We start from the raw sequence: 72,089 nt of genomic DNA on the forward strand, positions 1-72,089 counted from the left end.
TAAATATTTGTTAATTAGCCTATATTGATGTTTGTGCATCCAAATATCTATCAAATATTTATTATTCAAAAGTAAATGACAGAAATTTGGTATTATCATTCAATAGTATTATATTGTTGCTTTGGAGATTTTTTTCTCTTTCATATCTATGAAAGGTTATAAAATACATAAATGGTTAATAAAAAGTATTTAGTTATATTTAGATCTTAATTAAGTGATATAAAGGGACAATCATGGCCAATGGATGTACGTAAAAGACTTTTCATTAAAAAAAAAACTACATTTATGAAGTATTTCATGCTTCTCTAGTGCTAAACAAATTGATATAAAAATGATGTGTTTCATATTTGAAAAAGGAGAAAAAATGAATAAAATTCTTAAATTTCTTTGCGGAGTAATCTCCTTAATTTCCTTATTTTTTGTTGTAAATATCAAGGGCTATGGTAAGCACTTTCTTACATCAATTTCAAATTTTGTTCTTTACTTTTTACATATTTTGCACCCCTTTAATTAACACCCGTGTCTTCTTGTTTTACATCATAGGATCACGTTATCATTGTTTCGGAGAAATTGATTGTTCTTCTTCATTGTGTCCCTTGCCTAATATGAAAGTAGTTTGTAGTAGCTATAGTTGTATCTGCATTAAGCTACCTCAATTATGTTAAAAGTTAAATTTAGGTTAATTATATATACTCCTACAATTTTATTTACACATCAAAATATTGTCTTTCCTTGACTTGCACAATTTAACTATTATTAGGTGAATATTGTAATTATATTGTCATGTTTTAAGGATATATTTATAAGTTAATTTTTGAAGGATTTTAGAAGAAAGGACTTCGAAAAACTACATTTATATTTTGTTATTTCAATTTTATATAAATTAAAAAAATACTATGATATATTTGGATATATTATATATATTTTTTTTTTTACTTTTTTAAAATATCAAACACAAAAAAAAAACATCTTCCTCAAAATCTTTAAAAACCAATTCATAAATACCATAAAAGAATTAAATATATAATTCAAAATTTAAAAAAAAATTGAAGCCTAAAACTCTATCATTTGGCCCTTAGGCAAAAAGAAAAAAACTAAGATATAATGGGTCGCATAAAACAATTATCGGTTAATGTATGTTGAGAATGAGAATCGATTATTAGTGTGTTTATAACATTAATGTGGGAGCTCAAAGTTCCATCTAAAGTGGGCATTTTCATTTGGAGATACATATTGGGGAGGTTGCCTACTAGAGAGCAGCTGAAAAATAAAGGGATTTTAATTGAGGAATGTGATTGTTGTTATGTCTTTTGCTTTCAGGTTTTGGAGGATGCTCATCATCTTTTTGATAGATGCCCAATTACTAGAAGGATTTGGTCCAAAGTTGGAGAGTGGATAGGATCTTCGGTTGATTTGTCGAACAAAGAGTTGAGGAACTATTTAGATTATTATGCAAACATTAAGGCGGTAGACGAACGATTAACTGTAGAAATTATTTGGACTGCGGTATTGTGGAATTTATGGGAATGAGAAATGCAATCTTGTTTAAAGGTAATATTTTTATCTTTGACGAGTGTTTTAGCGCTATAGTGCTCACTTCTTGGAAATGGTTTAGGTCAGTTAATGATTCTTCTACGGCTTGTAATTTCCATTATTAGAACACCTTACATCTTTCTTGTATAAAGAGGTAATTTTTCGATCGTTGTATCTTTTGTGTTTATATATACCATTATTTATTAAAAAAACATTATATATATCTACCAGACAAAAGTTTAGAAATTTTAAATAAGGGATCAATACAATATAGTTTTTTAAACACCAAACCCTACAGAAATCAAATTTAACATAACTTTTGACATATAAATTGAATTTTATGTGCATGGTTTTTAGAGAGTTATATCACAATATATAAAATGCATTTGTAATCTTCCTAGTACTGCACTAATAATTCAAAATCGCAAAATACAATGATGGTTATGTTGTAATATGTCTTTAACACCTTAGTGAAAAATTCAAAATCGCAAAATAAAATGATGGTTATGTTGTAATATGTCTTTAACACCTTAGTGAAAAAGTGAGAAAAACATGTTTTTAGTACAGTCATCTTTTTGACGAGCAACATGGCGGAGCTGAGAGGCGGTGATCGTGGATGTTCTCCGACGAAACACCAACACATAGGTATCAGGACGAGTTAATTTGATTTTTAGATCCATTTAAATGACGAGTCTTGTTTTAGGTCAGATTTGGATCTTTAGGCTTTAACAATTATAAATATGATTCTCTCTCATTTGAAGTGGAGTACAAGTTTCATAAGGTGGAGAAATCCTAGATAGAAGGAATGGTAGAAATTCATAGGATTTTATTCTTGGAGTTTGGAAGTCTTTAGGACTACCAAAGGAGTTTGGAAAGCACTTCATACACATTGGATTTGTGTGATTATTATATTGTTAGTTAGAGAGATTGAGAAACAATTGAGGTAAAAAAATAGAGTTTGTTATTTAGAACTTTGAAGGCTATCTAATCATAACACATAATGTAATCTCTTGTAACAACTATGAAGTATATTTAATTCAAGAGCTCTTATCTCCTGGAAAGTAGACCAATTTGATTAAACTAGGGAAAAGTTTATGTGTTCTCATGTTTTATATTGTTATTGAACTGTATTCATTTTGTTGGTTGTAATTATTCTTTGTACAATGTATCAAATGTCTTGGTGTGATTTAATATATCAATTTCATAACAAGTGGCGCTCACCGTGGGACATATAGAAGTTTTCCGAAGACAACGACTTTAGAGTACTGTGTTAGGAGAAGCTGTAAGCAATCTTAATTCAAAAAAAGTGTGTGGTGACATTCAATGGTAATGCATTGATACCTACAAGTGTAACATAAGTAGAGAATACTGAGATGGTGTATAAAGTCATAAATGTCATTATCTTGTGACTCTGAGAGAGATGATCGCGATTGAGATGTGGGTTAAGGTTGAATATTTGTATATGAGAAAGTAGTTGAGTCACATATTGTGAATGAAACAACAACTTTATTATTTCTGTATGGTGCATAATAAATCTATTATGGAGCAGTTGGCAGAAATTTCTAAGATTATTATTGATTTTCAAAATATTTTGGAGAAAGTTGATGATGAGGACAAAATTTTACTCTTGTTAAGCTCATTACTCATATCCTTTAAGAATTTTAAGGATGTCCTTATTCATGGTAAGAAAGATACTATTACTTTGGATGAAGTACATACAACCATACGATCAAAGGAGTTATCATAGATGAAAGATTTGAAAATTGGCCGAAATGGTGAAGGCCTAAGTGTCTCAAGAGGAAAGAGTGAGAGGAGGAAACTAGAAGAGGGAAGACATTCAGGTCAAAGTCCAAATCCAAGTCCAAGGTTTTTGATAAGTCAAATTTAAAAGATCCACTTGTTACAAAATTGATTAATTCAAGAAGGATTCTCTCGAAAGAGGGAGCAATGGTGAAAATTTGAATAAACTGTAATTTTGTGATAATTGCATACTACAAAAAAAAACATAGGGTGAAGTTTGAGAATGGTGTATATAATTCTAGTAGATATTTTGAATATGTTCACTCATATCTATGAGGTCCGGCAAGGGGTGACAACTCATGGGGTGGGTTATATTTTCTCTATATTATTGATAATTTCTTTATAAGAGTATAGGTTTGTGGTTCTATGTATTGTGTGAGACTTCTTGGTTTTGTTGTTGACAAAAGGAAGTAAAGAAAAATCATAAGCATCATCAAGAAAAGAAAAAATGTGATTCAAATAAAAAAGCAAGAAGGTTTCTTATAATATGTGCAAAAATAATATAAAGTTGAAGATCTTTACTAAGAAATGAATTCAGTTGAAAAATCTTGCAAATGATCATTGCTTTATTTGTTTATCTGTTTTATAGGATCTCAAAGTCCTAAGACAATGGGCACACACACATAGACGGTTTTATAAACTTCATGAATTTTTGAAATATTCTTAAAAATGAGTATGGTCAAAGACTAATCAATTAGAAAGCTTAGTTAATCAATCAGGAGGAAAAAATCAACTCTCTAATTGATTACGGCACTTGTCTAGTCTATTATGGATCAAACTCTTCCAATAATCAATTAAGAATATTTCTTATCGATTAAGATCTAGATATTGAATTTTTTTCCTAATTAGCTAGCTCATCATCGATTATAGTTGTAGTATAATTGTTTATGATGCAGATTCGACCCAAAAATGTTTCCTTTCTTAGAAAATTTGTTAATATATAAGGAATACTTGTGTTCATTTGAAAACACACAAGAAATCCAAAATATTACTCTTCCTCTTAGTAAGAGTTATGCTTGTGTAATTAAGAATTGCCTAAGGAATGTAGAACAACAAGAGACCATTCAATCCATATTGAGCCAAAGGTCATTGATGAACAATGATCTCTTTTTATGCAAGAAGAGTTAAATCAATATGAGATAAACAAAGTTTTAGCTGTTAAGAAGTATCCTAAGAGAGGAGTTCATAAATGTACTCGCTATAATGCAGATAATCATGTTGTGGAGACATGTTTTAAATTCCATTAACTATCTAGATTGGCATCCAAAAGGATAAAACTACTTCCAATAACAAGGCAGAAAACATGTAGGATCATGTTTCTACTACTGTCGAATTTGTAATCAGGCCAGGTATATCTAACTTTTCTCTTAGTCTTTCATTTATTACTAGGAATAACGATTCGATAATCAATACTGATGCTACTGACCATGTGACTTATGATCCATGTAACACCTCATTTCTACCCGACGAATATTATAAAAATCAGAGTATAAAATTTCCAACATAACATAGGATGCTACACTTTCAACTTAAAATCAACGACTATCATTCACATAAAAATCAAATACATAACACATAATTTTCAAATGAACTGATAACAACCCGTTTAGTCTATAAGAATAAAACAACTTTCATTAGTACGCAGCAGATTCAAAAAATTCAACTAAAAATAACATGTCCTCATGTCCAACTCAAAACGATTTTAAAACAAAAAGACTTTGAGGAAAACAACTTAAAAATTCAGCAGCATAATAAAATCAACAAATAAAGAGAACACGTGTTCACCCCCCCCAAGTGTTACATATCAGAGAGACCAACACCTGACTCGAACTAATCAAGGTAAGTAGCCTTCACTCTGGATTACCTACACATTACCAACATAGGGGTAACATTCAAACAGAAGGGGTGAGATATCGAACCATATAATTGAGTGTATGATAAATAATATATTAGTTAAGATTATATAAAACCACCGCTTCACAACTTTCAGACAACATAATTCATCACAATTCAACAACACAACAACAACTTAATCATGCGACACCAGATGTGACTCATACAATGTACATGCATGTGGTACCAATGGAGCAAAACTCTCAACTTAGAAACTGCCAGTTAATGAATGCGATAACAATGAATACGACAACAACAACATAAATACAATTGTTAAACAACAACATAGCAACAACATCAACATTGGCCATAAGCCTACAAATTTAATTTGCCAATTAATATAGCGTTCAACACAATTTAATACCACCTGAAATTTCGCATTTTTCGGCAAAGTATGCAACACACCGAATCAACCAACTATGCTACAACATTATGTAAATATTCTGACAATTCAAGTATACCGGCTAAATACGTTTTTGCTACAACTATTAATATTTTCTGCTATGTACTGTTACACATGTTAGTTTTAATCCCATAATTTCCTATAGTCCACAGACTGACTCTCCTGCTAATTTCCTGATGTTGTTTTACTGTTACTAGCCTTCTTTGTGGTTATTCCAACAATTATACTACTAGTCTCTAATATTTTTACATGCATTCCTACTACGGTTAATTATACATCGACTCTGCTATATCCAAAACTCTGCTAATTTGTCTTTTAGTACTGTATCAATTTTTTGTTAATTGCAATTTGCTAGTGCTTTAAATTATTCTATTATATTACTCTTTTTTCCCTTAATCACAGATGCCATCATAAAGTAGTATATATGAATTATATTGATCATATCACTAAATGGTTGGTATAGGTACCTAAGATTCACTTAAAACAAAATATAAAAGTGATTGTGGCTCCCATTCCATATGAGCCTGCGCCCCCTAACCTTGACTAAGCATGGGAGCAGGCGCTCCCTCCTTGCTCACTATCATGGGGGGATGCCCCCTCCTAGACACAAGGTGGCAGTCGCCACCTTCCTGCACACACACACACACAGGAGCGGTCGCCCCTTCATTCTATTAGTTTTTATTTTTTTTCTTCTACTCATAGACTTCGCCTAAATTCAATTCCTCTCTCGATCAGCATATCAAATTAACAGTATTACAGCAACCTACAATTTATGTCCAATCAACAAAGAATAATTTTTCAACGGCAAAAAATTAACAATAACTAAATTTCAGTATCAACCACAATCAACCTAACATAAACAGAAGCAGTTTTACAAATCCAATCCCACATACGATTTATCATATACCCTATTATAGAGTCAGAACCCCACCCTTACCTTGGATTGAAGGTCGCTCTATAATTTTTCTCCAATCGAATTCTAGATTTTTGCCCCTTTTTGGTTCTCCTCTACTCTGCTATTCTCACGCTCTAGCTTTTGTTCTCTTTTCTACAAAAAACCTAATTCACCTACTTACTTCTACTTCTAGTTTTTATATTTCTTTTTATTCAACTAATAATAATAATACTACTATTATTCTATTATTCTGTTGGGCCTCATTTCTACACCCCACTATTACTACTTCTAGCCATTAAATAAGCCCATATAAATAACATAGTATTATTTTAATACTACTTCTACAACTTAATCAACTAATTAATTGACTAATTAATTTAACCGATAAATTCAACTAACAACCACACAACTTAAATTGACATTTCACAATCTCAACGATTCACGACAAATAATCGAAAATAATTTAATTAAATAATTAATTAAATTACGAGCGTTAAACTCTCCTCCACTTAGAATATTTTCGTCCTGGAAAATTTACCTAATTCAAACAACTTGGGATAGGATTCCCGCATCTTGCTTTCCAACTCCCACCTCATGCTCTCTCCGGCAGCTCCCGACCAGACTACTTTTACCAACGCAATCTCCTTGCATCTTAAAGTCTTTATTTCATGATCCTCGATTCGTATCGGCATCGTCTCCACCGTAAGATTATCCCGTACTTGCACATCATCCATATGAATCACATGAGACAGATCTGAAATGTACTTCCGGAGTTGCGACACATGAAACACATCATGAAAATTCGAAAGATTGGGCGGTAAAGCCACCCTATAAAATGAGGAGTGAGTTTCTTTGATACTGTCCAGAAAATCATTATTAATCTTCAGTATTCCTAACATAACACTTTGCGGGTCACTTCACAAACCAAACTCATATCTTTGAACTGATCAATTAATTCCAACTCCTTAACCATCATTGCCGACATATGCAAAGTCTTTCGGCTTAACGCATTAGCCACAACATTAGCTTTACCTGGATGATAATTCAAACTGAAATCATAATCTTTTAGCAACTCCAACCACCTTCGTTGTCTCATATTCAATTCCTTCTGATCAAATAGATAGTTTTAACTCTTATGATCACTAAATACTTCAAACCGTAAAGATGATGTCTGCAAATCTTTAGTAAAAAAACAAATGCAGTGAGCTCTAAATCATGCGTCGGATAGTTTTTTTCATGAGTTCTCAATTTCCTTGACGCATAAGCAACTACCTTATCATTATGCATAAGCACACCAACTAAATCCATTTTAGAAGCATCACAATACACTACAAAAGATTCTCCCGGATTAGGTAATGTCAAAATCGGAGCCGACATCAACCTCTTCTTCAATTCGGTAAAACTTTCTTCACGTTGAATTTCCCACACAAAAGCCTCACCCTTACAAGTTAACTTAGTCAATGGAAGTGCCAACTTAGAAAATCCTTCGATAAACCTTCTATAATAACCAGTAATCCCAATAAGCTTCTAATCTCGGTAGCCAACTTTGGAGTTTCCCATTTCAACACAGCATCTACTTTAGGTGGATCTACAACAATGCCGCTACCTGAAATAACATGACCCATAAAACTCACCTCCTTTAGCCAAAATTCACATTTGGACAGCTTCGCATATAATTTCTTCTCTTTAAAAACCTGCAATACTAATCTTAAATGTTCAGCATGCTCCTCTTCTAATTTAGAGTAAATCAAGATGTCATCAATAAACACCACTACAAACCGATCTATATAATCATGAAAGATACGGTTCATGTATTCCATAAACACTCCCGGTGTATTAGTTACACCGAAAGGCATCACCGAATACTTATAATGTCCATATCATGTTCTGAAAGCCGTCTTCTGCATATCTTCATCTTTCACTTTAATCTGATGATAACCCGACCTCAAATAAATCTTGCTAAACACACGAGCACCCACCAATTGATCCATCAAGTCATATATTCGTGGAAGTAGATACTTATTCTTAATTGTCACTTTATTCAATTTCCTATAATCAATACAAAGTCTCATGCTTCCATCCTTCTTCTTTACTAGCAAAACTGGAGCTCCCCACGACGATACATTTGGCCTTACAAACTTCTTTTCAAGTAATTCCTCCAGTTGCTTCTTTAACTCTGACAATTAAGATGAGGACATCATGTATGGTGCCATAGAGACAAGTATGGTACTAGGTACAAGATCAATAGTAAATTCAACTTCTCTTTTTGGCGGTACATTAAGAATTTCATCAGGGAAAACTTCAGGAAATTCTCGTACCACTTGCAACTCATCAATTATATCTTGATTCTCCATAGACAACAACGCTATCAACGAGAACACCTGAACTTCTTCTTTCATTAACAGTCGCAACTGTTTAGCAGACAACAAATCAACTCCATCCTCTTCGGGAGTAGAAAACCTCACCGACTTATCATAACTATTAATATGAACATGGTTATGCTCTAACCAGTTCATACCTAAGATCACATATAATCCTCTTAATGGAAAACAAATTAAATCAACAATAAAGTGTCTATCAAAGACCGACAAAGGACACTTTAAGCACACAAGAGAATTAGTCACCGATCCCTTAGCTGGAGTATCGACGACCATTTCTCCATTCATAGAAGTCAACGTAAGATTCAATCTTTCAACACAATCAGCATCAATAAAGAAATGTGTAGCACCAGTATCAATAATAGTGATTAAATGAGTACTATTAATGAAACATGTACCTCTGACGAGTTTGTCCTCATCGCCTGTCTGATTCCCAGTCAAAGCGAACACCTTTACACCAGCTTGTGCCTACTTCAGTTTCTGACTACCAATGTGTCCCTCTTCCCCACAGTTGAAACAAACCATCTCATTATGCTTGCACTCAAACATTGCATGCCCAGTCTTACCACAACGAAAACACCTTTTCACCTCAACAGTGCACACAATACTCTTATGAGCAGATTTCCCACATTTGAAACAAATCACGCCAGCAGGAGCATCTCCCCCACTAGTTCTCTTACCATCAGCAACTTTATGTTTACATTTCCCAACTGGAGCATCATAAGGCTTGCCACGGTTCTGTTGGTGCTTACTCCCCCTCTCATTGACAATCTTGTAATGAGCATTATTATCCTCCTTATAGATCCGACAACTATCAACCAAATTAGCAAAGACACAGATCTTCTGGTATCCAACTGCTTTCTTGATCTCAGATCGCAACCCATTCTCAAACTTCATGCACTGTGAAAATTCAGCAGTCGCCTCGCTATAGTGCGGATAAAACTTGGCCAGTTCAACAAACTTCGTCGCATACTCAGTAACTGACTTATTTCCCTACTCCAGTTCGAGAAACTCAATTTCCTTCTTTCCCCGAACATCTTCAGGATAATACTTCCTCATGAACTCCCTACGGAACACGACCCAAGTGATCTCCTCACCTGCAGTCTCCAATCTCTAACGAGTATCTAGTCACCAGTCATCAGCCTCGAGTGCTAGCATATGAGTACCATATCGAACCTTCTGCGCTGGAGTGTAATCCATCACACGAAAGATTCTCTCAATCTCCTTCAACCAAGTCAAAGCTCCATCAGGATCATACGTGCCCTTGAAGGTAGGCGGATTCTCCCTTTGGAAAGTCGCCAAACTAAGAGATCCAGCATTCTCGTCAGCGTTCGACTGATTCTCCAAAGCATGAGCCATAGCCTCCAAAGCAGCAGCGATTGCAGCATGATTCCTTCCTGCCATCTCAACTTATCACTACAACATAAACAACAGTTAGAACTAAGTAACAATACTCAATTGTTAGAAAACACTACGACTCGACAACTTGGTCGGACGGACCAACCTGCTCTGATACCACTAATGTAACACCCCATTTCTACGCGCGAATATTATAAAAATCAGAGTATAAAATTTCCAACATAACATAGGATGCTACACTTTCAACTTAAAACTAACGACTATCAATCACATATAATTCAGATACATAACACATAATTTTCAAATGAACCGATAACAACCTGTTTAGTCTTTAAAAATAAAACAACTTTCATTACTACGCAGCAGATTCACAAAATTCAACTTAAAATAACATGTTCTTATGTCCAACTCAAAACGACTTTAAAACAACAAGTCTTTAAGGAAAACAACTTAAAAATTCAACAACATAATAAAACCAACAAATAAAGAGAACATGTGTTCATCCCCCTGAGTGTTACGTGTCAGAGAGACCAACACCTGACTCCAACTAATGAAGGTAAGCAGCCTTCACTCTGGATTACCTGCACGTTATCAACACAGGGGTAACATTTAAACAGAAGGGGTGAGATATCGAACAATATAATTGAGTGTATGTTAAACAATATATTAGATCAAATTATATAAAATCATCGCTTCATAACTTTCAACTTACCGAGCATCAGTTCCAACTTGAATATGCTATCTATGCGACAACAATGAATGCGGCAACAACAACACAACAACAATTGTTAAACAACAACATAGAAACAACATCAACATTGGCTATAAGCCTACAACTTTAATTTGCCAATCAATAGATGCGTTAAACACAATTCAATACCACATGAAGTTTCTCATTTTTTGGCAAATTATACAACTCACCGAATCAACCAACTATGCTACACAGTTCCATAAATATTCGGACAATTCAACTATACCGGCTAATTAATTTTCTGTTACAACTATTAATATTTTCTGCTATGTATTGTTACACCTGTTAGTATTAGTCCCTTAATTTCATGTAGTCCACTGACTGATTCTCCTGCTAATTTTCTTCTGTTGTTTTACCATTACTAGCCTTCTTTGTCGTGGTTCCAACAATTATACTTCTAGTCTATAATATTTTTATATGCATTCCTACTACGGTTAATTATACATCGACTCTGCTATTTCCAAAACTCTTCTAATCTAGCTTCTGTTACTGTATCAATTTTCTGTTAATTGCAATCTGCTAGTTGTTAAGTGTCAAGAGTAGTTTGATTATCATGTAAAAATGTGACAATTTTAAGCCCTTTTCTATGTTTTTGAGTAAAATAGCTTATCTAAATAAGTGATTTTGGAAAATATGAATATTTGTATTTTTAATGTGTTTTCTAGTGCTTCAGTGTTTGGTGATCGCAAAAGTGCAGAAAATTTGGGGAAAAAGCCAAAGAATCGAAGATTTGGACGACGCTGAAGTTGTCAGTGTTTGGTGATGTTCTCCCGGCGCGTAACTTGGAGGCGAGCGTCCGCCTGGCGAGCCAAAGGCGAAGGGGGCAAAAATGTGGTCTTCATTCTGTCATGGAGCGCTCGGCGGAGCATTTGGCTTGTCGGGCGAATGAAGATATCTTGGCTTCCTTCTTTTGTTTTGAATTGGGTCACGTGGGCTTTTGAGTGGGCTTCTCCCGGTGAAGCAAAACAGCCGCCCGGCGAATCTGGTCAGATTGACCATGCTTTTAGAGTACTTTGTAGATATTTTGTGATTCATTCCATCTTTTGTTTCTCTCTCTTGACCAAAAATACACCATTTTGTGTGCAAAAACCCTAGATCCTCCATTGCTAACCAAAATCATAGCTTTCAACCGTCAATCTTTGAGACTTAAAGTTTGATGTTCATAAATCTTGATTGTTTACTTGTTGCTCAAATCACCATGGAAATGTGTGGCTAAATCCTTCTTGGTGTCAAGATTAGAGGTAGATAATCTTTCTTGTACTATGTATTTCTTTTGATACTTTATATGTGAACAAGTGAGGATTAATATATGGTGAAAAACCTTGTGTTTATATTTATATGTGATTTGAGTTCTTATTGAGAAATAGTTTTCAAGTCTTGAACTAGGTTTTTCATCTATCAACAAATAAAGTTTAGAGATAGCTTTGTGAGTTAATATTCACTAATATCAAGATTTGAATGTTGTCATTTTGATAGTTAGATTGAGAGATCATCTAAGGATCAAAATGGTAAAACTCACAATATAGTTTAGAGATGAAACATATTGAGAGGATATGTGATTATATTTGTCATTTATGAGTTCACATGCTTTATCAAGAAAATACATATGAAGTGGATTATTGAACCCTAATCTTGACATTCTTTTACCTATCATTTTAAACCAAAATTCTCTTTTATCGATAGTTTTATGAGATCAAACAATTCCGTTACTAAAACCAAAACCAAAACCTTTTATGAAACTTAAGCTTAAAACAATTGTAAGCTGTAGAACGACGGTAATATCACACCAATCCCTGTGGAAACGATAATTAAAAAAGTACTCCATTATACTTTCAACATTAGTGCTGTTAAATTATTCCATTATATTACTCTTGTTCCCCTTAGTCACAGATGCCATCATAAAGTAGTATATATGAATTAGATTGATCATATCACTAAATGGTTGGTATAAGTACCTAAGATTCACTTAAAAAAAATATAAAAGTGATGGTGGCCCCATTCCATAGGAGCCTGCGCCCCCTAACCTTGACTAAGCATGGGAGCAGGCGCTCCTTCCTTGCTCACCACCATGGGTCAGACGCCCCCTCCTAGACACAAGGTGGCAGTCGCCACCTTCCTGCACACAGGGGCGGTCGCCCCTTCATTCTTTTATTTTTTTTTTGTTTTCTTCTACTCACAAACTTTGCCTAAATTCAATTCCTCTCTCAATCAACATACCAAATTAACAGTATTACAACAACATACAATTTATGTCCAATCAACACCGAATAATTTTTCAATGACAACTAATCAACAATAACTAAATTTCAGTATCAACCACAATCAACCAAACACAAACAGAAGCAATTTTACAAACCCAATCCCACATGCGTTTTATCATATACCCTATTATAGAGTCAGAACCCCACCCTTACCTTGGATTGAAGGTTGCTCTATAATTTGTCTCCGATCGAATTCTAGATTTTTGCCCCTTTTTGGTTCTCCTCTGCTCTGCTATTCTCACGCTCTAGCTTTTGTTCTTTCTTCTGCTAAAAACCTAATTCTCCTACTTACTGCTACTTCTAGTTTTTATATTTCTTTTTATTCAACCAACAATAATAATAATAATAATACTATTATTCTATTATTCTATTGGGCCTCATTTCTACACCTCACTATTACTACTTCTAGCCATTAAATAGGCCCATATAAATAACATAGTATTATTTTAATACTACTTATACAACTTAATCAACTAATTAATCGACTAATTAATTTAACCGATTAATTCAACTAACAACCACACAACTTAAATAGACATTTCACAATCTCCATATTTCACGACAAATAATCGAAAATAGTTTAATTAAATAATTAATTAAATTACGGGTGTTACAATCCACTTATGTTTACTTATTTCTCTAATGATTTTTCTAAAACTACTATTATTATTGCCAGTGAAATTAAATCTCCTATTTAAGATGTTGGTAAAGTAACCCTCTCACCCTCCTTATCCATACATGATGTCCTATTTGCTTCCACTTTGAATTGAAATCTTATCTCTATCAGTAAATTAACTAAACCACATTAATTTATTATTGTGTTTTTCATAATACGCATACTAGGGAGAAGATTGGCAGTGGTAGATATTGTGGAGGGCTATATTATCTTGAAAAAGTTTCAGTAACCCGTAAAGGAGTTTTGGTTCATCTTGCGAGTGATCACATACAAGATAAAAATAAAATAAAATAAAGGGTTTAATATACTTCACCCCCTGCCAATATAGCGAGTTTCGGTTTGGCCCCCTTGAATTTTTTTTTTAGCAAACGCCCCTTATAAAATCCAAAACCTGGATTTACCAAACCCTTTTACCACATTTGCTGACTGGGTTTTGACTTTGGATGATGTGGCAAAAGGTTGTATAAATAATTAATTGAATTATATTTAACCACTAATACAAAATAGTTTCCACCACCACCACCACCACCACCTTCGCCATAACCAACACCACCACCACCAACACCTTCACCATAACCAACACCACCACCTGCACCATAACGGCACACCGGTCCCAATGTCCAAGATTTTGTTCCACCATTTCTGTTTCGTATCATCATCAGTTGCATGCAAATTAGGTGTTGCTGTGCCATCCGGAATGCTACTGGTTGCCATGTGAACTATCTTACTCTTATCTTCTCTTCATTTGTTCTATATCTTCTCTTCATTTGCTGCTTCTGTCATGCAGTACTAACACAAACTAAATTTGCTGAGTGAAAACTGAATGCATAACATTAGATGATAACAGAAAGGTAGATGGCGATGAAGAAAAGCCATGCAACTCCCAAAAGACCAAAACAATAAAATCAAAGCAAATATTTATTTTCTTAAAGTTACATATCAATACAACACATATTAACTAAGCCTATTGTTTTCTACCCTCTTGGCACTCCTCCGACGAGGTATCTGGAGTGCTCATGAGGCTAAAGCATTAAATTATTACCAGAAAAACCTTATTGACTAAGAGAGAAAAAAAACTTATGTTTGGGTGGAAACTTACACAGCCATGTATCCTACAGTTTCATAGCTTGCAACTTTATTTATATTCACACACCGTAGTGTAAGAAACTTGAAGACATGCATGTAAATTATGTGGCAAAGGAAGTCTAATCTTCCACTTCTCGACAAGAACCTTTTTTATGTTGGGACAACTAGAAACCACTGTGGCCACTCCAGCTGAAGTTATGCTAGAGCAATAAACCATGTGGCATGACTCTAGTAGGGTGCAGCTTTTTACAAGATGCGGTAAGCCAACATCTGTTATTTGACGGCAGTGCGAAATTACGATTTCTTTAAGTAATGGACAATGCTCTCCCAACTCAGCCATAGCCATATCACCCAAATTCTGCAGTTGTATTGAGCAATGCGATGAAACGAAAAGCATATAACAATAAAATTGCAAAACTTCACTAGGGTATAGTAGCAGATAGGTTGCAAAGTTCATATATTCTTGTGCACAAATTTGGGATAATTCATTCGGGTGCATGTTTCATCAATAACATTTTGGTGAGAACTGAGAGCTATAACTGAATCGAGAAAGCGCATCACTAATAAAGGACCGTAACTAAAGAAACTATATCGCTTTGGGTATATAAAAGAGGGACTTGAATACACACCTGTAGTACACTCACAGGTAGAGACATTACTAATTTGGTTATTTCTTCCATTTATCATTGTGCAATATCTTTCTTTATATTGATATTTATTTATGTATTAAATTTGTTCTTATTTCAGGTGTGATCCTAATGCTGTGGAAGTTGCACTTTGTAAGCGTGTGATGATCACCCCAGAAGAAATCATCGAAAGAAGCCTTGATCCTCTTGCTGCAACAGTTAGCAGGGATGGTTTGGCAAAGACATTATATTCTCGTTTATTTGATTGGTAATATGGTTTGTCGTGTGTAAATCTAAAAAGTGTGAAATGTCTGATTATTACTATTTAAGTTTGAATGACTTATTTCACTAAAGTAAAAGTAAACAAAAATGTCTTACAATTATCTGTTTTTTCTGTCCAGGTTAGTCCAGAAAATTAATCTCTCCATTGGGCAGGATCCTAACTCAAAATGTCTCATTGGTGTTCTTGACATATATGGCTTTGAGAGCTTTCAAACTAATAGGTGAGAATATATTATATCACCGTGAATCTCTGATCTTACTATTTTATTATTATTTTTGCATACTCTAAGTTATGAATGAACAGACAAGCACACACTTACACAGGGTCTCGTACATTCAACATTCATCAGTTTACTTTGGGACTGATTTGTGTAGCGGGATATGGCGGCGGAGAGGTGGTTGTTTTGGTGTATGGATGGGACTGATTTGTGTAGCGGGATATTACTTTGTCCACTTAAGACTCTATCATTCCTATTAGTCCATTTCCAATGATATGTACATATCATATTATTATTAATCATTTGTTCATCACCACAAACAAAGTACTAAAACAGAGCATTTTACTGGATGAATACAAAACATATCATTGATTGTGAGTACATGATGTAATCAGCTAACCCCATAAAAAAATTCGAGATTGGAATACCCTCGCCGGTGACAGCCGCACCGGAAATTACGTCTTCTCTATTTTGTTGTGTCTTGCTCCCTACTTCTCTCATACATGCAACAAAAGCAAAATCAAAGTTTGATATACTTTTTTTGTATAATCTGCAGATTTTGTATTTTTTATAAAGAATAGTTTTGATGAAGATTTCTTTAGATGTGTTGATATATATGTTTGGATCTAAAGTTTTTGTTTGATTTAGAAAAGATGATGATTTTGGAAAGCCATTTTTCTATTTTGTTATGTCATGTTTCTGAGGTTACAATTTTAGATCCGAGTCTTGTAAATTTGATGGATATTTTTCCAAGATCTAATCCCCAAAGTCACAATTTCTTTACAAACACATTGCCCAGTCAGCGCCACTGTGTCTACTAACACATTGTCCAGTCAGCAAGCATGGTAAGAAGGAATGGTAAATCCAGGTTTTGGATTTTATAAGGGGCGTTTGCTAAAAAAAAACATTCAAGGGGGCCAAACCGAATCTCGCTATATTGACAGGGGGTGAAGTATATTAAACCCTAAAATAAAAAAGAAATTTGGCTATGATATAGACGATTGGGACATACCTCTTTGTTATCTGAAGAAATTATTTTCTTCGTTATTTCACAAATACAATATTTCAAATTTCATTTGTGAAACTTGTGTAATAGCAAAAAGCCATAATGTTGTTTTTCCTAAGAAATTTGTTTTTCCTTTTTCATTAGTACACACATATGTTTGGGATCCTGCCCCCGCAATATACACATTATGGGACAAATTATTTATCAGGTTTGTTGATGATAGTACTCTAGTAACACGAGTCTATTTGTTTCAACATAAAACTGATGTGATGATGTGTTTTGTTCCTTTCATCAAATGATTGTAACAAAATTTGACACATGTATAAAGATCATTAGATCTAATAATATAGAGGAATATTTTAAGACAAAATTAATAGAGTTCTTAAAATCTAAAGGCATTTTGCATAAAAAATCATGCCCTTATTCATCTCAACAAAATGGAATGGCTGAGAGGAAAATTAGACACATAGTAGATATGACAAGAACACTCCTAATAAATGGTAATGTTCCCTCTCATTTGTGGGGAAAATTTTTGAACTCGGTAGTTTATATAATTAATCGAACTCTTTTTAGTGTGAATAACTTTATAACTTCATCTCTTGATGTGTTGTCTAGTCATTATGTTCTTCTTTCCATTGTTCATTTTTCACCTCATGTTTTTGGATGAGTTATATAGGTCACTCACACTCACATCAACGGACAAAATTTGAAAAACAAGCTATTAAATATATCTTTTTTGGGTATGTATTAACTAAAAAACGGTTATCGTGCTTATCATTCACCATCCACAAAAATTGATATTCTATGGATGTAACTTGTCATGAAGATAATTGTTTCTATGTTGATTCTACACTTCAAAGGGAAATGACAGTAAAGTGAAACATCATGATATTAGTATATTTGACATTTTAAAGAAAAATATTTTGTGAACATAATTTATCTCGTAAGGATCACTCTGCATATATTGAACCAATATTCTTAAATATGGACACATCATCTTTAGATAATATAGTGTCCCCTGATCATAATTAGCAAGCTCGGTCTTCTCCACAAGACCAACTTGACTCTTCAAAGGTATTTTTTGATCCTATCTTTGTTAATACAAATATAGATGAAGTTGAACTTGTTTTTAATTTCGAAGTTGATTCTTATTTGTGTGAAATTGTTCATGAAATTGACCCCTATTTACATAAGATCAATAACACACCTAACACGGGACCTACTATTTTCCAATATAATCTTCCACCCCGTTATAACAGTGGTAAACCTCTTATCAAATATGAACCATGCCTTCATCAAAGTTAAATATCTTATTCGTAATTATGTGTCATCTCACAAGATATCGAAGTCCTATGAATCATTTTGTATCTCAAATATCCTAAAATTCTATTCCTAATAATTTACATGAAACTTTAGTAGATCCTAGATGGACGGAAGCAATGGTTGAGGAGTTGGCAACCTTAGAAAAGAACAACACTTGGGATCTTGTGATCCTACCAAAAGGGAAAAAACGGTGGGGTGCAAATGAGTTTTACAATTAAACACAAAGGTGATGGAACTATTGAAAGATAATATATGAGTATCAAGAGACATTGTGTCAATAGCCAAGCCCAACACTGTGAGAATATTTTTGTTAGTAACAGCAAACCAAGATTAACCCCTTCTACAATTTAATGTGAACAATAATTTTCTACATAGATAAATTTTTTAAGAAATTTATATGAATTCTCCACCATGTATGATAGATTCAAATTAAGCGAAAGTTTATAAGTTAAAAAAAGGCTTTATATGAATTAACACAATCCCCCAAAAATATAGTTTGTTAGGTTCACTATGTCTATAAAGGCTTTTAGTTATAAACAAGAAACTTTCATCACACCTTATTTTTGAAAAAAAGAAAAGGAAAAACTACAACCTTAATTATATAAGCAAATGATATGATACTTACAAGAAATGACCAAGATGAGATTTCTAGTTTGTAAAAATACTAGGCTTCTGAATTTGAGATGGAACAACTTAGAAACCTCAAATATTTTTTGGGGGTGCAGTTACCGTGCATAGATAAAAATCTATGCACCGTGCATAGATTATTATGGACCCTTAGATCATTGGATCAAATTCTAGACATCAATTGTTATTACTCAATACTCAATACTCACCACTCAATACTCAATACTCAATACTGAATTAAAAACATGATCCAATGGCTTATGTAGGCTTATGCACGGTGCATAAGGAAAATCCTTATGCATATTAGCCAAAGCCATTTTTTGGTATTGAAATAGCTAGATCAAATCATTGTATTTTTTTATGCCAAAGAAAGTACATTCTTGAGGAAAATATATGAAACTAGACTTCTTAGGTGTAAACTAATTGATACCCCAATTGAACAAAATCATATGCTCTTTTAGTACTCAAATTATGCCAACATAGACAATGGGAGATACTATAGGTTGGTGGGCAAGCTAATTCACTTGTCTCATACACGTCCAATTATTATATATATAGGGAATGTCGTTAGTCAATTTATGCATGATCAATGTAAGGCTCATACAAATGTTGTTGAGAGAATTTTAAATACTTGAAGTCCACCCATAGAAAAGAAATTTTATTCTCAAATCATCGAAACTTGAAGGTAAAAGGGTATACTGACGCTGATTGGGCAGGTTCAAAAAATAATAGAAGCTTTATTCCTAGATACTTTACATTAGTAGGGGAAATCTTATAACTTGGTGGAATAAAAAATAACTGGTAGTAGGAAGGTCTAATGCTGAAACAGAGTTTAATGGCACACTTGGAGTTTGTGAATTTTTATAGGTACAAAATGTTCTATTAGATTCGGATTTTAAACCAAAGGAGGTTATGAATTTTTATTGTGACAATAGATCAACAATTATAAGTGTTTATAATCCAGTGCGACATGATAGAATAGAACATGTAGAAATTGATAGACATTTTATCAAAGAAAAACGTAAAGATAAAAAATTTTATTTTTCCTTTGTAAAATTTGAATTGCAATTAGTTGATATTTTCACCAAAGAGATTAACGAGTCTAGTTTTGTTCAAGTTGAAATGGGTGATATCAATACACACCAATTTGAGTGGACATATTAAGATCAATCAAATATTTTATGAGTAATGCTATTTAGTACGAAGGAATTTGGAGAAGAAATGCAAGAATGAACACATGTCACTATATTATAGGAAAACTTTTAATTTATTTTTAATTTAATTTCCTTTTTAATAGGAATCATGGGGTGGTGGTGATAATGAATGGTTGAGATTTATTCTTGCCTTTTTTATTTTTATGTTTTCTTAACAATTAGCATTTTCCATATTTTATTAGCTAAATTAAAAAGTTGAATATGTATAAGTTGTAAATAAAGCATTTGTAAAGCTGTGTTATTACTTAGAAATCTTTCTCACTTTCATTTCTGGCAATTTACGTTTCAATTTTTTTTACTAATTCGTGCATTTTATTTTTCTTTGCAATTTTCTTTCTTCATTTACAATATTTATGTTTTTACTTTCAATTCTTATTACATTACTTTGCACTCCTTTTCAAACAAAATCATATTCCTTTCATTGAAAACCATGCACAATTTTCTTACATTAAAATTGATTTTTCCTTCCAAAAACTGATAGAGAGTTATATACTAATGGATAGTAACCTAAAGGCCCACACTAATTAAAGTCCAACTCAATCACATTTAAAGATCCTAAGAACATTCTAGAATTATTACAAAATAACAACTAATATAAAATACTAAATAAACTATATTAACTCTCTATCAAAAACTATTAAAATTTGGTTTAACTCATTCTTACAAAATCAGTTTGTAGGGTAAGGATTGCCCCCACTTATAAGGATATGTTCAGACCATATATTATCTGATGTAGAATTCTTAATACACCCCCCTCACGTCCAGGACTAGACAACTGGAGCATGGAAATAAATGACGGATGACCCGATAGCAGAAACTATAGAAGGTGGTCAATCGAATCTTAAACGAGACTCTTGATACTATGTTAAAGTTTGACCTAACTCATCCTTACAAAATCGATTTTATAGGAATAAGTTAGGCTCAATCGCATTACTTAACAAAAACATTCATTGATTAAGTGTTCTTAGATTTTTCTTTTTCAAATTCACAGCATAATTTTATCCATATGTTGCATTCAATCAGCATTATCACACTTTTACGCATATCACAATTTGTTTATTTTAAAAGTCTACATTCACTATTCATAACACTTAATACGTAGTTTGATCATAAAATTCACTAACATGTTTTTTTTTTAATAATCAAATTAGCTTCATCCATATTTATTTACACATTAATATTAAATTTTAATTGGTTCAAGATTTCCTGTTTTATAATATAAAAGATAAAATAAAAACCCTATAGACTGAAAACTTCTTATGTTTGTCAATTAGGAGTACAATTCTTCACTCTTAGTAGTGGAGAACTAGATTTCGTGTCTTTCTGTGTTACCTACTAGTGGTCCATATGTCATATAGTTAGTGGAGACGATCAAGTCAGTGATTTGATCTAAAATCATACTATGTCATTAACATTTTATTAATTAATCCATTTAGTTTGGGACCACTACATCATAAAGGAACGCCTTTCTCTCTCATCTCATCTCCATTTTTTATATAGATCACTCTTCCCTATGTCTTTAAACTCAATAATAATAATAATAATAATAATAATAATAATAATAATAATAATAATAATAATAATAATAATAATAATAATAATAATAATAATAATAATAATAATACTAATAATAATAATAATAATAATAAAATAATAATAATAATAATAATAATAATAATAATAATAATAATAACAACAACAGTAATAATAATAATAATAATAATAATAATAATAATAATAATAATAATAATTAATAACAATAATAATTTATAATAATGATAATAATTTATAATGATAAAAATAATAATTTATAATAATAATAATAATAATTTATAATAATGTATAAAGGCAAAACATAATTTTGATGTAATTTTTTCTTTCAAATATATTTTTTCAATTTTTATTTTAAATCTTAACTTCTTTTTCTCACAAACGGCGTTTATACGAGGATTTATTATATTTTAGGCTAAATTACAGTTTTGGTCCCCCAATTTTGATATTTTCACGGTTTTAGTCCCTCGATTTCTTTTTTAACAGTTTTGGTCCTTCATTCCAATTTTGATCCAACTGTTCATGTATTGTTCATGTACGGTCATGTACTGTTTATGTACGGATCATGCACTGTTCATGAATAAAATTGGGATGGGAGACCAAAACTGTTTAAAAAGAAAATGGAGGGACCAAAACCGTGAAAATATCAAAATAGAGGGACCAAAACTGTAATTTAGCCTATATTTTATAATACTATCATTAACTATTTTATAAATAATTTAAAATTAAATTAAAATTAATTTAAATTAAAATATAATATGGTTTATATTTTACACGTGTCAATATTATAGAAAGTGGAAAGGACAGACACTCAGGTGTCTATCTGAACACTAATAATAATAATGAGAAATCATAATACGTGTAATTTTTACCTTTTTTTAAATAAAATAATGATAAATATACATAAATATCGTTTAAAATATAAAAATAAAAAGAATTACATATGTATATGAAAAAAAAAAGTTATTATATTTTAATTAAAAAATAATAAAAAAATACATTTATTATATTTTAATTAAAAAATAATAAAAATATACATCTATTATATTTTAAATAAAAATAATAAAAATATACATTTATTATATTTTAATTAAAAAATAATAAAAATCACACCTAAGCGTGTGTCTAAGTTTTCTTCTCATAATAATAATAAATTGAAACAAAATACCTGCCTAATGTTCATATGAACCTCACCCCTGCTTCCAAATGCCACTGGTTTCGGTTGTGAAAATAGCAGCATAATATGTTTTATTTTGTCCAATCTAATATGACCTTGAATTCAACGGTACTGTTGGGCTTCTTATATTAGACTTGTAGCTGATCACTCTAGTTACTTACAAATTAATGTAATCAATTCTAAGAGTATTACAATTGCTTCTGAAAAGCTATAATCACAACAGTGATATTTCTCTTAATGTTTAAGCTTAATCTCACTAATATATTACAACAGCAATGTAGTGAGCTTTGATGAAGATGAAGTTTCTGAGCTTTGATTTGAACAGCGTTTCAGCAAGTTTGTATTCACAGAATTCGTCAGAATCGGTAACCTTGCTTCTCATCAGAACTTCATATTTATAGGCACTTGAGAAGATGACCGTTGGGAGCATTTAATGCTTTGCGTATTCCGTACAGCATTGCATTTAATGTTTCACTCTTTTGTCAACTACCTCGAGCCTTGTTCACGCTGTGTCTACTGACGTTGCCTTTAATAGCTTCTAACGTTCCTTTTGTCAGTCAGCGTAGCCTGCCACTTGTACTTGCTTCTGATCAGATGTTTGTGTATACAACGTTTGAATATCATCAGAGTCAAACAGCTTGGTGCATAGCATCTTCTTGTCTTCTGACCTTGAAGTGCTTCTGAGCGTGATACCATGAGAACTTCAGTGCTTCTGCTTCTGATCTCAAGTTCTTCTGATGCTTCCATAGACCCATGTTCTGATTCTGCTTGACCATCTTCTGATGTCTTGCCAGACCATGTTCTGATGTTGCATGCTGAACCTTCTGAGTTAAAGCTTCTGAGCGCTGATTTGTGCATACTCTTTATATATTTCCTGAAAGGGAAATTGCAATGTATTAGAGTACCACATTATCTTACACAAAATTCATATCCTTGTTATCATCAAAACTAAGAATATTGATCAGAACAAATCTTGTTCTAACAATCTCCCCCTTTTTGATGATGACAAAAACATATATAAATGATATGAATTTGCGATCAGAAAGAGCAGACGGCTAAAGACAATTTACACAGCTATAGCATAAGCATGTGAATATGTCTCCCCCTGAGATTAACAATCTCCCCCTGAGATGAATAATCTCCCCCTGAAATAAATACTAGAAGAATAATAAAAGACTTCCCTGAGTATTTCAGTAGAGACGTTCACAGTGCTTGATCTTCAGAACATTCATGACTTCTGATTCTTGCTTCCATAGGACAGCTTCAGAACTTTGAATTTCTTTAGATCCTCAGAACATCCACAACTTCTGATTCCTGCTTCCATCGGACAGCTTCAGAACTTGAATTTCTTTGATCTTCAGAACATTCACAGCTTCTGATTCCTGCTTCCATCGGACAGCTTCAGAACTTGAATTTCTTTGATCTTCAGAACATTCACAGCTTCTGATTCCTGCTTCCATCGGACAGCTTCAGAGCTTGAATTTCTTCTTACATCACTTCATGCTAGATTGTATCAGAACATTGTTGAATGTACCAGAGCTTCATCAGAGCATCTCTACATCCTGAAATGTTACAGAACAAAACTAAACGACAAAAGTCAGCATGAATGAGTCAGAACATAGAATATGTTTCAGAACACATAATATGTATCAGAGCCATATAAAATGTATCAGATCCATATAAAATGTATCAGATCCATATAAAATGTATCAGAACAAATAGACATAATGTTTCAGATCATATTCTATCATCAGAATATCTGAACATCCTTCCTTCTTGCTTCTGATCCTGAAGCTTCATAGCACTCAGCTTGCTTCAAGAATCCAAGAGCTTGATTCATCTTGTTGCTTCTTATGTTGATCTTGAATCTTTAATTCCTGCAACAACACAACTTAAGGCATAGAACTTTGCAAGTTCTGTTAGTAATGTGGGGCCTTTTTACCCAGTAACTGATAATATTAATCAGATCATTTATCACATTTTCTCCCCCCTTTTGTCATAACATCAAAAAGAATATAAAAGATTCAGATGTAGAAAACGTCAAAGGAAGGAAACCGAATAATTTTTCATTGATTAAACAAACAGAGTTACAAAAAAAGATATGCAAACAAAAGTATGCTGCAAGTAAAGAAAACTACAAGGACTCAAGGACTACAACCCTAGCTTAGACATAATCTTAGCTAACATATCATGAATCCTTGCATCGTTCTCAGTTTGTCTAGCCATAAGAGCTTGAGACACTGCATGCCTGTCCAGACGAGAAGCTCTACGGGAAGAGAATATATGAATCCAAGGAGGAAGTGAGAGACAGTTCACAAGAAGAAAGCTAATGTCTCAAACGAGGCTTTCCCTTAACATAGAAGTCAAGTACATGATGCTTAACTTCATCCAATATCTCAAGAAAGTCTTCTTCCTTTGGATAAATATTGATAACATCATCACAGAAGAGATCTGGCTTGAGACTTCTTGGAATCTTGAGTCTTTTGTGAGATTCGTCTTGAAATCAATGTAGGCGATCCCCGAGATTTGTTTCTCAACCTGGAACCAATCAACCCTTCCAACCGTTCTATTCAAATGGATCGACCACCCTTGAGCCTTCGCCTTAGCATCTTGGTTGAAACCATAAGCACCCAAGTCATCAGAGTCCACAGAAGATTTACACAAAACTTCCATTTCTGATGGAGGAATGGAGCATGTTTTCAGTGGAGAAACCTCTTGTCTATTGAATGCTTGTTGGGAGGAACTTGAAAAAGGATTCATGGTGAATTCTAGGTTGAAGATGAATAAACTAGGGTTTATGCAAAATGTAGATAAAGAGAGAGAGAGAGAGGGAGAGAGAGAGAGAAATAAATAGAGGAAAAAGAAACGTTTGACGAATATAAAAGAAATAAACTGAAATGATGAATAGCATTTAATGTTACGTGATGTGAGGAGAGATAATAATGACAAAAGAAGTGATTAGCACAGTTACCTAAGTAGGCGTCCCCTCAACTGCACGCATGCTTGTCCAGAAATAGTGAATACGTGTTTACCATCTGGAAAGCCAGTTACAGCTGTTTTACTTTTAAAGAGATTCTGAGTCAACTTAGACAATGAAGCGTTAGTAATAACAAAATCACTACTTCTAATTGATTACAATCAGAACTTCTTATAAGAAAAGTCCAATCACATTTCAGAAGATACTCATACATAAGATCTTCTCATCTTATCATTCTGGGCACAAGTCCATACTGATATTCTTCATAATGAACTTAAACCTATCTTCAGCAAGGGGTTTTGTAAAGATATCAGCCCATTGATGGTCTGTATCCACAAAGTTTAAAGATATAACACCCTTCTGAACATAGTCCCTTATGAAATGATGTTTAATCTCAATATGTTTAGCTTTTGAATGTAAGATAGGATTCTTAGATAAACATATAGCAGAAGTATTATCACAGAAGATAGGAATGTTACTCTCATATATCTGATAGTCTTCTAGCTGACTTCTCATCCAGAGCATTTGTGTGCTACAACCAGCAGCAGCAACATATTCTGCTTCTGTTGTTGAGAGGGCAATAGAAGCTTGCTTCTTGCTGTACCATGAGATCAGATGACTTCCAAGAAATTGACAACTTCCAGAAGTGCTCTTTCTTTCAATTCTATCTCCAGCATAGTCAGCATCACAGAATCCTACTAAGTTGTATTCTTTGGATCTTCTGTAGACTAAACCAACATTAGTAGTACCTTTCAGATACCTCAGAATTCTCTTAACAGCAGTTAAATGAGATTCTCTCGGATCTGATTGGAATCTAGCACACAAGCAAACACTGAAGAGAATGTCAGGTCTAGAAGCAGTTAGGTATAGAAGAGAACCAATCATACCTCTGTACAACTTCTGATCTACCTTCTTACTTACCTCATCCTTACCTAGGACACATGTTGGATGCATAGGAGTTTTGGCTTCTTTACTTTCAGAAAGATTAAACTTCTTCAGAAGTTCGTTCACATACTTCGTTTGATGAACATAGGTTCCATCAGAAGTTTGGTTGATTTGAATCCCAAGGAAATACTTGAGTTCTCCCATCATGCTCATTTCAAATTCAGCCTGCATAGACTTAGCAAACTCCTTTCCAAGTGTAGCATTAGATGTTCCAAAGATGATATCATCAACATATATTTGACATATTAAAATCTCCTTTCTAAAGGTTTTACAAAAGAGAGTAGTGTCCATTTTTCCTCTAGTGAAACCATTTTCCAGAAGGAAAGAACTTAAACGTTCATACCAAGCTCTAGGAGCTTGCTTCAATCCGTATAATGATTTCTTTAATTTAAAAACATGATTTGGAGACTTGGAGTCTTCAAAACCAGGAGGTTGATGGACATAAACTTCTTCATCTATATAACCATTTAAGAAGGCACTCTTGACATCCATCTGATAAAGAGTGATGTTGTGTTGAGTGGAAAAAGAAATTAATAGACGAATAGATTCTAACCTGGCCACTGGTGCAAAGGTTTCTGTGTAGTCAATCCCTTCTTGCTGACTATAGCCCTGAGCAGCCAGTCTGGCTTTGTTTCTTACCACTTCTCCCTTCTCGCTTAGCTTGTTTCTGAATACCCACTTAGTGCCAATGATGTTAAATCCTTTTGGTCTAGGAACCAAGTCCCATACATCATTCCTTGTAAACTGATTGAGTTCTTCTTGCATGGCAATTATCCAGTCTGGATCTTCTAGAGCTTGATCAATAGAAGTTGGCTCGATCAAAGAAACACGACCTAATTGACAGTCTGCATTGTTCTTAAGGAATGCCCTTGTTCTGATGGGATTGTCTTTCTTTCCAAGGATCACATCTTCTGAATGAGCTGAAGCAAGTCTAGGTGATCTTCTGACTGTTGGCTCTTCAGAAATCCTGAGGTTCTCTAAAGATGCAGCAACTTGATCTTCTGATCCATTGCTTCTGAGACTGCCAGCTTCTGCAGCTTTGCTTCTTGGTTCTACTGCTTCTGATATATCAATATCAAAATCTGCAAAATTCTCAAACTGCTTTGGTTTTTCAAGACCAAGCTTATCATCAAACCTGATATTGATTGATTCTTCTACAATCAATGTTTCAGTATTGTATACTCTGTAGCCTTTAGAGCGTTCAGAATATCCAAGAAGGAAACATTTTTGTGCTTTAGAATCAAACTTACCAAGATGATCTTTAGTATTCAGAATAAAACATACACATCCAAAAGGATGGAAATATGAAATGTTGGGCTTTCTGTTCTTCCACAATTCATAAGGAGTCTTATTTAGAATAGGTCTGATAGAGATTCTATTCTGAATGTAACACGCAGTGTTTATTGCTTCTGCCTAGAAATGCTTAGCCATATTGGTTTCATTGATCATGGTTCTGGCCATTTCTTGTAGAGTCCTATTCTTTCGCTCTACAACTCCATTTTGTTGTGGAGTTCTAGGGCAAGAGAAATCATGGGCATTTTCTTTGAAGAACTCCTCAAAGAATCTGTTCTCAAATTCGCCACCATGATCACTTCTGACCTTTATGATTTTGCACTCCTTCTCAGATTGGATCTGAGTGCAGAATTCAAAGAACACTGAATGAGACTCATCCTTGTGTTTTAAGAACTTTACCCATGTCTAGCGGGTATAATCATCAACGATGACTAATCCATATTTCTTCCCTCTGACAGATGCTGTTTTGACTGGGCCAAACAGATCAATGTGCAAGAGTTCTAACGGCCTTGAGGTAGACACAACATTCTTAGACTTGAATGCAGGTTTAGAGAACTTGCCCTTCTGACATGCTTCACAAAGAGCATCTGATTTGTATTTCAGATTTGGGAGTCCTCTGACCAGATTTAGTTTGTTAATCTGAGAAATCTTTCTCAAACTAGCATGTCCTAATCTTCTGTGCCAGACCCATTGCTCCTCAGAAACAGACATAAGACAAGTTACCTTCTGCTTCTCAAGATCAGAAAGATCAATCTTATAAATGTTGTTCTTTCTCATGACATTTTGCTTTTTGTCCTCTTTGCCGCCAAGGATATCTGCAACAGAAATTATCTTCTCCTTAGGTACCCACAATTTCTTGGGTCCTTTCTTGTTAGTTCTCCTCAAATTCTGATTGAACTTGGGTTTAGCAAAATATTTAACAGGAGGAACAACATGATATTCTTTAGGTTTGTAAGCATGATATTTCTTAGGATGTGTCACATGCTTCTCGGTGTGAACAGTGTTAAAGCTCTGTGCATGTGAAGTGAGCCTAATATCATGTGCATGGCCATATTTGAACTGATCATACAATGGCTTGTATGTGATCTTCAGATCATCAACATGTTCAAATTTATGTGAGGTATCACCCTTATAGCCAAAACCAAACCTTCTGTTTCCAGAAACACCATATATCATAGAAGCAAGATGACTTCTGCCAATACTTCTAGATAAGAACTTTCTGAAGCTCGAGTCATATTCTTTCAGAATATGATTCATGCTAGGAATGGATTTTTCTGTTTCAGAAGGAGATCCACTATCTTTGGATAGATTTAAAACTTTTTCCTTCAGTTCAGAATTTTCCAATTCCAGCTTCTTAGTTTCAAATTCAAACTGCTTTTTCAGCTTTTTGTATTTGATACTAAGATGAGCCTTGAGTTCCAGAAGTTCTGTTAAACTGGAAACTAACTCTTCTCTAGATAGTTCAGAAAATACCTCTTCAGAATCTGATTCAGATGTAGATTCTGATCCATCATCTTCTGTAGCCATCAGCGCGAAGTTGGCTTGCTCTCCTTCAGAGTCTGATTCTGATTCTGATTCAGAATCATCCCATGTTGCCATAAGATCTTTCTTCTTATGAAACTTCTTCTTGGGATTCTCCTTCTGAAGTTTTGGACACTCGTTCTTGTAATGTCCAGGCTCATTGCACTCATAGCAGACAGCCTTCTTCATGTCAGATCTTCTGTCACCAGAAGATTCTCCTCGTTCAAATCTCTTTGAACTTATGAAGCCTCTGAACTTCCTTTGCTTGCTCTTCCAGAGTTGGTTTACCCTTCTGGAGATCATGGACAGTTCATCTTCTTCTTCAGATTCTGATTCTTCAGGATCTTCTTCTCTAGCCTGAAAAGCGTTAGTACATTTTTTAACATTTGATTTTAACGCAATAGACTTACCTTTCTTCTGAGGCTCGTTTGCATCCAGCTCTATTTCATGGCTTCTCAAGGCACTGATAAGCTCTTCCAAAGAAACTTCATTCAGATTCTTTGCAATATTGAATGCTGTTACCATTGGATCCCATCTTCTGGGTAAGCTTCTGATAATCTTCTTTACATGATCAGCCTTGGTGTAGCCTTTATCCAGAACTCTTAATCCAACAGTTAGCGTTTGAAATCTTGAGAACATCTTCTCAATGTTTTCATCATCCTCCATCTTGAAGGCTTCATATTTCTGGATTAGAGCAAGAGCTTTAGTCTCCTTGACTTGAGCATTTCCCTCATGGGTCATTTTCAATGACTCATATATATCATAGGCCGTTTCCCTGTTAGATATCTTCTCATACTCAGCATGAGAGATAGCATTCAGCAAAACAGTTCTACATTTATGATGATTCTTGAAAAGCTTCTTCTGATCATCATTCATTTCTTGCCTTGTAAGCCTTACGCCACTAGCTTTCACTGGACCTAGGATGCTTACACTCCCGTGCATCTATATGTTGTTATTTATAGCATGGGTTTTTAATCGTCATATTTAAAGTTTGTCGTATCTTTCGCTTTCAAATAATGTACCGTTCATTATATTTGTCGTATTGTTCGCTATATTATTATGTAATATTTGTACTGTCAGTATTAAATATTTTATTGTCTGTCGTACCGTCGATTAATTATCAAGATAGTATTATGTGTGTTTATTGCTAGTTAAATATTTATTTTTCTGTGCATTAAATATTTTTCAAGATTATTATCGGTAATATCGTTCGTGTACGATATATTTTATTTATTTATTATGTTTGTGTTTTTCTAACAACTCAGATAAATAATTTTCACCATTAACACAAAAAAAAAACAAAAAGAAAAAAGTTAACTTTAACTGTTACGTTAATGCCCGGACAGCCAATTAACAGTCAAACCCGCTGATAGCACGATTCTCCGTGTTTTGTATCACCATTCAAATCAATATTTTGCATTTCAAAATTCCAAGATTTTTGTTCTAGAAGTCTTCTGATAATCACATGATCAGCAAAGACTCAACACTGCACAAAAATCAGGTACGCTTAATTGACTCCTACACAAACAGTCCCTAATTAGGGTTTTTGTTTTTTTCAGGAAAACAAGTTTTTTGAGACCTCAAATGGATTTCATGGACCTCCATATGTCTCAAAGTACCACCACACAAATTTTCAAAATTCAATTCGCTCGGACGCACAGTCAGTAGCTCAAACAGTCAACAGACGACCAGTTTGACCGAAAAGTCAACAGACAGTCAAAAATGAAATTTTTTGTCAACATCCATATTTTGTCAAAAGATTCATCATTTGATCAATGGTTGATCATAATTCATCAAGAAAAGTTCAGAAATCAACAAAACCCTAAGTTTCAAAATTAGAGTTTTCTCCTAAAAAGTCAACTGAACTTTGACCGGCCATAACTCTTTCCTCGTTCATCCAAAAAATTCCAACCAAAGCTTGTTTTGAAGGAAATTCAATTATCTTTCAAATGAAATTGATCCCATGGTCATTGGATTTACCATTTGAAAAATATGAGCTCAGACATTACAGGTCATTTTCAAAGTCAACAAAAAGTGGTTTTTTGTCAAAGCCCATAACATCAAGATAACTTCTCCAAATGCAAAAAAGTTTCCAAAGTAGCTTATAGAGGACATCTTGAGGTTTCTAAGAAGTACAAGAACTCCTTCATATGATCAAAATTGAGGGATTTATGCCTTGTTGAAGTTGGCTATTTGTTGGGAAAATGCATGAAACTAGCATTGATCAAAATGGTTTTTTTTTCAAAAGAGGCCAAGCATTCATGATCCAAACATGTTTCTAATGATGTTAAAGGGATCCCATGACCAACATTACGCCCATGACATTTTTGTTTCTTTTTTAATTTAATTTTATTACATTTAAAATTAAATTGGAAAAGAAATGATTCAAGACAATTATCCAAAGCTTTTGTCCTTAGCTTGAGTCACCAAGATAGCTTAACTTCTGCAGCATAGAGATGTATGGCAGGCCTAGAGCAAGAGGGGTGAAGAAAAATGAAGCCATGGCCAAAGAATTCAAAGCTTTTTATATTAAAAAATTCAAAAGTTCAAAGACAATCAATAATTGATAGCTTAAGTTTGCAGCACATCTATTGCTCATAAATAGCTTAGCATACTTCAGTAAGCATAGGGACACAAATTGAGAACCAAAACACATGCTTGTATCACTCCATATTTTCAAAAAAATCAAAGAAACTTACAAATTCGAATTTCAAGTTCCAGCCTCATTCAAGCAATTCTAATCATTCTAATCATCTCCTGGGACCTAATAGGGAAGGTAAGCATGCATGGCTATGGTTGAAAACCCCTGGATCACGTGTTCCATATTCACCATTTTCATTCATTTTCTTTGATTTTCATATCTCATGATTTAACATGTTTTAATGTAAACTAATGTTTCTAACAAGTTCCCAAGATGGTTTGGGAGAGGTTTAAGCCCTTACATGTAAGCTTCCACGTAAGAATTCTCACATACCATTAATAGGTTTTCAAATATGTGAACTTTCGTATGCCATGTTCCATGCGTTTTTAGCCAAAACCAACACCACCATCATGCTCGGGAGATCATTTTAAGTCAACCTGGGTGGCCCTTGTTTTGGTTCATAGCTGTTTTTGCAGGTTTTCAAAAGCATGGAAATCTGAAGAAAAATCCATAGGAAAATCCCCAGCTAAATCCGCAGGAAAAAGGAAGAAGAAGATGAATAGTAAAAGAGACTCCTTTGACCGCTTGCGTGGCAGCTTCTCTCTTCCTCATTCGTCCATGCGTGCCATGTGGGTCCCAGCTTGGACTTTGAATGTCTGACTGATCACATGCTCTGATTTCCATGTGACTATGATGTAACCTCATCCCACAGCCCTTGGATTCTCTCAGCTTTCCATCCAACGCTCTCAGCCTTGTAGACCTACCATGGTCCACCATGAAATCACCACATAGGATCTTTCCTTTAATGTTTTAATTTCTTTTTTAAATATAACTTCTAAAATTATTTAAAAATAGTTTTAGAAATCAAAAAATTATATTAAAAATATTTTTAGGGTGATAAAACGTTTAATTAATTTTTGACACAAAAATATTTTGTTTTTCTTCATAATTAAAATATTTTGTTTAATTAATTAGATAATATTGTTATATTTATCTTTTAATTATTTCTAACCCATCAAAAAATCAGAAAAAAATATTTTCATTTATTTAAATTAGGTTTATATATTATAAACTAATTTTGTACATATTTAGAATATTTTTCTCTTTAAGTTTAATTTATGTGTATAATTATTTGTATAATTATATGTTAATTAGCTTAATAATTTCCAAAACAAATTTCAAAAATCCCAAAAAAATTAATTTTATTTTAAAATTAATTAACAAACAACTTGGACATATTTTAGACTTAATTTTTTAGGTTTAAATTTTATTTCTAATTTCTAACCTTTTTAATTATGCATTAATTTTAATTAAACCATCCAAAAATCCAAAAATATTTTCCTTTTATCTTATTGCAATTTAAATTCATAGATAAGTGTATAGGTTGTGAAATTCATGTAAATAGCGTAGTTTAATTTCTCGCACAATCGATGTAATAGCGTAGATTTATTTTCCGCATTTTACATTCCCGCACTTTAATTTCTGTACATATAAAACTGCGTGTATGGCAAGAATAATAACTGAAGCGCTTGATCACTAATTTCAAAGACAAAAAAATATCTGAAACCAAACACAATCACATTTGCACCTCTTAGGGTAATCCCTCTGTTACTCTTTTCAAAATCAATTCTACTGTTTCAAAGGCGATTCAAATAATTTCTTTCTATATCCAGTCAAAGAAAATTTTCTAAAAGGAATAAGAAAAGGACCTTACAAACTTAGGGTAGATCTCCTAATTGCTTGCTCAATCAAAGAAAACAAAAGCTTTTCACATATCACTGTTTTTTCCAAAACAAAATTTTCAAAAAGACAATACTTTGTATACATCCAAACAAGGATCATTACGAAGTTAAAAAATCTTTTTTTGAACCATCAAAGTATCTTTCGAAAGATAAACACTTTGTATACATCTATACAAGGATCATTACAAAGTTAATTCTTTACAAAAGTATTTAAAACCACATACAAGCATTTCAAAGCAAGACAAACGATTCAAACCAGTGAGCTAAGCAATTAAGAGCCCATGGATAACCATGGATACAAAGGGGTGCTAATACCTTCCCTTTGTATAACCTACCCCCGAACCCAAAATCTCTTAAAGGTCTTTTTCTATTTCTTTTATAAACCTTTCCTTAATTGGATAAAATAAAAGTCGGTGGCGACTCTCTGATTTTCACAAATTCAAAAATAAAAGAAGAGTCAGTTCGTATCCCACGAAAAAACCAAGGACGACAGAACTGGCGACTCTGCTGGGGACTTCAAAAACAAAATGTTTTCAAAAGGGGTTACCTTAGAGTTTAGATCACTTCGATGTTTTCAATTGCTTGTCTTGTTTGCTCTATTTTTTTTCAAAGGTTTGTTTGGGTATTGGATTTACTTGTGTGAAAGATTCTAACCCGATTCTCGAGATACCTTAAGTATGTGACAATAGACCAAAGAAACTGTACGGCATGTACCGATACGGTTGATCTGGTAGTCACCGTTAGTGCGACACTTTGGTCTGTACTGATATCCCTTGAAAATGATCAAGGAGTATGTTAGGCTTCCGAAATGTCATTAAGCACTAATTTGTCTTAAAACCTTTAGTTGAATTTGACTTGTGGCCTATTAAGTGACTGACTTTGAAATTGATCGAAGTTGGTTATCCTCGAGGAATGTTTTGATCGGCCATCCGAGTGCCGTATTGAGATGTTGTCTCCAAGGATCATAGAACCCGAATACCATTTTAAGACAGGTTTAAACCAACTCAACTTCAGTGGGGAGGGTATCACCTATGAACCTCATGCAAGCCTTTAAACCTAAGGCTATTGTTTGATTTGTTTGTGTTTTCCACATGTTTGACATCATGGCATCATAAGCATCATAAACATATCATTTTCTCACTAATCATTTCAAGGATCGAAGAGTTTATTTTTGTGCTATTGTTACAGGTAATGGCTCACGCTACCAGAGATTATATCTGGATTAACATCTCAACAGTACCATCTAAACTTAAGGACTTAATATCAGAATTTCCCAGAAATGCTCAATTCACCGAAAAGCACGGTCACCTACTCCATTTGGTTACTTCAAAATTTGAAGAAGACATGATACGGGTCCTGTTCCAATTCTTTGATCCCGATCACTATTAAAAGATAGGAGTTACCAAGCTTTTGAGGAAGTTGTGGCTCTTTTGATTTATGGGTTGGTTTTATTCCCTAATCCCGACCAATTCATAAGTGTGCCCGTTATCAATATTTTCTTAACCCGCAATCCGGTACCTACTTTACTGGGAGACATTCTACATTCTTTACACACTCGTACCATGAAAAAGCGAGGAACTCTTATGTGTTGTGTACCACTACTGGCTAGATGGTTTACATTACACCTTCCCCGATCAGTATTGAGAAACGAGCAAAGGATGCAATGGTCTCACAGGATTATGTCTTTGTCTCATTCAGATATCCGGTGGAACAACTTCTTTCAAAAAGACATCACTCTCATTGACCATTGTGGGGAGTACCCTAATGTACCACTCTTTGGCATTAGGGGAGGCATCACTTACAACCCCTCTTTAGCTTTGCGCCAATTCGGATATGCACGAAGAAATGGTCCTCATGACATGATTATCCATGGCATTGTGTTCGACTACGAAGATGATTCCCAAAGATATCGATGAAGGTTTATACATGCTTGGAGCAGTGTTTACAAAGTAGAAAGCAAGACTTTAGGACAATGGAATTCTATTCCCATGGAGCCTTACCTCAGATGGGTGCGTGCTCGTGCTCAGAAGTTCATCATGCCATATCCCACTATCCTACCTGTGACTGTTGAGCCAGAAGTCGAAGGGGACGAACCTCGAGTTATTCTACATCCAGACATGCCGACTGACCTAGAAGAGTTGCAGAAATCTTGGGTTCAACTAAAAGGAGAAAGGGACACCTTCAAAGCACACTTTCAAGACTATGAGAGAAAGGTGTTGGAGCTCACCAGACAACTCCAGGAAGAACAGCAGATCAACACATTCCTGGGAGCAAATAGAAAGCGTCCATGGGAGGCTTGAAGAATCCTTTATTTTTCTGTATTTTTATCTTGTAAGCTTAAAAGAGGCAAAGAAAAGAAAAAAGAGAAAAGAAAAGAAAAAGAAATAAAATGTTTGACTAATAAATGTTTGTTTCTCTTTTGTTTAAACAAATTTAAATTCTAAGATCCTTGAAAACATTGCATATACATTTCATTCATAAATATTGCATAACAGGTTCACTTAACAGGTTTCTCATCTCCTCGCTGTTTATTTCAGTTAGAAGGGATGGATTCCGAAACAAGCATCAAGAATCTCGAGGCACAAAACGCCCAAGTTCAGATAGCGATTCTGGAGCTAGCAAAGGGGCAACAGGAACTGAAAGCCCTGATGACTAAGAAGAAAAAGAAGCCCAAGGGATCTGTAGGTTTAAGCCACCTCGTAAGGAAAGTCAGAGTCCCAGCCAGGATGCCTAGAAAAGCGCCAATCCCTGAAGTAGTCGGTGAAGGTGATCAAGAAGACAACCACAGAAACCAGGGTTCTGCCAAACTCTCTCTCTCTCTCTCTCTCTCTCTCTCTCTCTCTCTCTCTCTCTCTCTCTCTCTCCTGATGAAGAAGATTATCACTCCGAAGACGAACAGGGTGATAGCAAATACTAGCAGCTGGAAGAACGCATGAAAGCTATGGAGACACAGAAAATACCTGGTTTAAACTTCAATGATCTTGGACTCGTCTCAGATATTGTTATCCCTCCAAAGTTTAAAGTTCCTGTCTTTGCAAAGTATGATGGAGTCTCTTGCCCAAAGATGCATCTAAGGTCCTATGTGAGGAAGATACTACCTCATACGACAGATAACAAATTGTGGATTCATTTCTTCCAAGAAAGTCTGTCGGGTACATAACTCGAGTGGTACTATCAACTGGAAAGTGCAAAAGTTCACACCTGGGAAGATTTGGCTGCTGCCTTCTACAAACATTATCAATACAACGCTGACCTTGCACCAACCCGTACTCAACTACGAGGCATGACCATGGCACCAAAAGAAAGTTTCAAAGAGTATGCACAAAAATGGAGAGATCTAGCTGGAAGGGTTCAACCACCCTTATTTGATCGCGAGCTGGTCGACATGTTCATTGGCACTTTAACTGGCCCTTTCTACAGTCATTTGCTGGGAAGCTCGTCGTCAGGTTTCACTGATATGATATTAACTGGAGAGCGTGTCGAAAGCGGCATTCAAAGTGGAAAAATTCAAGTAGGCTCCTCCTATGGTACTACAAAGAGGCCTATTGGTGGGAGAAATGAAGTCAATACAATGCACAGTCAGAAAAGTCGCAAAAGTGAGCATCACCAATCTGTAGGGGCTGTTCTGATCTCTGCATCTGCACCTCAAAAAGATCAACCACCGAAATATACGCGTCGACCAGATGCACCGAGAAGGAACTTCACCAGAATCAACATGCCAATCTCTCAAGCATTGCAGCACTTGTTAAAGGCAAATCTGATTACATTGAAAGATCCTCCAAAGAATGTCAACACTTCCTCTCCTAGTTATCGCCCCGACGCAACATGTGCGTACCATTCCAACTGTCCTGGACATGACGCAGATCACTGTTGGGCCCTGAAAAATAAAATCCAAGACATGATAGATGCTGGGGAAATTGAATTCGATCCTCCAGAGACTCCAAATGTCATCACTGCGCCTATGCCAAAACACGACAAGACTGTTAATGCTATCATAGACACTGTTTATATCTATGATGTGAGAGAGCTGTCAACTCCGCTCCTTGAAGTCAAAAGAAAGCTAATACAAGCTGGTTTATTTCCAGGTTGTGACCTTGATTGCTTTTATTGCGCGCACCTACCCAATGGTTGTGAAAATTTGAAAGGAGGAATTCAAAAGTGGATGGATCGTCGTATCATTATGTTTGAGAAACTTCCTTCTATAGACAATTTGTGCGAAGTTTTTTCAAATGGGATGAAGATAGAGGATGTCTCAGTGGTTTCTAACATACCATTGAAAATCCCTACCAAGGCTCCCTTCAAGATTTCTGCTGCACCCAGAGTAGCATCTGTAATCATTACCAATCCGGCTCCATTTCCATATTCCTCAGATAAAGCTGTCCCGTGGAGTTATGGCACTAGTGTTTATGTCCATGGAGTTAAACAAGACACCTTGACTGAAGAGGCCGTGAATTTTACTAATCCTGCTGTTGATAATATTGTGGGGACTAGTAAGATTACAAGAAGTGGAAGGATCTTTTCACCAGAAATTTCTCCAAATGTTGCTACTAATCCAGTCCAGGTCCCAGTTCCTAATCAAGATATCAACGCTCGAGGCAAAGAGCCACTAGTTGAACCAGTTCAAGTACCTATTGAAGTCACTGTTGAAGATCCGTCAAGGCAAGAAATGGAGGAAATATTGAAAATCATCTGCAAAAGTGATTACAATATTGTCGAACAACTGGGGCACACTGCTTCAAAGATTTCAATGCTGTCTCTGCTGAAGTATTCAGAAGCTCATGCCAAGGCCCTGATGAAGTTATTAAATGCTGCACATGTACCACAGGAGATTTTAGTCGACCAATTTGAAAATTGTGTTGCCAGTCTAACAGTGGATAACGGTCTCGGTTTCTCTAATGCTGATTTAACCCCTGCTGGGAAAAATCACAATAAAGCCCTGCACATCTCTATCAAATGTAACAGCACCACTTTGTCTCATGTGCTGGTAGACAATGGTTCCTCGTTAAATGTGTTACCAAAAGTAGTACTGGAAAAACTTGACTTCGAAGGAGTTGTGTTACAACCAAGCGATGTTGTGGTAAGAGCCTTCGACGGGTCAACAAGAACAGTATACGGAGAAGTTAAGCTCCCAATCAGAGTGGGCTCTCAGATCTTTTATTCTATCTTTTACGTGATGGAAACTCATCCAGCATACTCCTGTTTACTAGGACGCCCTTGGATACATGGGGCCAGCGCCGTAACTTCTACTCTGCATCAGAAGTTAAAATATCTGGTAAAAGGCAAGGTCGTCACAGCTTATGGCGAAGAAGAATATGTGGTTAGCCACTTGAGTAACTCCAAGTATGTTGAGATGGATGGCAAATTCATTGAAACCCCCTGCCAATCTTTTGAGGTGGTCCCTCCAGCTATCTCTACTGCCTAACATAGTTCTGCTACTCCTGCTACAAGAATAACTCCAACTATGGCTTCTCTCAAAGATGCTAAAGCAGTGATCGAAGAGGGTGGTTGCACAGTATGGGGACAACTCCTTGACGTACCTTATAAGTTCGATAAGCTAGGTCTGGGCTATGCTAATGGAACTCAGAAGAATGATCAAAGTCCTCGTTCTGGAGGATTAATGTCACATTTCATCAGCCAAGGAGTAAATGCTATTGAAGAAAACCAAGTTCCACCCGTTTCCAAGGAGGTTTGGGATACTTTGGGAAAACCAAGCGGCAAGTACGACTTTCTAGTGAAGTACACTGCTCCTCAGAGTTCTTTTGTTGCCATTGAAGACATTGTCCCAACTGGATGGGATGATCAGTTCGAAGATTACAAAAGTTTCACAAGTTCCATTACCGAGCAATACCAAAGTCCACCTAGTCCAAAAGAAGTCTGGGATATACTGGGAGAACCAAGTGGTAAGTATGACTTTATGGTGAAGTATTCCGCTCCCCTGAGTTCGCAGATCGCTATTGAAGACATCACCCCAACTGGATGGGATGAACATTTTGAAGACAATATGACAATCACAAGCCCTGTCATTCCTGAAGAAGTCTGGGAAACACCAAATAACGAGAATGATTTTCTGATACGATACACTGTTAGCCAGAGTGCACAAGTCTCTATCAAAGACATCATCCCAACTGGATGGGACAATCTTATCGAGTATCTCTCTCAGCCAACAGAGGTACCTCAGCCTGGGCTCTTGTATCCAGCAGAGCATCTTGCTCATCCTGAAGGATCTACAGCTCACCTCGTCACCAAAGAAATCAATGCTATGGAAGACGAAGAAGACAATTGCAACTGGAGCAACTGGATATTCCCTACTCACAACAATGGATTAAACAACTGGGAAGCTGAAGATGTTATCTCCTTTGATCAGGAGTAAATGCAATTTCCTGTTTGCGTTGTTTATATGTTCAAAAATAAAAATGGTTCCTATACTATCGAACCATGAACTTAAAAGCGAGGTGCCTTGCCCGAAGCACACTGGTCCTTTTTATAAGGGTTTGTCATATCATGATCATATGTTCATTCAATAAAATCATGGGACGTTTGCATATTCAAATTTTGTGATCCTTTTGTTTCTTTCTTTACTTTATTCATCTTCAAATAGCTATGTGTTCTTACACACACCCACATAATAAATGCAGATTCACATTCACTCTGGATCCTGTTGATAACGATTCTGCTATTGCCAGTCATGACTTTGAAAATCCGATCTACCAAACTGAGGATGAAAGTGAGGAAGATTGTGAAGTACCTAGGGAACTTGCAAGGCTATTAGAACAAGAAGAAAGGACTATACAGCCACATGAAGAGCCAATTGAGGTTATCAACCTGGGCAGTGACGAAGAGAAGAAAGAAGTCAAGATAGTGGCTGATTTAGAAGACAGTGTCAAGCAAAGACTGATTCAAATGTTACAAGACTATGTTGAGATATTCGCTTGGTCCTATGAAGATATGTCTGGCCTCGACACGGATATCGTGGTCCATCGCCTGCCAATCAAAGAAGGAAGCACTCTAGTTAAGTAGAAACTGCGGAGGAGTAGGCCCGACATGTCCAAGAAGATTAAAGACGAGGTAGAGAAGCAATTCAATGCTGGTTTTCTAAAAGTTGTGAGTTATCCTCCATGGATAGCTAACATCGTGCCTGTGCCTAAAAAAGACGGGAAAGTCAGAATGTGTGTAGACTACAGAGATCTGAATCGGGCAAGCCCCAAAGATGATTTCCCTTTACCTCACATCGATGTACTGGTTGACAATACTGCACAATGCAAGATATTTTCCTTTATGGACGGATTCTCAGGTTACAATCAAATCAAGATGGCGCCAGAAGACATGGAAAAAACAACCTTCACAACACCCTGGGGAACCTTTTGTTACAAAGTGATGCCCTTTGGTTTAAAGAATGCAGGAGCGACGTATCAACGTGCAATGGTAGCTCTGTTCCATGATATGATTCATCAGGAAATAGAGGTTTATGTGGATGATATGATTGCAAAGTCCAACACCGAAGAAGAACATCTGGGTCATCTGCACAAGCTGTTTGACAGACTCAAGAAGTACAGGTTGCGACTGAATCCGAACAAGTGTACCTTTGGAGTAAGATCCGGTAAACTCTTAGGTTTCATCGTCAGCAGCAAGGGTATTGAAGTTGATCCTGCCAAGGTCAAAGCCATTCAAGAAATGCCCATACCCCGTACCGAGAAACAAGTCAGAGGATTCTTGGGACGTCTGAACTACATCGCCAGATTTATTGCCCATATGACTACTACTTGTGTGCCAATCTTTAAATCGTTGAAGAAAGATCAAGTAGAAAGATGGAAGGACAAATGCCAATTAGCCTTTGACAAAATCAAAGAATATCTTCAAAAATCGCCAATCTTACTACCACCCATGGAAGGAAGACCTCTGATAATGTACCTAACAGTGTTAGAAGATTCAATGGGTTGTGTACTGGGGCAACATGACGAGTCTGGCCGAAAAGAGCATGCAATCTACTATCTTAGCAAAAAGTTTACCGATTGTGAAACAAGATACTCACTGCTCGAGAAAACTTGTTGTGCCTTGGCATGGGCGGCTCGCCGACTAAGGCAGTATATGCTAAACCATACCACTTTCCTGATCTCCAAAATGGATCCTATCAAATATGTGTTTGAAAAACCCGCTCTATCTGGAAGAATAGCAAGATGGCAAATGATCTTAACAGAGTATGACATCCAGTACACTTCACAAAAGGCGATCAAAGGAAGTGTGGTAGCTGATCATCTGGCTCATCAAGCAGTGGATGATTATCAAGCGTTGAACTTTGACTTCCCAGATGAAGATATTATGCTAGTTACTGACTACGAACAACCAGGACCGGAGGAAGGACCCGAGCCAGGATCCCGATGGACTATGGTTTTTGATGGAGCCTCTAATGCGCTTGGCAATGGCATCAGAGCTGTAATCATTTCTCCTACATGAGGACATACACCATTCTCTGCCAGATTATGTTTCAACTGCACTAACAATATAGCCGAGTATGAAGCATGTATTCTGGGTCTCAAAGCTGCAATCGATTTGAGAATCAAGTTCCTAGAGGTCTATGGAGACTCAGCCCTTGTAATTTATCAAGTTAAAGGGGAATGGGACACGAGGCACCCGAATCTAATTCCTTACAAAGAATATGTGCTAAGTTTGATTCCTTACTTTGAAGAAATCACTTTTGAACATATCCCGCGAGAAGAAAATCAACTAGCTGATGCCCTAGCTACCATGTCATCTATGTTCAAAGTCAGGTGGGACAATGAGGCGCCAATGATCACCATTTACAGACAAGATGAACCATCCTATTGTAATGAGATTGATACCGAAGGAGTGGAAGAAAAACCATGGTTCCATGAAGTAAAAAGATATCTCGAAGCCCAAGAATATCCTAAAGGGGCATCCATTAATGATAGAAAGTTTCTAAGAAGATTCGCTGCTAAATTCTTTCTAAGTAATGGAATCCTTTACAAACGCAACCATGACTCGACTCTGCTTCGTTGTGTGAACAAGAAGGAAGTAGAACAGATGATGGAAGATATACACGATGGTGCCTTTGGTACTCATTCAAGTGGACATACAATGGCTAAAAAGATTCTGAGAGCAGGTTACTACTGGTCTACCATGGAGACAGATTGCCATCATCACTCCAGAACTTGTCACAAATGCCAGATATACGCCGACAAAGTACATGTACCTCCAGTCCCATTAAACGTCTTGACGGCTCCTTGGCCTTTTGCAATGTGGGGTATTGATATGATTGGAGAAATCAAGCCTACTGCCTCCAACGGACATCGTTTTATCCTGGTCGCTATTGACTACTTCACAAAATGGGTAGAGGCAGCCTCGTTTGCTTCAGTCACCAAGAATGTTGTGGCCCGGTTTATCAAGCACAATCTCATTTGTCGGTATGGCATCCCTGAAAGGATCATCATCCCCATATCGACCAAAGATGAATGGCGCCGTGGAAGCCGCCAACAAGAACATCAAAAAGATCATACAAAAGATGACAGTAACCTACAAAGACTGGCATGAGATGTTACCTTTTGCTCTTCATGGTTATCGCACATCAGCGCGTACTTTAACACGGGCAACTCCGTTTTCCTTAGTCTATGGTATGGAGGCAGTTCTTCCAATTGAAATTCAGATTCCTTCCCTAAGGATTATGAAAGAAGCCGATCTAGACGAAGACGATTGGATTCAGACTCGGTTGGACCAGATAAATTTGATTGATGAGAAGAGGCTCGCAGCTATTTGTCATGGTCAGTTGTACCAGAAACGTATGATCAAAGCCTTCAACAAGAAAGTCAAAAGTCAGGCATATCAAACTGGTGATTTGGTTGTCAAACGCATCATTTTACCACAGGGTGATCCTAGAGGCAAGGGACTCCTATTTATGAGGGACCATTTGTAATCAAGAAAGTATTCTCAGGCGGAGCCATGTTGCTTACCACTATGGATGGCGAGGATTTCCCACACCCTGTAAATGCAGACATAGTCAAAAAGTACTTCGCTTAAAAGAAAAGCTCGCTAAGTTGAAACCCTGAAAGGGCGACTTAGGCAAAAAAAAATGAGCGTCTCGGTGGATTGAAAACCTGAAAGGGTGATCCAGGCAAAAATTAGAGACTAAAAAAATAATAATTATCCCGATAGGCTGAAAACCTGAAAAGGCAGCCTAAGCAAAAGTTAGGGAATAAAGCGTACAACTATGTCCCGTTTGGCTACCTACTCACCTTCAAGGTTCAACACATCAAAGGCACCAATTAGTCCAATCACTTTCTTCCAACAAGTGAGGGATGAGATACTCGAAGACAGATTGGCAATAGCAGAGTTGAAACTTGACTGGATTGTTTTCACATAGCTATTTCCCTTTATAAGTACTTTTCAAAGTTTTATGACAACTTCCTACTACTAGGATTTTTGTCTCCTTGTACTAATCCACCTATTATGGCTCTCTTTCAAAATCAATACAGTTCATGCTCAAAATCAATGTTTTCACTTTTTCTGTTTTGAACACGTAAATGTCCCAATGATAATTTTGAATGAACATATGCATTTGAATATGATTGATGTTTATAAGAAAAACAGGAATAGCAGTCAGGTAATGTCCCAATCATCTAGACATCATCCCGAAATCAGCATCAGAAGAAAAGTTCCCCAACAGAGATACGTTTCTCAAGCAGATTCTTCAATGAGATTTTTCTCTCCAACAAAGTGATTCGAGAAACCTTATTCCCCCAGCAGAGCTGTTCAAGATCACTATCCCCAGAAGGCGTGATCCTCCACACCAAGGTTTGATCAAATAGTGCATCGGAGGATTACACATCTTTCTTATTCCCATTCAAGGTGCATCAAAATCAGAACTTTCAAATTACCTTCATCCTCGAGCGGTAGTCAAAGATCCCTCAACAGAGCACCCTGGTCCATAAGGAAGTTCCCCAGCTGAGTATACTCGAACAAGATAACAAAGATCATCAACGGTCATAATGCCTTCATTTCCAAAATAACAAACAGGGATTTATTTTCCCAAGCAGAAGTTTGATACGCTCTAAACTGCATAAGTCATGTCCATACTGCATACATCATACGCATATTCATGCATAGCATATAATGATTCATGACAAACGCATACATAACATGCACGATTCTAACTTAGTTTGAGAATTTCAACATATACATTACATACATCATGGTATTGCATGTCACTAACTTGGTTTTCAGGTAAACAAATATCCTCAGCAAGCTATTTTCGATCGCATGCAATATTTTTCTGGGTTCTATTCAGACAAGCATTCTTCTCAGAACCAAAGATTCAAACTGAAGAGTTCTCTCTTCAAACCACCTATCAACTCAAAACAAGCAACGCAGATCTAAGTCGATACCTTGGACGTTTCCTTAATGATCTACCTTCAGAACTAAGTCGATACCTCAGACGGTTCCTTAAAGCAATCAACCTTCAGGATCTAAAAACGGACACCTCGGACGGTTCTGTAACGATCAGCCTTCAAAGATCTAAAGCGGATACCTCAGACGGTTCCACAAAGATCAACTTTCAAAATCTAAAGCGGACACCTCGGACGGTTCCATAACGATCAACTTTCAAAGCGGATACCTCAGACGGTTCCACAAAGATCAACTTTCAAAATCTAAATCAGAAAAAAAACTTTGGACAGTTCTGTAACGACCAGCCTTCAAAGATCTAAAGCGGATACCTCAGACGGTTCCACAACGATCAACATTCAAAATCTAAATCGGAAAAACTTTGGATAGTTCCGTAACGATTAGCCTCCAAGATTTAAAGCGGTAACCTCGGACGGTTCCGTAACGGTCAACACAGAGGTTTTCAAATCCTTCATCAAGATATAATCAATGGATTCATTCTGATGAACAAACCATCAACACATTTGCTAGATGGCATTTGAAAGCCCATCTCAGGTAATGTTTTGATCCGCCAACAATATTTATCAAGCCGCATTCAATACAAATTCCAGCATCACTTCCGGTGGAGGTAAGTGCAAATTTTCAGGGCATCTAAATATTCAATCATCTTCTACCTTCAGATTTCAATCGGTCTCTTCAGGTTTAAGAAGATTGAATAGGGGCAACTGTTATACCCCAAAATTTGCTCGTATCTTTTTCAGAGAGAAGGCAACAGACTTCTGTATAAAAATTGGGAGTTTCATATAATCTTGGATTTTATTTCATAAATATCCTGATTTTATGAATACTCAGTTTTTAGAAGGTTTTATACGGTATTTTGGTTCGCTGTTGAATTTATTCTTACACAAACGCCAAATACTGTTTATCACTTCACACACGCTGTTTATTTGAGATTTATTTTCAGATAAATAATACTGACGCAATTGGTACAAAATTAAATTTTGCAGGCGCAAAGTCCGGGGATTCAGACTGTACTGGTAACAATTAAATTATTATTAGTTTTTGTTTCCCACTATTTTTTGTACTATACTATTGTTTTCAAATCTTTTCCTTTCTTTTCAAATCTCTTTCTTTCAAATCAAATCCTAACTTTATTCCATACATCTTTCTTTTCAAACCCTACCATACACTTTCTTTCAAATCCTACTACCACTCAAAATTTCCTTTTTTGTACGGCATCACTTCATTCCCCAATGTCTCCATCCTTCTTTTCACTCTATAAATACCCCTCATTTTTTCCATAAATTCTCACATCAAATTTTACTCATTTCTCAAATTTATATCTCATAATTATTTTCTCTTCTTCCCCGGCAAAAATGGCAAAGTGGATGGATACGTTTTTTCTTATGGTCATCACTGTTTTGGTGGTGATCATGTCTTTTTTCTGTCTGCATAGTCCTGAAATATGCGGACCTGGGATGCTTACACTCCCGTGCATCTATATGTTGTTATTTATAGCATGGGTTTTTAATCGTCATATTTAAAGTTTGTCGTATCTTTCGCTTTCAAATAATGTACCGTTCATTATATTTGTCGTACTGTTCGCTATATTATTATGTAATATTTGTACTGTCAGTATTAAATATTGTATTGTCTGTCGTACCGTCGATTAATTATCAAGATAGTATTATGTGTGTTTATTGCTAGTTAAATATTTATTTTTCTGTGCATTAAATATTTTTCAAGATTATTATCGGTAATTTCGTTCGTGTACGGTATATTTTATTTATTTATTATGTTTGTGTTTTTCTAACAACTTAGATAAATAATTTTCACCATTAACACAAAAAAAAACAAAAAGAAAAAAATTAACTTTAACTGTTAAGTTTTCACTTTAACTGTTACGTTAATGCCCGAACAGCCAGTTAACAGTCAAACCCGCTGATAGCACGATTCTCCGTATTTTGTATCACCATTCAAATCAATCTTTTGCATTTCAAAATTCCAAGATTTTTGTTCTAGAAGTCTTCTGATAATCACATGATCAGCAGAGACTCAACACTGCACAAAAATCAGGTACGCTTAACTGACTCCTACACAAATAGTCCCTAATTAGGGTTTTTGTTTTTTTTCAGGAAAACAAGTTTTTTGAGACCTCAAATGGATTTCATGTACCTCCATATGTCTCAAAGTACCACCAGACAAATTTTCAAACTTCAATTCGCTCGGACGCACAGTCAGCAGCTCAAACAGTCAACAGACGACCAGTTTGACCGAAAAGTCAACAGACAGTCAAAAATGAAATTTTTTGTCAACATCCATATTTTGTCAAAAGATTCATCATTTGATCAATGGTTGATCATAATTCATCAAGAAAAGTTCAGAAATCAACAAAACCCTAAGTTTCAAAATTAGGGTTTTCTCCTAATAAGTCAACTGAACTTTGACCGGCCATAACTCTTTCCTCGTTCATCCAAAAAATTCCAACCAAAGCTTGTTTTGAAGGAAATTCAATTATATTTCAAATGAAATAGATCCCATAGTCATTGGATTTACCATTTGAAAAATATGAGCTCAGACATTACAGGTCATTTTCAAAGTCAACAAAAAGTGGTTTTTTGTCAAAGCCCATAACATCAAGATAACTTCTCCAAATGCAAAAAAGTTTCTAAAGTAGCTTATATAGGACATCTTGAGGTTTCTAAGAAGTACAAGAACTCCTTCATATGATCAAAATTGAGGGAGTTATGCCTTGTTGAAGTTGGCTATTTTTTGGGAAAATGCATGAAACTAGCATTGATCAAAATGGTTTTTTTTCCAAAAGAGGCCAAGCATTCATGATCCAAACATGTTTCTAATGATGTTAAAGGGCTCCCATGACCAACATTAGGCCCATGACATTTTTGTTTCTTTTTTAATTTAATTTTATTACATTTAAAATTAAATTGGAAAAGAAATGATTCAAGACAATTATCCAAAGCTTTTGTCCTTAGCTTGAGTCACCAAGATAGCTTAACTTCTGCAGCATAGAGATGTATGGCAGGCCTAGAGCAAGAGGGGTGAAGAAAAATGAAGCCATGGCCAAAGAATTCAAAGCTTTTTATATTAAAAAATTCAAAAGTTCAAAGACAATCAATAATTGTTAGCTTAAGTTTGCAGCACATCTATTGCTCATAAATAGCTTAGCATACTTCAGTAAGCATAGGGACACAAATTGAGAACAAAAACACATGCTTGTATCACTCCATATTTTCAAAAAAATCAAAGAAACTTACAAATTCGAATTTCAAATTCCAGCCTCATTCAAGCAATTCTAATCATTCTAATCATCTCCTGGGACCTAATAGGGAAGGTAAGCATGCATGGCTATGGTTGAAAACCCCTGGATCATGTGTTCCATATTCACCATTTTCATTCATTTTCTTTGATTTTCATATCTCATGATTTAACATGTTTTAATGTAAGCTAATGTTTCTAACAAGTTCCCAAGATGGTTTGGGAGAGGTTTAAGCCCTTACATGTAAGCTTCCACGTAAGAATTCTCACATACCATTAATAGGTTTTCAAGTATGTAGCTTTCGTATGCAATGTTCCATGCGTTTTTAGCCAAAACCAACACCACCATCATGCTCAGGAGATCATTTTAAGTCAACCTGGGTGGCCCTTGTTTTGGTTCATAGCTGTTTTTGCAGGTTTTCAAAAGCATGGAAATCTGAAGAAAAATCCGCAGGAAAATCCATAGGAAAATCCCCAGCTAAATCCGCAGGAAAAAGGAAGAAGAAGATGAATAGTAAAAGAGACTCCTTTGACCGCTTGCGTGGCAGCTTCTCTCTTCCTCATTCGTCCATGCGTGCCATGTGGGTCCCAGCTTGGACTTTGAATGTCTGACTGATCACATGCTCTGATTTCCATGTGACTATGATGTAACCTCATCCCACAGCCCTTGGATTCTCTCAGCTTTCCATCCAACGCTCTCAGCCTTGTAGACCTACCATGGTCCACCATAAAATCACCACACAGGATCTTTCCTTTAATGTTTTAATTTATTTTTTAAATATAACTTCTAAAATTATTTAAAAATAGTTTTAAAAATTAAAAAATTATATTAAAAATATTTTTAGGGTGATAAAATGTTTAATTAATTTTTGACACAAAAATATTTTGTTTTTCTTCATAATTAAAATATTTTTTTTTAATTAATTAGATAATATTGTTATATTTATCTTTTAATTATTTCTAACCCATCAAAAAATCAGAAAAAAATATTTTCATTTATTTAAATTAGGTTTATATATTTAGAATATTTTTCTCTTTGAGTTTAATTTATGTGTATAATTATTTGTATAATTATATGTTAATTAGCTTAATAATCTCCAAAACAAATTTCAAAAATCCCAAAAAAATTAATTTTATTTTAAAATTAATTAACAAACAACTTGGACATATTTTAGACTTAATTTTTTAGGTTTAAATTTTATTTCTAATTCCTAACCTTTTTAATTATGCATTAATTTTAATTAAACCATCCAAAAATCCAAAAATATTTTCCTTTTATCTTATTGCAATTTAAATTCATAGATAAGTGTATAGGTTGTCAAATTCATGTAAATAGCGTAGATTTATTTTCCGCATTTTACATTCCCGCACTTTAATTTCTGTACATATAAAACTGCGTGTATGGCAAGAATAATAACTGAAGTGCTAGATCACTAATTTCAAAGACAAAAAAATATCTGAAACCAAACACAATCACATTTGCACCTCTTAGGGTAATCCCTCTGTTACTCTTTTCAAAATCAATTCTACTGTTTCAAAGGCGATTCAAATAATTTCTTTCTATATCCAGTCAAAGAAAATTTTCTAAAAGGAATAAGAAAAGGACCTTACAAACTTAGGGTAGATCTCCTAATTGCCTGCTCAATCAAAGACAACAAAAGCTTTTCACATATCACTGTTTTTGCCAAAACAAAATTTTCAAAAAGACAATACTTTGTATACATCCAAACAAGGATCATTACGAAGTTAAAAAATATTTTTTGAACCATCAAAGTATCTTTCGAAAGATAAACACTTTGTATACATCTATACAAGGATCATTACAAAGTTAACTCTTTACAAAAGTAATTAAAACCACATACAAGCATTTCAAAGCAAGACAAACGATTCAAACAAGGATCATTACGAAGTTAAAAAATATTTTTTGAACCATCAAAGTATCTTTCGAAAGATAAACACTTTGTATACATCTATACAAGGATCATTACAAAGTTAACTCTTTACAAAAGTATTTAAAACCACATACAAGCATTTCAAAGTAAGACAAACGATTCAAACAAGTGAGCTAAGCAATTAAGAGCCCATGGATAACCATGGATACAAAGGGGTGCTAACACCATCCCTTTGTATAACCTACCCCCGAACCCAAAATCTCTTAAAGGTCTTTTTCTGTTTCTTTTATAAACCTTTCCTTAATTGGATAAAATAAAAGTCGGTGGCGACTCTCTGATTTTCACAAATTCAAAAATAAAAGAAGAGTCAGTTCGTATCCCACGAAAAAACCAAGGACGACACTATCATTGTAAGAATGAGGGTCACACAAGAAAGGTGTGCCCTGAACGCCTAAAAGATCATGGAGGTAAGGATAATGGCAATGCAGCCGTTGTTCAAGATGATTTCGAATCATCTGATGTTCTTGTGGTTTCAAGCAGTGACTCAAAAAGAGAGTGGATAATGGATTCAGGTTGCACTTGGCACATGACTCCAAACAAAGACTTGTTCGAGGAATTATGTGATCAAGATGGTGGATCAGTATTGCTGGGAAACAACAAGGCTTGCAAAATTACAGGTGTTGGATCTGTGAGATTCAAGCTTCATGATGAGTCAATAAGGTTGTTGACTGAAGTCAGGTATGTTCCTGATTTGAAGAGAAATCTGCTTTCTCTTGGTGAATTTGACAAGAAAGGATATGTTTTTCAAGGAGAGAAAAGTATCCTAAGAGTCGTGAAGGGGTCAAAGGAAGTCTTGAGAGGCGTGAAGAAACAAGGCTTGTATACCCTTGAGGCTGAAGTTGTAAGTGGTTCGACAAATGTTGCATCCACGAAACCATTGTCGAAGACAAAAATCTGGCACATGAGATTGGGCCATGTCAGTGAAAGGGGTCTGGTCGAATTAGGGAAACAAAATCTTCTTGGTGGAGACAAAGTCGAAAAGCTAAAGTTTTGTGAACCCTGTGTACTTGGAAAATCTTGCAGAGTGAAGTTCAAAAAAGGCAAACAAAGAACACATGGATCCCTTGGTTACATCCATGCTGATCTTTGGGGGCCTGCAAGGTGTGCATGATATTCTGGAGCGAGGTATTTCCTATCCATAGTATATGATTATTCCAGGAAGTTATGGGTATTCATCCAGAAGACTAAGGATGAAACTTTGGAGAATTTCAAAAGTTGGAAGACTCTGGTCGAAAACTAGACTGGCAGGAAGGTCAAGAGGTTGAGAACCGATATGGCATTGAATTTTGCAATGAGGCGTTCGACAGTTTTTGTGCTACCTCTGGTATTGCAAGGAATAGAACTACTGCAGGTACTCCACAGCAAAATGGTTTTGCTGAAAGATTTAATCGAACTATTTTGGAGAGAGTCAGATGCATGTTGACTAGTGTGGGGTTAAAGAAGGTGTTCTGGGCTGAGGCTGTTTCGACAATAACATATCTGATAAACAGATGTCCTTCGACAACGTTAGATATGAAGACACCTGAAGAAGTTTGGTCGGGACATCCACCAGATCCCGACAAACTGAGAGTATTTGGCTGCGTAGCCTATGCTCACATTAGGCAAGACAAGGTCAAACCTAGAGCTCTGAAATGCATTATCATGTGATACCCTGAAGGAGTCAAAGCTTATAGGTTATGGTGCCTAGAGCCAGGTCACAGGAGGTGTATCACCAGTCGAGATGTAGTTTTTAATGAAGCTGAAATGGCTTTCAAGAAAACTGACGATGATGGTCGAAGTGCAGAAGAGCTGGAACATGTAGAGATTCCTGTTGAGGTGGAGCATGTTGATGCTGAATTGCATATCCCTGATGAAGTCGAAGAAGAAGCAGAAGATGCTGAGGAAATTGAGGAAACTGTCGATGACTACCTATTGTCAAGAGATAGGTCGAGAAGAGCCATCAAGCCACCTCAGAGACTTGGATATGCGTATCTTATAGCTTATGCCTTAATCTCTGCAAGTGAGGTTCTAGACAAAGAACCTAGAGACTACAAGAAAGTTACGAGGAGTCGAAATAAGACTGAATGGCTGAAGGCCATTGACGATGAGATGAAATCTCTTCATGATAATCATACCTGGAAACTGATCAAGAAACCTGCTGGGGCAAGGTTAGTCAGCTGTAAATGGATTTTCAAAGTTAAGGAAGGAATTGAAGGAGTGACGTCGAAAAGATACAAGGCAAGGTTAGTTGCAAGGGGTTTCACTCATAAAGAAGGTGTCGACTTCAATGATGTGTTTTCTCCTTTTGTGAAGCATAGGTCCATTCGAATGTTGCTTGCCATGGTGGCACAGTTTGACCTTGAACTGGAACAAATGGATGTGAAGACTGCGTTCTTGTATGGTGATCTAGATGAAACAATCCTGATGAGGCAACCTGAAGGGTATGTCGAAAAGGGGAAGGAAGAATATGTGTGCAAACTGAAGAGATCTTTATATGGGCTGAAACAATCTCCTCGATAGTGGAATAGGAGATTCGACAAGTTCATGGCACGCATAAGTTTCATTAGAAGTCAGTTCGACCACTGTGTTTACTTTCAATTTCGACCTGGTAATTCATTTGTTATTTTGTTGCTTTATTTGGATGATATTTTCATAGCAAGCAACAATGTCGAAGATGTGATGAGGGTCAAGGCTGAACTCAACAAGGAGTTCGATATGAAGGATCTAGGAGCTGCTTCTAGGATTCTTGGAATTGACATTCGAAGAGATAGAAAGAAGTCAAAGTTATGCTTATCTCAAGAGGCATATCTACGGAAGATTCTCAAAAAGTTTGGTATGTCGAATTCGAAGCCAGTTGTGACTCCAACAAACCCTCAATTCAAGTTGAGTATTGATCAGTGTCCCAGTACTGATGTCGAAAGAGCCTATATAAATAGCATCCCATATGCTAATATAGTTGGTTCTTTGATGTATGCTATGGTCTGTACTAGACCCGACATAGCATATGCAGTAAGTCTTGTAAGCAGGTACATGGCGAACCCTGGAAAGGCTCACTGGCAAGCATTGAAGTGGATTTTAAGGTACATAAATGGGTCTCTGGACAAAGTCCTAATTTATGGTGGAGCCTTGGGTGAAGATAGTAAAGCAGAAATTGAAGGATATGTTGACTCTGATTATGCAAGTTGTATGGATTCCAAAAAATCTATTTCCGGATATGTTTTCATTATGTTTGGCACTGCAATTAGTTGGAAAGCAACACTTCAGAAGGTTGTTGCTCTATCAACCACTGAAGCGGAGTATATTGCCCTAACTGAAGCTGTGAAAGAAGCATTGTGGCTTGAAGGTTTTGCGAAGGAGCTGAAACTTCAAGGTCGAGGTATCATTGTTGAATGTGATAGTCAAAGTGCAATACACATGTCGAAGAATTCAGCCTATCATGAGCGAACTAAGCACATTGATATGAGGCTGCATTTCGTCAGAGGAGTAATCGAGCATGGAGAAGTCCAAGTGCTGAAGGTTTCGACTGAGGACAATGTTGCTGATATGATCACAAAGACATTGCCGATTTGCAAGTTTTTCCACTGTATGCAGTTGATAAAGCTGCATGAAGAAAGCTAGTTTGTTCCCTTGATGTTGGAGAGTTAGGTCCAAGGTGGAGATTTGTGAGATATTGGATCAAACTCTATTATGGTCGAAGGGATTAAGCATGAAGTCGAAGGTTGTTCACATGCTTGTGTCGAAGATGCTAGGGTTGTTAGCATGTCAAATTAGGTTTAGTGTTTAAACCCTAATTTGTTAAGTTAGCTTATTTATTACATTGGCTTGTGTAATGGGCCTTGTGGAAAAAGCCCATTAGTTAGTATGTTAGGTTTTATTATAAATAGCATACTAGTCTCTCATCATTGCTAAGTTGCAAATCCTAATTTAGGGTGAGAGAGGTTATTTGTTATTCTTGTAAACTTGTAATCTTATTTTAAGAGAAAGTAAAAGAATAGCAGTTATAACCAATTCTTGTGTTCTTCTCATCTTCCCTAATTCCTAGTAGATTTTGTTCTTGACATCGTTTTTCACAACATTTCTCTTAAGCTTAAGTTCTAAATCTCACTAAGTATACAAAAGTATGTGAGCTTGAAGATAAAATTTTGCTTCTTTGTTCTTGAGCTTTTAGCGTGAGAAAGGATCAGAGTCAGATGATGAGTATATGAAAAATGAACGTAGGCTTTCTAACATTTTTCCATGCTGACATCTTCCTTTTATAGGCGTGAGAATATGACTGTTGAATAGTATTGCATTTAATGCTTTGCGTGTACAGTACAATGCTGCATTTAATATTTCAGACTTTTGTCAACTACCTCAAGCCTTGCATTAACTGCTACTTCTGACTTTGCCTTTTGTAGCCATACTTTCAACGTTCCTTTTGTCAGACACACAGACTAGACCTTCTAGATTTTCATCATTTGCTTCTGTACTGGGTTCAGAGTTTGCAAGTCTCTTTGAATGTCAGAGTTTCCAGCGTTTGGTGCATTTGTTAGAACTTCAGCGCTTCAGCTTTTGGGAGTTCTTCAGAGCACGATACCTTTAGAGCTTCAGAACTTGCTTCTGCTTGTCATGATCTGATGTGGCCATCCAGAACATCTGAGTCAGAGCATCTGAAAGCTAATGTAGTGCATACTCTTTTGTACTTTTCCTGAAATGGAAAACGCAATTTATTAGAGTACCACATTGTCTTATACAAAATTCATATCTAATGTTATCATCAAAACTAGAAAATATGATAAGAACATTTCATGTTCTAACATCCAATGGATCTTATCTTGTGATGTTTCTAACACTGTGTTGATTCTTAGTTATTCTAATCAAATTTTAGGTTCTAAATCATTTAGATTTAACTATCATCAGCTTGATTATAGTAGTTTCAATGATATCGATTTAGATAATTAAGTTAATTCAATTTTTGTTGATTGGAAGACTTTTATCCTTAAAGAGAAGCTCAAATCTCTTAAAGGTGACCTAAAGCATGGGGGGAAATATGTGTTTGGTGTTATGGAAGCAATGGTTAATGTTTTGTTGAAGAATATTAGGGTTTTGGACCTTAAACTCGAAGAAAGTCCTTTTTCGACTTTTGATGTTGCCTCTAGAAATAAGGATTTTACAAATCTTTATACCCTTATTTGATATAACATTTTCAAAATTTTCAAAGTTCTAGGGACATGTGACTTAGGGAAGGTGGTGCGAAGTTTGATTATCTTCTTGCTTCTGTGAAAGCGGATTGACGATAAATAAAATCACGACCTTACGTGTTGGTAATACTTGGTTGGACAAAGTATATGAGGTGCATGAGGAGGTAGATAGATTTTTCACCAACCAGTTTTTTGAAATCTCTCTAGATATAGTGATTTTTGATGAGTTTTTTTCTAGACTGTCTAGAGCATCAGGTGTCATTCTTTCCCCCTTCATCATTTCTGATCGCGACTTTACGTGTCTATAAATCTGATAACTGCAAGTGCACAGTCGTGTCGTGTAGTTTTAAAAGATATCGAATCCACAGGGACTATGAATCGATCTACCGTTATCTAAGGTTACTATGTAAAGCTAGGGCTACTAATATTTCGATTGTTCTTAAGGGAAAGTGAGTGAAAAATTAAGAATATAATAAAAGACAGATATCAGTATGTATTTCGTTTAACTTAAGGTGATCCGAAGGTCCATTGGCTTCTGCATAATTTAATTAAAAATCTTTACTAATTCAATTGATTAAAAATCCTCGTCTCAAACTTTCGCTCTATTGATTTAGATTACTGTCCTAATCCTAATGTACGCTTTCGCCATCCCATTAGATTTTAGAAAAGCTTTTTGGAAACAACGTAATTAATAAAATGCCCGTTTTATGAAGTTGTTATCTATTTAAATCTCCTAATCTCAAACTTTCGCTCTGTTGACTCGGAACATGCTAATATCCCTAACGTACGCTTTCGCCATCCCGTCGGGTGTAAAAACAATTTTTGAAAATAAATAAGTTCTAATTAGTTTTAATACGCTTTCGCCATCCTTAAAACTAATGTCCTATGTCTACTATCCAGTTAAAGATCTCAAACTTTCGCTCTGTTGATTTTAACCTTTGACCGTCTTAACCCCTCAAACTTTCGCTCTATTGGTTTTAAGACTTACTAATTAAATTAGACATACAGACCAAAAACAGGTGATAGTTAATAAAATATAATTAAGCCAATTTATTTCGGATCCCTACGGTTAACTTACTTTACATACCGATATCATAATAATTTAGCCAGACATATTAATATGGTTAAACATGCATAAATCGGTTCGGTTCATAATAATAGGCATAGTAATTGGCATACAATATATCATGCAAATAAATATAAATAAAGGCGGTAAATAAAAACCTGAATTAAATAAATGGTAATTGAATCTTCGAGTACTGAACTTCCACCACAGGCTGGCTGGATCGTTCTTCGAATGGCAGTAAATAAAACAAGGAAATAAAAGCGATAAATCTAACGTAAGGCTAGATCTATAAAAAGTTCACAACAATTTCCAGTGTAGAAATCATTGTGAGAAAATAAGTGTTTGAATGAAAGCAGAATAAAGAAATACGGTTCGCGGTACAATTTCGGCAGCACTTCGTTGGCAGGAAATCGGACTCCTTGGAAGTGAGGTAGCAGGTCCTATTTATAGGAGAGGTTTTGCTGTGACGTTGCGTGAAAAGTGGGGATTTTTGCAGACTGGGTGTGGAGACGTGCGTCTCCGTTTCTTTAGGAGCAGCCTTGACTGACTTGAGACGTGCGTCTCAAGTGGAGAAGATGTAGGAAGGCTTGGAGACGTGCGTCTCCTTTTGCTGAGGTGGCCTTTGGAACGTTGGAGACGTGCGTCTCCACTTGCTGGGAAGGTTTGGGCCACGCACATTTGATCTTTCATTGGGCTGGTTCGTCTCCTTTGGGCCTTTGGGTCCTAATTGCACCCCTCTTTCACTTCAGCACTCCTTTTTCATCTTTTAGGCATAAATATTGGTCATTTAAGCTCCATTTTCTTTCCTTTTCGCAAATAGTCGTAATTAGAGTGTAAAACCTGAAACGAAACAAATACTCGCGTAATATCATAATAAATTAACATAATAAACGGAAAATGCTATAAATATCTATGGATTTCAAGCTAAATATACGATATAAAATCGTGTTATCAAATTCCCCCAGACTTGAACCTTTGCTTGTCCTCAAGCAAAATAATAAGATAAAGATAAATGAAACACACTTCCACCACGTCGTTCGGTCATACTCAGCTACATAGTGTTCTTATTTGAAAATAATGATAATGATCCTAGCAATAAACTTATAGTAACAACACTAAACAACTCCCAGTATGCATACCAATCCGAATCATGCCATTATAGCTCGACCTTTTTTTTTCGTCATCATGTTTCACCCCTTTCATTCGCGCGCAATCACATTAAGCCCATTATCTTGACACGCACATAGCAGAGTAGTCGGTTAGTGACTATGATCCTCCTCATGGAGTTCTGGCACAATAAGTGGTATACTCCTTAGCACTCACTTGTAGATTGTGGGGAATCGGACAATAGTCCTTCCTACCAAGTTCAGTACCAGACGACTTCTGAACCAATCGACAATGAGTTTTTAAATTCTTTGTATTTGAGATTTGCGACCGTTAGGTTAAATGATCTTGTGAGGATCACCTTACTTAGTAGGCACATTTCTTCTTATGGTTAAGCACATAATTATTATTATGAGGATCATACACTTATATTCATCGACTCTCTGCGTAGTTTGTATCTAAGACGGTGCCGACTGCTAGAATAAACTACTAAGGGTTATTTCAAAACTTAAAGTCGATGGTTTTGGTATAACGGGTATTCAAATCGGTTACGCATACTTGGGGGTTTTAGAGTGTTGGGACAATAAGGATATTGACTATATTCAGTTTCAATGCGTTGAGTGTTTGAGTAGCTTCGTATTTCTCGAACGTGTGGGGTTTGCGTTTATCGTTTAGGAGCAAAAATTTTTGTTATGGCTCAAGAAAATGGAAGAAAGTGAAATAACTACGGAATTATACATATAAGACTTAAATTCCATAAATATTCTTTATTGAATTTGAAAAACATTACAAGGAAGGGATATAACTGAAGGGAAAAATAAAACTAAAGGAAATAGAAATAATACGACTCCCCCAGACTTAGATGATGCAATGTCCTCAGTGCATAAGAACTACTCCTCATTGTTGCGGTTGCGAGAACTGCTCGCGCCTCTTGTACGAACACGGCGGCGTCTATCAGGAGGAGAGTCATTCACACGAATGTCAAGATCATGCAAATATGTAGCAATTTCAGTGTATTGACTTTCGTTCCTAATAGCATAGTCACGGTGCTCCTGTTACATCTCTCGGATGAGCCTAATTGTTTCAGTTTGGTTTGTCTGCATAGCTTGAACGAGTTGATCTTGGCGTTGAATAGCAGCATACATGGCTTCAAGAGTGATAGGCGGAGGGTTGTTTGGAGGAGGTTGGTTGACATCAGCTTGCCCTTGGTTGAGTTCTTCTTCATTTGCATCCATAGGTTCATTAGGATGTTCTTGTTGGTTATCTTGAGGGTTGTCTTCAATAAGCCTCCAACGTTGAACATAACGGATGTTGATTCTTTCAGGGCATGGAAGGATGACATAAGGAATAAGAACTTTGTTGACGACCAAAGTGTATCGGCCATCATGGCGGGGTGAAATCAAGTGGGAGTCACGGCAGTAGGTGAGATCGAGTGACTGAGCAGGCTTCATGAGATGTGAGAGTGAGAGGAGCTCGTCACCAAGACCTAAAGCACAGGCCAAGGAAGTAATAATTCCGCCAAGCAAGAATGGGTTTGTAGCGGGGGCGTTGACTAAGCCTTGGATGTGTTGGAACATGAACGGTGCGGCGTTGAAACGGATATTGTTAAGCGCGCAGTAAAGGAAAAATAATTCATTTTGGTTTACCTTGTGGTTGTTAGATCTCGCAAAAATAGTATGCCCCAAAACACGTTGAAAATAACGTATAGCGGGGTTTTGAATGTGAGAAGCATGGAGAGCTCTCCAACCGGTAGGAATTTCTCCAGTGAGATTGAACCAAAATTCAAAAGCGAGATCCTCCCAAGATCGACCATTGAGTTCTTGAAAGATTGAGCGGTGAGCAATTGGTGCTTGATTAAAATGCAAATATGAAGCGACGACATCTTGATCTAGAGCATATTCACGGTTGAACATCCAAAATTGGATGCTACCGGTTGAGAGTGGTTGATTAGAGGGAGTGTCGTAGTTGAAAGAACTCAAAAATTCTAAGACGAGCGGCTCATAAGTAGGTACGGGTTCGGTACAAAGATGGTGGAGGCTAGATTTAGTGAGCAAACGGGTAACACCATCAATGAGACCCAAAGTTTCTAGACACTCGGTGTTCACAAATTTTGTGGGAACAACCGAACGTTCGTAGAAGGCGACATATTTTGTTCGTTGAGCATCATTGTCGTCATTTCGGAAGATAATATTTGAAAGGTCGGGAGGTGGTCTCTCGGGACGTTCTCTACGGATGAATGAACGTGGAGGCATGGTGAGTATGGAAATGAAAAATAGAAATGTAGTGTAGAAGAATAGAGAATGGTATGAAGGTTGTGAAGAGGAAGAATGGTGGTGGTGTGGTTTTATAGTGAGGTTTGAAAATGGTGTGGTTAATGGAGAATTAAAATGGATTAATGGTGGTGTTTGAAGTTTGAATGGAGTAGAGAATTGGGAAATGAATAGAGTTTAAGAGGTGAATGATGGAGGATGAATGAGGTTTATGGAGTTTAAATGGAATAAATAAGGGGAAGAATGAAGAAGATTGAAAGATGAATTTTGAAATTCAAATTCAAAATTCAAAATGGGAGTTATGGTGGTGCTGCAGCGTGGTCAACAATGCAGACTGCTGCCCTTGGGAGACGCGCGTCTCAGGCAGTCAGTCTGCTAGGGGACAGAGCATGGAGACGTGCGTCTCCTGTCCTCTGAAAGATTTCTGCTGGTCCCACATAGATGGAGACGTGCGTCTCCTGTTGTAGGCAAGTGGTACACGCATGCAAGGGACCAGACAGTGCTGACAGATACCATAAATTGTCCATCAGTTCAGAGCAGTGTCGAATTTTAATACTATTAACAGCAAAAAGTGATAAACAGGCAAATATATAGCAGTCAATAGCAGTGTAATATAACACAGTAGCAGTAATCAAAAGAATATTGCATTTTAAAATTAAACCGGTACTGAGTATTAACATAAGCAGAATGTAAAATGCAGAAAAATGAAAATCTAACTTATGAATAAAAATTGCTAAAACTAGAAATAAAATCTAATAATCTAATACGGTAACATCTAGCCACGTCTATTGTTATGCTCATTAGACTGAATGTGTTTGAAAACTTCGTCGAACTGAGCATTTACGGTGTCGATAAAATCGAAGAACTGCATTTGCAAAGTGTGTAGCTCGTTGCGCACATGTTGGACATCTTGTTGTAGTGCAGTGATGGCTTGCTCGTGCGTGTTCAGATTAGGCATTCTTTGATTCACCGATGCGGTAGATGTAGCGGGTTGTTGTTGCTCGAGCTCGACATCAGTCATATCAACAGTGTAATCATCAACAGAATCTTCAGAACGAGTTTCAGGCTCATACTCAGATATAGGTTCATCAACAGGAAGAGGTTCATAATCAGGAATGGGTTCATCTTCAGGATTAGGTTCATAGTAACCAGGAGGAGTGTCAGGCTCAGATTCTGATACATGCATTTCCTCATCAAAATGTTCATAGGCTTGAGGGGTTTCAGGTGAGGGTTCTCTTTCAGGAATCTGATCAAAGAAAAGCCAGTTGGCAGTGTTGTGCACACTCGTCCTAGGACTCGGTAAAGTGAACTGATCCAGAACTTTGTTATCAATGAGTAAATCAAACTGATCAGGTCCAAGGTTACCGATGATGCCTCGGTTAAAGCAGAAGTGAATGTCCATAGAATTGTGGGAGCCAAGAGGTGTCAATCTAAGCAAAGGTACTCTCATTCCTATAGCATTAGCAATCATAGTGACAAATCCGCCGATCCTAATAGGTGAAACTTCGTCATGCGTGATGCGCTCGAAGTTTGTTAGCATGAATGCGATGGCATTGACCGGGCGATTCTGAGAGGTACAAAACATGATGAACAACTCTTCTCTAGAGACTTCAGTGACATTATCGGGTTTACCAAAAATGTAGTGAGCAAGGATCTTATGGAAGTATCTGAAGGCGGGGTTATGGATGTTCTCAGATTGAAATTCATTCTCTTCAGGGTTGTCGTTTCCGGTGATCTTGCCCCAGTATTTTTCCAACTCCCAGTAAGCAAGATTGTCTTCAGCTACCTTGGTGTATGCATCTGATCCATGAGGTAGTTCTAACATTTCAGCAAAATCTCGGATGCAGAAATTAAACTCCATACCAAAGAGTCTAAAGAGAATAACTCCTTTTCTCAGTCCTTGTCCACAGTTCGGAAGATAGGTCAGGGAGCTCAAGAATTCCAGAGTGAGGTTCCGGTAAGTGCTAAACTTGCGGAACAAGTGAGAACCAGTCCAACCAATTTGGTTAAGCAGGTGTAGGATGCTTTCTTCGATACCAAGTTTCACCATAGTTGGTTGGTGAGGATAGCAAGTCAAATCCATGTGTCTCTCTTCCAGCTTATTAAATCTTGCTTCTTGTCCTCTACCACGGAACACAACTTCCATATTATCAACTCCTTGCATCGTAGTTAGTAGTTAAATGAAAAACTTAGAAGTTGAAAATATTAAGATTAAGTTAGAACTAGGCTAGTGTTTATTTTTAAAAATAAAATTAAATAAAATAAATGAAATAAAATTAAGTAACAAGTTATAATAATAATTATAATTATGAAAAGGAAATATTTTCACGATTTAAGATAGCAGTTATAATTATAGTAATTATTATAAAATGTAGGAAAAATGGAAAAATAAATTAAAATTAGAATAGATTATTTAAATGAAAAACAAAAGTTTAAAAATTAAAAATAAAAATAAAATAAAATAAAAGAATAAATAAATGTGGGTTGTCTTCCACCAAGCGCTTTGTTTTATGTCGTAAGCTCGACGATTTTAAAATAGAAAACTATTTTTTCGAAAGAGCGGGCAGTTCGTCAAGTTTAAAAACTTCGATGTTTTCATCGTGTTCGAGATGATGGTAATACTTAAGACGTTGCCCATTTACGACAAAAGGTTTGACGGTTTCTCCTTTGATTTCTATCGCTCCACTCGGAAATATGTTAGTTATTTCAAAAGGGCCAGACCATCTAGATCGTAACTTACCAGGAAATAATTTTAGTCTAGAATTAAATAAAAGTACTTTATCGCCTATGCTAAAATTTTTCCTAGATATGCGCTTGTCGTGCCATTTTTTCGTTCGCTCTTTATAGATTTTGGCGTTTTCGTAAGCGTCTTGTCTAAGTTCTTCTAATTCGTTTATGTCTAGAAGTCGTTTCTCACCAGCGGCAGTGTAGTTTAGGTTTAAGTTCTTAATGGCCCAATAGGCTTTATGTTCTAACTCTACCGGTAGGTGGCATGATTTTCCATAAACGAGTTTGAATGGGGTAGTTCCTATTGGAGTTTTGAAAGCTGTTCTATAAGCCCATAAAGCTTCATTTAGCTTGGTTGACCAATCTTTCCTAGATATAGCAACAGTTTTCTCCAATATTTGTTTTATTTCGCGGTTAGAAACTTCTACTTGACCGCTTGTTTGTGGATGGTATGGTGTGGCTATTCGATGATTCACTCCATATTTTCGAAGGAGTTTCTCAAGTATTCTTGAAATGAAATGGGAACCACCATCGCTAATTACCAATCTTGGCACACCGAACCTAGGAAAGATGACGTTTTTGAAGAGTTTGATAACTACTCGTGTATCATTTGTAGGAGAAGCAATAGCTTCTATCCATTTTGAAACGTAATCGACAGCTACGAGTATATATTGATTTCCAAACGACGACGGAAACGGTCCCATGAAGTCTATTCCCCAGACGTCAAATATTTCTACTTCTAGAATGCCTTTTTGAGGCATTTCATCGCGTCTTGAAATGTTTCCAGTTCGTTGGCATCTATCACAGCTTAGTACAGCAAAATAAACGTCTTTCCACAGGTTGGGCCAGAAGAGTCCAGATTGAGGGATTTTGGCGCAGGTTCTAGATGTGCTATGGTGTCCTCCACACGGTGCAGAATGACAGTGTGTTATTATGCTTCTTATCTCTTCCTCGGGTACACAACGTCTAAAGATTCCATCGGGGCCTCTTTTGAACAGGAGTGGGTCGTCCCAATAGTAATGTTTTAGGTCATGGAAGAATTTCTTCTTCTGTTGGTAACTTAGATCAGGAGGAAGCACACCAGCAGCTAGGTAGTTTACGAAATCTGCATACCAAGGTGCGTCAGATCGGGCTAAAGCTATTTCTGCTAATTTGTTGGTTTCAGAGTTTGGACGGTACGGTTCGAATTCATTTGCTTCTAATTGGGCGATGAGTCTTTCATAAGGGAAATCGTCGTCAATTGGTACTTGTTCGGGTTTCAGATTTTCCAATCGAGAGAGGTGATCTGCTATGACATTTTCAGTGCCCTTTTTATCTTTAATTTCCAGGTCGAACTCTTGTAGTAATAAGATCCATCTCAAAAGTCTTGGTTTAGCGTCCTTTTTGGTTAGGAGGTACCTAATGGCGGCGTGGTCAGTGTATATGATTATTTTGGCTCCTACCAGGTAAGAACGGAATTTGTCTAATGCAAATACGACAGCTAATAATTCTTTTTCTGTCGTGGCATAATTCATCTGAGCTTCGTCTAGGGTTCTACTCGCATAGTATATGACATGTAGTTTCTTATCCTTTCTTTGCCCTAGAACGGCTCCTACAGCATAATCACTCGCGTCACACATTATTTCGAAAGGCTCATTCCAGTCGGGAGGTTGCATAATTGGCGCAGAGATTAATGCTTGTTTAAGCGTTCGAAATGCTTCAGTGCATTTATCGGTGAAAATAAATTCGGCGTCTTTCATTAGTAATTCGGTTAACGGTTTGGTTATTTTAGAGAAATCCTTAATGAAACGTCGGTAAAAACCAGCATGTCCCAGAAAACTTCTTATTTCTCTAACGGTTTTGGGAGGTTGAAGGTTTTCGATAATTTCGATTTTTGCTTTATCAACTTCGATTCCTCTATCGGATACGATGTGTCCAAGCACAATTCCTTGTCGAACCATGAAATGGCATTTTTCCCAATTAAGGACTAGGTTTACGCTTACGCATCGTTTGAGTACCATTTCAAGGTTTTCTAAACATGTTTCAAAACTTCCTCCACAGACAGAGAAGTCGTCCATAAAGACCTCCATTATTCCATCTAGGAAGTCGGCAAATATTGCCATCATGCATCTTTGGAAGGTCGCGGGTGCATTGCAGAGTCCAAAAGGCATTCGTCTATAAGCGAATGTACCATAAGGACAGGTAAACGTGGTCTTCTCTTGGTCGTCAGGGTGAATAGGAATTTGGAAAAATCCGGAGTATCCATCCAGATAACAAAAATGCGAGTGTTTAGCTAGGCGTTCGAGCATTTGATCTATGAAAGGAAAAGGGAAATGGTCTTTTCGGGTAGCTTTGTTTAGCTTCCTATAGTCAATGCACATTCTCCATCCAGTTTGGGTACGCTGTGCTACAGATTCTCCTTTCGCATTAGTGATTACAGTGACTCCTCCTTTCTTTGGTACGACGTGAACAGGACTAACCCATTTACTATCGGATATAGGATATATTATTCCAGCTTCTAGCAGTTTTTGGATTTCCTTTTTAACCACATCGCTCATAATAGGATTTATTCGCCTTTGATGTTCCCTAGAGGTTTTACTATCGTCTTCGAGCATAATGCGGTGCATACACAGAGAAGGGCTTATACCTTTCAGATCTGATATGTTATATCCTAAAGCGGTAGGGTATTTTCTTAGGACATTAAGTAATTTTTCAGTCTCGGTTCGTCCTAAGTTGGCGTTCACTATAACTGGTCGGTTTAGTTCTTCGTCTAGAAATTCGTATCTAAGATCGGTAGGAAGTGTTTTCAGCTCTATAGCAGGTTTCTTAGGTCCAGGTATAGGATCGGGAGTTAAGGCTAAGCATTCACTCAGGTGGTTATCTTGATATTCCTCACGCCAGTTGTCATCTTCAAGAATTGGCGGCATAGGAATTCTTAGGATTTCGGTTTCCTTATTTGGTTCGGATTTTATTTCCTTGACACACTCGTCGATTATGTCAGCAGAACAGCATGTGTCAATTATAGAAGGTGCTTTTAGGAATTGGGAAAGGATAAATTCTATTTTCTCTTCTCCTACTTCGAAAGTAAGCTTTCCTCGCTTTACATCTATAATTGCACCAGCGGTTGCTAAAAATGGTCTTCCTAATATGATCGGGATGTTAGAATCTTCTTGGATATCCATAATGATAAAGTCAGTTGGGATGTAGAATTGACCTACACGAACAGGGATATTTTCTAACATTCCTACAGGGTATTTAAGTGAACGGTCAGCTAGTTGAAGAGACATTCTCGTTGCATTAAGCTCACCCAGATTGAGTTTCTTACAGGTCGAAAGAGGCATCAAACTAACACTAGCTCCTAAATCGCACAGGGCTTTCTCTATGATGGTTTTTCCTATTACGCAGGGTATAGAGAAACTACCAGGGTCTTTCAGTTTTGGAGGCATGTTATTTTGGATGATAGCGCTACATTCAGCGGTAAGCGTTATAGTTTCGTTATCCTCGAGTTTCTTTTTGTTTGATAGGATTTCTTTTAAGAACCTAGCGTACGAAGGCATCTCAGTTATGGCTTCTGTGAATGGTATGGTTATGTTTAATTGCTTCAGAAGTTCTACAAATCTTTTAAATTGCGCTTCGGTTTTTGATTTAGCTAATCTCTGAGGGTAAGGAATTGGTGGCTTATAAGGTGGTGGTGGAACGTAAGGTTTCTCTTTTTCAGGTTCCACTTCGTTATTGCTCTCATCAGTCTTAGCAGTTTGTTCGTCAGTTGTTTTCTTTTGGGTTTCCTTTGGCTCTTGTTGTGACATGGGTACGTTTTGGGTTCTAGGATCTATGGGTCCATCGTAATTCGTTCCACTTCGTAGTGTTATTGCGTTCGCATGTCCTTTAGGATTGGGTTGAGGTTGAGCAGGAAATGTGCCAGCAGGGGCAGCAGTAGGTGCTTGTTGTTGAGCTACTTGTGAGATTTGAGTTTCTAACATTTTGTTATGTGTAGCTAAAGCATCTACTTTGTTCGATAGTTGTTTTAGTTGCTCGCTATTGTGGATGTTTTGATTCAGGAAGTCTTTATTGGTTTGTTGTTGGGAAGCTATAAAGTTCTCCATCATGATTTCTAGATTTGACTTCCTAGGGGTGTTTTGAGCAGCTACAGGCGCTTTTTGGTAGCCAGGTGGTACAGCAGGTGCTTGTCCAGGCGCGTACAACGCATTGTTGTTCTTATAAGAAAGGTTCGGGTGGTTTTTCCATCCAGGGTTGTACGTGTTAGAATAAGGGTTTCCTTGAGCATAGTTTACTTGATCAGATGGGACTCCAGTCAAGAGTTGACATTCAGCAACTACATGTCCAGTCAATCCACAAATCTCGCAATTAGGTGTTACAGCAGCAGCGGTGGCTGAAGGAGTGATGGTTAAGTTCTCGATCTTTTGAGTTAAAGCGTCTACTTTAGCGTTAACGCGGTCTATACCACTTATTTCGTACATTCCTCCTTTGGTTTGGGCTTTCTCTAGAGCGGCTCGTTCTCCACCCCATTGTTAATGGTTTTGTGCCATGTTCTCTATGAGTTTGTATGCTTCATCATGGGGTTTGTCCATTAATGCTCCGCCAGCAGCGGCATCTATAGTCATTTTAGTGTTATATAAGAGACCACCATAGAAAGTATGGATGATCAGCCATGGTTCGAGTCCATGATGAGGGCATATTCTAAGCATGTCCTTGTAACGTTCCCAAGCTTCGAAGAGTGATTCGTTATCTTTCTGGGTAAATCCGTTGATTTGACCTCTAAGCATAGCAGTTTTGCTAGGCGGAAAGTATCTCGCTAAGAATACTCTCTTCAATTCGTCCCACGTAGTTATGGAATTGGAAGGCAGGGATTGAAGCCACGCTCTCGCTCTATCTCTCAAGGAGAAAGGGAAAAGGCGTAATCGAATAGCTTCGGAACTAACGTTGTTGGCTTTGATAGTGTCGGCGCATTGCACGAACACGGATAAATGGAGATTGGGGTCGTCTACAGGGCTTCCAGAGAATTGATTCTGTTGAACAGCTTGGACCAACGAAGGTTTGAGTTCGAAATTGTTTGCCTCAATCGCAGGTGGTGCGATACTTGAATGCGGTTCAGCGCGCGAAGGAGCGGCATAGTCTCTAAGAGAACGAATAGCAGTCATCTCTAACTTCGGGGTGATTTGATTAATTTGATCAGTAAAAATCAATTCCTGATTAATCGGAATTTCTGCTACTTCGGGAAGATTGCGAGCTCGACGTTTGACGTTAATGAAACGTTCGATCTCGTTAATTCGTTGTATTAAATCTCCTCCTTGTGAACGAGTATTTGGCATACAATCGTTCAGAAAGAAAGGGAAGAATTGTCCTAGTCTCTACGGTGTAACAGTGAGTTACGATATCGACTTAAATAGTCCCCGACAACGGCGCCAAAAACTTGATCGCGACTTTACGTGTCTATAAATCTGATAACTGCAAGTGCACAGTCGTGTCGTGTAGTTTTAAAAGATATCGAATCCACAGGGACTATGAATCGATCTATGAGTCGTGTCGTGTCGTGTAGATCAAATGTGTGGTTGGGCCACGCACATTTGATCTTTCATTGGGCTGGTTCGTCTCCTTTGGGCCTTTGGGTCCTAATTGCACCCCTCTTTCACTTCAGCACTCCTTTTTCATCTTTTAGGCATAAATATTGGTCATTTAAGCTCCATTTTCTTTCCTTTTCGCAAATAGTCGTAATTAGAGTGTAAAACCTGAAACGAAACAAATACTCGCGTAATATCATAATAAATTAACATAATAAACGGAAAATGCTATAAATATCTATGGATTTCAAGCTAAATATACGATATAAAATCGTGTTATCAATTTCGGAGATTGGTTATGGAAAAATGGGTTTAATTTTACGTTGCTTTAAAGTTTCTTGCAACTCCTTAGGAAGGATGTTGGGTTGATGTTTAATCAGTTCTTTGCAATTGCCTCCTTATCTAGTTATTATCCTCTTACTTTTTTACATAAATCTTATTTTGTTTCTGGATGCGGGCTTGTGTGTTTGCTGAGAAGTTAGTCATCTTGGCCAATGGTTGCTCCACACATGAAATTAATATTCAAAGGGAGTTCAAGTAGGGAGATTTTATAACTATGTTGTTCTTCCTTTTGGTTGTTAAGGACTTGAGCAGTTTTAATTTTAAGATATATTGATCATGGTCTCTTTTTTGGTTTTAAGGTGGGCATCTTAGATCTTGTGGTTTCTCATCTTCAATATGTATGACTAATTGATTTTAGGTGAGAAAATTATTTCTAATCTTTTGATTATTAAATATATTCTTTGAGTTTATAGGTTTCCTCGAAACTTATGATGAATTTTGTTAAAAGTAATTTGGTATGGGTTAATGTTGATTATAATTTTTTTATGGTAGAATGTGTTATCACTGTAAACAAAAATTCCTCTCGTTTAAGTACCATAAACTCCCGATCGATAAAAATCTATATCACGAAACTACCTAAAGAGTATTAGTGAACACTATCTCGAAAAGGCATTTTCTTTAGCGAGACGCCATTATCAAAGATAATATTGCATGAGGGTTGTTGTTTGGGGTCAAAGGTACGATTTAGCTAACTTGTCGCTTCTAGATAAGTGGAGATAGAAATTGTTGTATTGTCGTCAGTGTTTTAAAACTCGGACCGTTCATGTCGGTCAAACCAGTTAAACTATGAACCAGAGGGTAGAGCGGTCCGATAAAGTAATCAGAACATAGTTGTAATTGCCCTGGTGAAAACTAGTGTGACCATAGTTGCAATTGACTCGGTGAAAACCAGTGTGACCTGACCGGTTTACTAGTCAGTGTTTTTAAAATTCTGGTGTTTAGATTTCAAATGTCCTAAGAGATATCGAGATAATAATCTCTAAACAACACACAATAACAAGGTATATAAAATTACAGTGCATAAACTTTAAAGAACGCAAGTAATTGTTCACCCAGTTCGGTATCAATAGTACCTACTCTAGGGGCTACCAAGTCAAGGATAAGTCCACTATGATAGTATCAATTTGAAGTACTATGTAAACAACTTTCGGTTCACACATAAACAACCTCTAGTTTACAACCTTCTCACTTAATCACTACCCGTTCTATACTTCTACCTAAGACTAACCTAGGTATGAGGCCTTCCTCAACCCCCCTCAATCACAATCGTGATGATCAATTACAAATATTAGAAGAAACACTTCCAAAATACAGTCACTCAATTCTTAAAAGCTTATGAATGAACACATAACTTACAACATAATGAAAACACCAAATTCTTCTATCAAGATGATATTAGAGAGGCTCACAATAGACAAGAATGCACAAACCCTAACACAAACTACGATGTATGTTCCCAAGAATACTAGGTTTGATGCTTGCTATTTATAACAGTTTTCTAGTCTGAACTTGGGCTTCAAATCACATCATGGAACTCCAGAAAATACTCCTCAATCTTTTCCATGAAGATAGGGATTCAATCATTAGTTTACTAAATATTCTCCATATTTAGAAATCAATCAAATATCTTGAAAACAGATACATTCTCTTATCTCTAAAATCAAGCGCCACATAGGATTGCACAATACTCCAAAATATTCGACACTTATACAATAAACAAACTTCAACAGATCCAGCTGTAGCTTTAACAAACGCAATGTTGAATGGATCCTGCATGTGACATCTTTATCGACATGTCTTCTTTAGTTGAAGTGAATAGAATATCTTGTTCAACATGTTCCCATAAGTTAGTTTTACCAAACATAATGTCAATCATAACACAGAGAATTAACATTTTTAAGACCAGGAGCATTCTAGTCAGTCAGACTAGTTAGACCGTGAACCAGAGGGTAGAGTGTAACACCTTTCTAAAACCCGCAGAAAATATAACATAAATCAGATTAATATATCATGCATATCAATTCAACGGTGTGACACATAATTTAAAAACCATAAGCACATGTCATCCTCAAAACACTTAGATATGATTCACCTTTTCCATAAACCTCAACATATGCACTTTCGTAGCGGAATCTCCTTTATTCGGACAAAACCAATTTTTGTCTCATAATAAAATGCACTTCATCTAAAAAAATTAGCCATAAAAACCAAATATCACATAATCTCATTTAAAATAACCAAATAGAAGAGAATTCAAAGTATCTCTCAAAACATGAATCAGACGTTCTTTAGTGTTACATAATCAGAGCATGACTCAAAACCCCAAAATGCTAAAATAAATAAAGGTAGTTTCTCCAGCTCCAAGCAAACTATATGCAACTCTAATCTTCGGCACCTGAGCGATGTTTTTATTAAACATCATTCCAACTGAAGGGTGAAAATTTACATTATTATAGAAATCATATAATAATATATAATGAATAACATACATACACAATTATGAATTCACCACACTTCATATTTTTCTCATACATAGCATCACTCCATCATAATACTATTTTTGAGAATATAATCACAATTCACATTTTCACAAAATGGATTCTTTCCACCCAATTCACACAATTCTACATTTTCCCATAAACACAATGTGACTAAAGGCAAGACAATGCAATACTTATGCATGTGGTACCAATCACCTGTTACTTTTTTTTGGTTTTTACATTTAAACCGGGTCTGTCCCCTAGACCAAGAACACAACAAAAAACATGTTCCTTAAGCTTTCAAACCCCACTCAAGATTTTGGAAAGTCACTAGTTCCAACGAAACTAACAAACATCGCCTCTTGACCAAATGATGCATGTGCAATTACAACAACCATATGTAATTAAGACCATTCCCTGATCTTAATATCCATGCATATCTAAAATAATTCATCACACTTGAATAACCACACAATTGCACACACATACATATATTCATGAATTACCGACGTACAATTCACTTTCATAGTGTAACCATGCCAAAAATCACATTATCACCTCACAAGCAATGTACTTCCACAAACAT

General features: G+C 36.1%; 1 protein-coding gene and 1 non-coding gene across 2 annotated transcripts; one reads left to right on the forward strand and one right to left on the reverse strand.

Annotated features, from left to right (window-relative positions):
* Positions 1-8,707: 8,707 nt before the first annotated feature.
* Positions 8,708-10,306, reverse strand: LOC131641294 (uncharacterized). The gene is made up of 3 exons (XM_058911598.1): positions 10,035-10,306; positions 9,375-9,827; positions 8,708-9,212 (listed from the first exon to the last, which is right to left on the reverse strand). The coding sequence occupies exons 1-3, from the start codon at positions 10,304-10,306 to the stop codon at positions 8,708-8,710; spliced, it is 1,230 nt and encodes a 409-aa protein (XP_058767581.1).
* A 57,473-nt stretch (positions 10,307-67,779) lies between these two features.
* Positions 67,780-67,886, forward strand: LOC131641296 (small nucleolar RNA R71). Its single transcript, XR_009295488.1, has one exon. It is a non-coding gene; the product is annotated as a small nucleolar RNA R71 (small nucleolar RNA).
* Positions 67,887-72,089: the final 4,203 nt, after the last annotated feature.

This window comes from Vicia villosa, unplaced genomic scaffold (assembly GCF_029867415.1).
Source record: "Vicia villosa cultivar HV-30 ecotype Madison, WI unplaced genomic scaffold, Vvil1.0 ctg.003619F_1_1, whole genome shotgun sequence".
In the NCBI taxonomy this organism is placed as follows: Eukaryota; Viridiplantae; Streptophyta; class Magnoliopsida; order Fabales; family Fabaceae; genus Vicia; species Vicia villosa.

Excerpts from the sequence above, each read along its gene's own strand:
- LOC131641294 (XM_058911598.1), bottom strand. The coding sequence starts at position 10,306 with ATGGCAGGAAGGAATCATGCTGCAATCGCTGCTGCTTTGGAGGCTATG. Across the intron at positions 9,828-10,034 it reads GCACTCGAGGCTGATGACTG|CGAGGCGACTGCTGAATTTT; the intron begins GTGACTAGATAC and ends TCCGCACTATAG. Across the intron at positions 9,213-9,374 it reads ATTGGTAGTCAGAAACTGAA|ATTGAATCTTACGTTGACTT; the intron begins GTAGGCACAAGC and ends TTGTGTTGAAAG.